Below are 72,089 nucleotides of genomic sequence, written 5' to 3'. Positions count from 1 at the left end.
ATAGTTTGAAATTGTTCAGCATTATATATTTGTCGATAGATTTATGCATATTAGAGAGCTAGAATGAAAGAAAGTATTAATAAATACCATACAAAATAGCTTTATAGAAGTAGTATGAAATAACTCTTATCAGCTGAACTTTTATAAATATCTCTTTCTACAGTTCCATAACTATAACTATACCTAGGCAAACATAGTTAAAGTAACACCACAATAACACCCTATATAAATAGAGTTCCCATTTCTTTCCGTTAAGAACTATAACTTATTAAAAACCGACTCCACAAATAAAACCCAATTAGCTTAAATAATCTTCTAAATAGACAAATAAATCTTACACTCGGCCAACTCTTTGGGAACGGTAGAAGTTTCGACTACCAGGAACTGTGTAGTACTGCAAATACTCCAGACTCAAATACTTCGTACTTCTAACTAACTAATCTAATGGGTTTTTTTTATTGTTTGCACAGTTTAGCAGCGTCAACTTGGCGGCTTTTCGAGTTAATGAGTTCACAACGGAGGCTAAATGCGAACGTGCCCCGGCTATGGCCCCAGCCCCCGCTCCATCCAATTCGGGGAACCCAGCACATTTGTGCACATATTTGCCTATTTAAAAGCGAGCAAAGCTTTATGAATTTTATCATTTTAAATGGAAATTCAAGTTGAGGTTGGCAAAACCAAAACCTTGAGAAATGTCTCAAAACTCAAAATTTTACCTGAGCGAAACAACAAACCACTTGAAGCTGTGCAAAGTTTGATATACATCTATTTATACATACATATATGCGTGCCTATCTATTTAAGTATACATTTGCCTAAACGGAGTAAGTATGCATATCTACATATATAGCTTTTTATATCAACATCATTTCAATTTCGCAAAAATACATTTTGGTCGATCTCTGAACTTTTCTTAGTTCAGCCTACTTTGGATTTGATTTGATTAAAAAGGTAATATAGCTCGGCACATAAATGGTTTCTGAATGTTTTATTCGAAAAATTCAAGATATATAAATATACATATAGTAGAATCTGTTAACGACTTTTTAACTCTATGTATAAATAATATTACTTTTTGCTACACTTATTAAATGTTATAGAAAAGTATTATTTAGGATATTAAATAACATATTTAGGACACTCCATAGTTGATTGTTGATTATAGTTGGTTTAAATACTGTTATTCTTTCTATTAGCTATCATAAATATGGTATATGAAAGTTTTCTTACAATCAAATTTTGTAGTATAGCGAAATACTTGAATTGATATATAAATACAGCAATTATTATTTTTATTGGGCTTTTATAAAATTTTTGTAGAGAAATTTGTTTACAGCAGAACTTTTAGGAAATTCGAACTTTTTCTTATTGAATACTACATTTTTACATTAGGCAAATAAAGTTAGAGTATAAAATGATTTATCAATTGAATTCCACTAGAAAGTGTTTAAAATGAACAAAATACATATACGAAATTATCTACATATGTATATGTATTTACATAAATAAAGTATTAATATCAAATAATGTTTTCGAGTACCTTAAAATCTTACAAATACTCAATTTCAGTTTGGAAAAACCACCTCAAGAGCAATTTGGCAACGCTGCATTGCGATTTTATGGCGAATTCTAAATTACAGCGAAATAATGGCGAAATTCGTTTGACTTAACGTTGCGAAGAACGTAAAAGTTTTTAGAGCAAAATGCAAACCTCGAATGTGGCCTAACTTGGTATACTCAAACACGAATACATACGTACATACATGCATATATACAAATGTTCATATGTATATAATAAGTATTTTCTCTAAATTGCTGCGAAAATTCTGCAAACTCATGGCATTTGAGACACGAAACAAAGAGATTTTCTACTTTGGACACGCCGCAACATTAAGTTTGAAGACTAAAAGCGAAGAAGTGGAGTGGAAGAGAGAGATGGAAAGAGGTGAATAGAGGTAGAGGACAGACGACGGACGACGGACGACGACTTTGAGAGGTCAAACACAAGATGAACAAATTGTTTCTACGCATTTTTGCGTGAAGTCAACAACAATAAATATAAAGCAACGGCAGACCAGAGCCGAGCAGAGCAAAAAAGAAGGCAGCGCTAATGCGAAGCGAGAACAATGGAAATGAAAATGCCAAAAAATAAAACGAAACTAAGCCAAACGCGCAAACTAAAAGCAAACTACTGGGCGAGCGAAAGAGCGAGGGAGCGAGAGAGCAAGTGAATGCACAAAAGTTTCTAAAGCGTAAATAAGTTTTTTTGTATACGGCTTTATTTTCATTGCATTGCGGAGCTTAAAGTCTAAAAAGTATCTTATCTCTGCTGGCGAGCGACGACGCAACGTCTCAAGAGAAACGACGCAAAAATCAACAACAACAGCAGCAGTAGCAGCAGAAGCAAGAACGTACACACACACACATATATGCAATCACATGCTCGCATGTATTTATTTTTAGCTGACGTTGAAATCGCCGCTGCTTTGCCGTCGCCGTCGCCGTCGTCTACAACTCACGACTGTTCGTTCGTCGCATCGCTGCGTCTTACGTTCGCCGTCGCCGTCGCGTTGCCGAAGCGTTAACTCGCTAACTAGACGCTCATATTCCAAGAGCAGTCGTGGCCGAGCGGTTAAGGCGTCTGACTAGAAATCAGATTCCCTCTGGGAGCGTAGGTTCGAATCCTACCGGCTGCGAGCGATAATTGATGAGCGCGAACTGTCAATTGTTTTTTTTTTAATATTTATTTTTTTCTTTTATGTGTAGACACACTTCATTTCGTTTTAAGTTTTTATTCTAGAAACAGAGCCCACCCACATTTGTGTCCGTCTGCAGTCCGTTTTCTACCTGTGGCCCGCCTGTGTCCAAATGGATGTGGTGGAATGAGTGAATGAATGAATGAATGGGCGAATGCTGTGTGCAGCAATGCGTTATCTGTTCTGCTTCTTCTTCTTGTTGTTGTTTGTTTGTTGTTGTTATTATTGGCTTTTGTCGGTTTGCGTGTTTTACCTGCGGGTCGCGGCAAACGGCTAAGGCGACGGCAATTTTTATGGCATTTTTTATCTCGAAACAGCAACAGCAAAAACAGCAGCGTTGCCACACTGTTTGCCTGGGCACAGCTTAATCTGGTCTGCTGTCGTCAACAGAGACGGCGCCGCCATTTTATGGTTAAGGTCGAACGTCAATGCGTCGGCTTTGAATTTTTGTTTTTTTGTATAGAACATTTTTACATGAAATTGTTAGCCGTAAAAGCTCTGCAGCTGCTTTGTGTGTGTTGTGTGTGTGTGGGAGTTGAAACGTGCCGATTGCCGCGTTTAATGCCCAGGGATATATAGACTAATAATTTGTGAGGGCAAAACGGGTGATCGGGTAACGGGTAACAGGTAATGGATACGGAAACGGATATGGCGCACATGGCTATGGATATTCAAAGCAAATTATGGCAATTGAAAGCGAAACAAGTCGAGTTTTTTTTACATCTATATATATACGTTTGCAGATATATATATATATATATATATATATATATATGCATACATATATATATTTCTACATGCATATATGTACTTTATTTTGGCAGACAAATTGCACAAACGTGTCGATTGGCATTCTAATATGTTGCAAGCAACATTAGCTTGCCACACACATAAGTGAAGCCATTTGGCTGAAATGTTTCGATTTTGCAGCTACAAATTTGAGCTAGAAAATGGCTAAATAAAATTGGTGAAAGGTAACCAAAGCATGCTAAATTGTGGACATTTCTTTATGCAAAGCTTTAAATATCTAATCAAAAAGTAGACTATATATAGTGTATATAGTAGATAAGATATTGTCAGTGGAAATGTTTGTTGCATTTTTCAATATACTAGGTATATTTAATTTTTTTTTTTTTTTTTTTTTATATTAGTAGGAAGCGCCAGAGCATCATTTTGCCCTATAATCTTCCTTGAAACAAAGGTATATTTAATATGGACAAAATTCTCTCTGCAAAATTCTTCTCCATGCATTCTATATGATCTCTACACTCTATATATTCCATATGAATAATATGTTCTGTAATTTCTGCGTATTTCATATATTCTGTAAGTTTCATATGGTTTATGTGCTCTCTATACTATCTACATTCCATATGTTCCATATGATCTAAGCACTCTGTATATTCGAAATGATTTTAGCAATCTCTATATCCCATATGTTCCATATGCTCTCGGCACTCTCAATATTCAATATGATCTTGGCACTCTTTATGTTCCATATGATTTCAGTACTCTCTACACCCCATATGTTCCATATCATTTTGGCACTCTCTATATTCCATATGTTCCATATGATCTCGGCGCTCTTTATTCTTTCTACATTCCAAATGAATCATATGGGCTATATGTTTCATATATTCCATATATGTTCCATTTGTTTCATATATTCTATACGTTTTAATCCCTATGTTATAAGCTATCACTCTATAAAAAATGTTTACATTACCCTATATCTTCAAGTGCATACATACATGCATAAAATTAATAACGATACTAAAATTAATTTCAAAAGACTTACCAACTTTTGCAGCATTTGCTCTATGTTCATTTATCTTCCAAAAATCCAACTGCAATCGAAGCGCATAATTCAGACCTGTAAGAATAATTTAAGTTATTAAATTAGTTTTAAGAAAAATGCATCAAATATAATATATATTACATATTTTAAATGCATAAATTTCATGCTAATACCTTAGATTCCTTAAAGCATACTTATGAGATATAAAGGAAAAATATACAGTTTGTTAAAATAAATCTTAATATATATAATAAATATAAGAAATTGATTTAAGTAAATAAGTAATCACATTTTTTATGATTTCAAAACTTGTCTTTATGGAAAATCATCATTTATAATATAAAATCAAATCATCATTTTTCATTCATTATCATTAATATATGATATATTCAACATTCTACGTTTTTATCTTGTTTTCATTTGTAAGTAAATTGTTTCGTTTGTTTCTAAACCTCTAAGAGTCGCAGAGCTTGCAAATCTTTAAACATATGCAAAACACATGCAAAGCTCCTCTAATCACAAGCTCTCATATCATTCCAAATGAACTACATATAGATATACATATATAGATAGGTATTCAGACATCTGGCTTAGCTGGTTCACTGCATACATTAACATTCAAAAAGGCAGCCCAAGTTGAGTTCCGATGTTAATCAGCTTCAATAAATTTGATATGAAATTTATTTTGTGTATTTTCTGTTTGTATTTTTTTTTTTTTTTTTTGCTACTCAAAGCTGTAAATTCTTCACTTTAAATGAATTTCAAGCATTTTATACTCTGGAATTGATTGGATGGAGGTGTAAGCTGGGTATATTGGTTTAATTGGGATGTCGTGTAAGAGAGAGTAGGCGTGGTTGCCTGAATAAAATGAAGATCCTGTGGGAGTTTAAGGTGAAAGAGAAGTCATGAGAAGAAAAGGGAAGGGAAGAGAGGGGAAGAGAGGAAAGAAAAGAGAAGCTATGTTTAGAAAAAAGGCAGAAAGTGAGAATGAATGAAAGAAAGGAAGTGAAGTAAAGTGAGAAGAAAACAGCAGAAACGAAATGGAAAGAAAAGAAGATTTTTACATATTCCCTTGTCTATAAATCTGTTTCTTGGTCTTCCAGTCCTTTAATGTGTCCGTCGGAAAGGGTATCTTCTAGTTGAGCATTACCAACTAGTGCTATCCGAGTTGGCTTTTATTTTCGACTACTAATTAAAAGACACTATAAAGCACTATAAATATATATACAAACATACCTACATATGTATATAAAAAGTCTTATATATATTTATCCATAACATACATCTGTGCATATTCATACAAACATACATACATATGTATATCTATTATAGCATTCACTTAGCACTGTTTCAAGTTCAAGTCTTGCCTCTTTAACATTCAATTTAACTTTATATGGCCTAGCCTATACATATATGTATATATATATATATAGATATTATATTACCTATACAAACATATATAGTATATATTTCTGGCTCTATCTATATTGAAGGTCCCCCCATTCGACTTGTTGTGCTGCATATCAATTGATTTAACGTGAATATATATTTGTGTATATACATACATACATACATACATACATACATACATACATACATACATACATACATATATACATATATGGATATAGTCTCTGGCTATGGCCAAATTGAATGCTTTTCCAGTTTCTATATTTGTCATAACTCATCAAACTTATGGTCAATAAAAAATATCTCAAAATGGCCGCAGCTGGTTTTTTTTTTACGTTTCTTTTTTGTCGCCGCCGTAAAAAAATATTGCGCATTTCTCGGATGCTCGCAGAGCCTTGTGGAAGTTGTTTCTGTGTTTCGAATTCCCCAAATGGAGTGCAATAAAAGCGAAACACTTTTTGAGGCTCGTTCGTGAAAGTCAAATGAGAGTATATTGGCTTTTTAATGAAATGTCTTGATGTTCGTCTGCCCATATACATATTTCTTATAGATAACATTAAATTTGACCGAAGATTTTAAATTTGTATTTTAGGTTTCACTTAAATGTGTTAAAAACCAAGGATTTCAGAGGCAGGAGGCAAAAGGGATAATTAACGGGAGATTTAAGGGAAAACCTAGTTCTTATGCAACATAATGTAGCTATCTCACTCCAGTCATTCAATTCCTTATATTTCTTCAGATTTCAGCAAGTGAGAAACATTTTGTAGACATTTTTATCTATATTCCTTATATCTATCTCCTTATATCAAAATATTCTGTGCATCATAATAAGTATTCCTTTCTGAACACTAAGTAAGACATAAACAATATCTGGAAACATGCTACCCAATCTATATATTCCTATCCAATCATCTCGCTTTGTCAGAAAGAGCAAAACTTACTCTCATATCATAAATCTCTGTCCTACATGACCGTCCATCTTTATTAATTCGTTTAACATCAATCTCAAAATACCTCACCTTTATTTCCTTCTGCATATCAGACAATTCTATTATAGATCTATTTCGCAACATGATTGTAATCAGCTCTAAGAGTTTTATATAACCCTTATGAATGTCATTTCGACTGACAACTGTTTACTTTTTGGACCCTTTTCGTTCGTTAGGCAACGCTAAAATATGCACCCCCAGTAAAACTCAATTATGAAATATTTTTCAGACATGCCGTAACGTATGTGTTTCCTTAACTCGAATGAAATATTATTAGAATTTTTAATGAGTTTTAGAAGAACTTGAAATTGTATAAAAAATAATAACATTTTTAAGGTTATAGCAGAAAATAGAGAGATCAGGGTTGATAAATGATGAGGTGAGCTGCATAGCATTTAAGATAAAGATCGAGGTAGAAGAACTTATATAAAAAACTATAAAATATGATTGTAAATAGAGCTCTATGAATTTAAGATTACGTCTAGTAAGAGTACTATAAAGAAACAATAATTTATTATTAGAGATATGTAGAGAGTAAAGATAGAATAGGGGTAGCTGGACTTGTAATGTCTAGAAGCAAGATAGCCTAATGAATTGTACTCTGCAGATCGAGAGAGAGAGCGAGATAGAGAGCGAGAGAGAGAGCGAGAGAGAGAGAGAAAGAGAGAGATACCTAATATGCTCCTAACCCAAGGTGAACTCAAGATCAAGAACTAGTAGTATATCCACAATATCAACTAAAAACTCTATTTTATTCTCGGAAAAGTCAATAGGTTCAACAACATTGCAACACTTGTGAGATGTCAATGGAAGCTAAGCATAAAACTCAATCAAAGTCCAATTCGATTAAGTCGGTTACATATATTGATATGGTATATACATATATAGTACAAAGGGAAGTATGACTCACATAATATGCGCTGGTTCATGCTTATATGACAGCCAACAACAAATGGCGTAATTGAATTTCCTGCTGTAGCTGTTGCTGATGCAAAATCGCTGCGATTGTAGCTGCAGCTGTTGATGTTGCTGTTGCTGTTGATGTTGATGCTGCTGTTGTTGTTGCTGTTGATGTTGCTGTTGTGAATGCCAATCAAATTGGTGCAGCGCGCGCCGCAGGGCGTCGACGGCGGCGTCCGTGTCGTCGGAGACAGCGACAGAGCCGTCAAATAGCTGTCAGGGACACAGAGCAAGGACTTTGCATACGTATGCGTGTGTCTGAGTATGTGTCTGTGTGTGGGTCTGACTGTTATGACGCCATTTTATAAATGCCAACACGAGTTGAACTTTAAAAAGTTATTGCCACTGCGACTGCTGCTGCGGCTGCTCAACTGGCTGGCAACATTTAAAAATTGTTAATTAAGATTTATTTAATCGAGTTGCCACCTAATTGCATTAACACTTAGCGTCCGCGCGCTGTTCATTTAAATTTATGAATTCGCCACTCAACGCAAAAGTTTCATTAAATGCCAAGCTCTCTGGGCACTAGACGAACGCAAGAAATGCAAGGAGAGAAACAAGAATTATATGAAATTTTACGAATATAATTAAAACGATTTTCCATGAAATTTAAAATGAATTTTTTGCTTGCGTACAAAGTTGGCAGTTCGCAGTTGGCAGCCGGCAGTGGGAGCGAGCGAGAGGGACGCCGAACGGACAGAATGGAGCGAAAAATGTGAAAATAAAGCAAAGTCCGCATCGTCCGTTGGACCCAGAGCGAACTTTAGCTACAAACACACACACACAAGTACATTATACATATATATATATGTAGATACATGTACAGACAAGTCCCTCAGTGCGACTCATCCCCGCTCGTAACCCAAACAACCAACGAACTGCACGCAAACAAGGCGAAAAAGCTAGAAAATTGCAAAGCACAAGCAGAGAGTGAGCGAGAGAGAGGAAGAGTGCGGCGAAGAGAGCAGTAGAGGCTAAGGCAGCGGCAAAGGCAGCAACGAAGGCAAGTGGGCAGAGAGAAGGCGCACTTTATTTTGGGGCCAAGGGAATGTGTAGTTGAAGAAGAAGCAGAAGTAGAAGCAGCAGCAGCAGCAACACAATAAGCAGTTGAAGACGAAGCCGAGAATAAGCAAAAAACTTTACAGCCTGCACTTGAGTGTGTGTGTGTGGGTATGTGCGTTGTGTTGAGTGAAGATTGCGAGCAGCTGAATAGCAGCAGCTGAGCAAGAAGAGAGAGGAGAGCGGGCGTGAACGAAAGGCTACAGGACTGAAACAGCAAGGGAATAGAGGAATAGAAAAAGCGAACTGAGCTAAGCAACTGCTTGATGAATGGAGCGAATGGCTGGGTAGCGGGAGGGTTTTGGCAGAGTGAGCAAATAAAAACAAGCGACGTCGCCGCCGCAGCCGACGACACATGACAAATGGCGCGCTAGTTGACGTCGGCAGCGGCACTGAAACTTTTGTAGTGGCAAAAAAAACTGTAAAATAAAATGTCTGCAGACAAGGGTGAACTGGGGATGTGTGTATGTATATGTGTATATGTGTGTATATATGTGTGTATGTGTGTGCTTGCAAAAAGCGAACCTTGAGCTGTGTGTAAAAAGTCAAAATAGAAATATATAAAATTTGTGCTCCATTTTTTGGGGGGCGCCGCGAAATTGCAATTTAAAATTGCTGTCAGGCAGTCAGTCATGAAATGAAATACGCCAGCCAAAAAGCCACATCCACAGCAGCAGCAGCAGCGGCAGCGGCAGCAATAAGAACGGTGAACTAAAAGCACGAGCAAATAGCAAATACAACAGCAAAAGTACATTCAATTTGTTCATACAAATTTATCGCTTGTCGAGGCAGAGGGCGCAAGCGAGAGCTAGAGCGAGAGCGCGAGCTACAGATGGAGCGAGCGTGTGTGGGAGAGGGAGAGCGAGAGTATGTGACGCGGGCAAATGCTGTGGAATTTTTGTACGAAAAACATGGATTTTTGTTGTTGTAAAGCAACAAAATGAATATTTTGTTGGATATTTTCGAAACTTGTTCCTGTTTCACACAATATGCGAACGCTCATAGTCCACACACATATTTATTATTGTTTATTTATGATGCCCTTGTCGACACTAAACAACAAGTTCAAACTTTTGGCTCTGGCTCCATTATACAGTTCACACTTACATGTGTATGTATGTAAGTGCCTGTTTATGTCCATAAATATGTACATAAATGTATACATATGTAGGTATATAATTTTTATACATATGTATGTAAGTATCATGCATTCACATATTTTCATATTAGTAAAATATGTTTCTGACATTTATTGACAAATACTTTTCTGCTATTCCTTCTCCACATTGTTTCCCAATTTGTAAAAGCTTTTATGGTATTTATGGAATCTATGGTACTTAAGAGTGTATAATTATACTATATAGAAATATGATATAGCAGCTTCATGTGCATATGTCTACCTATATATGTGCATAGATATGTTCATACATATGTCCATCATTCTATTAGTATTTTTGGTTCATAATAAGGAATGGATTTGATTAAAATTGGTCGGCATTTTGTGGTTCTAGAGCGCTTTAAAATAAAGTTGATATTATTAAAGCGAAAATAGAGCTTAGACTAAACTACTCTAGATACTAATCACAAAAATTAATCTATAATTTATCAATAAGCATAATAAATATTATATTCACATATTACATTCAATGTAATAGGTACTATATATCATTAAGAACTGTGTCAAGAACTTTTTATTGGCTAGAACCTTTCCAGATAGACTCAGAAAGAAAGAAAAGACTTCTTACTTTTAATGTATTCATTTATTTACTAGGTATTTCATATGTAAGCTCTCTATCCAATGGAGTCAAAATGTTTTTGAAATATCTGCACATAAGAAAATGTTACTAGAGTAGCTGTATGTCAAAGCAACATGTATGTATCTCAATTGTATCTGAAAAGTCCATAAAGAAGAATATGTCTGCAGGTGAAATATCTGCAATTGAGATAATATAACTTTTCATGTATATAAAATCCATCTGAAATGTATCCGAAAAGTCTTCCACATATATTTCAAATCCTGACTATGAAAATGTCTATAAAATAGAACAAAAATACATGCATCTTCATATCTAAGAACAGCTTTCTCAAATGTATCTGAAACTGCAGCACACTCTCAAAGATACATGTCATATAAAGCTATTCAGCGTTCCAATTTCAACACATATCTGTGTTAAATGTTTAATCTTAAAATTCTTTTATCAAATATTGTTAGAAACCGGAAATGTATGTGGAAAAATAACTGATTAAACTAAGTTGCAAAGAGTCATGAAGAGTATATATACTTTAAGTGTATGTTCATATAGAGCATAAATGATAGCGGATATTCCAATGATATTTACTGAGCGAAAAGAACTTATCACTAAGTGACTGTATCGAGAAAAGAAACCAATTTTATCTGGGTAAGTTCATAGGGCGGTTTCTTTTAAGTTGATAAGAATATTCTGACATAAACTAGCGATGAGTCAGTTATACAAAATGATATATAGTATTAATACAGATTATTATTCACATTCCTACAGAGATGCTGAAGAAGTCAACCTAAGTAAAGCTCGTTTTCAATACATTTACCCAAGTACTTAATAGATACATATTTTTAGATCTCTCTATTATGTCTAGACTCACATATCTTCATAATAATCTAATGTAGAAATATAATCGAATGATTAATTGTAATTTTATAAGCAATATGTAGAAAACTGCCGCTAATGTGGAGATTTTTAAATGCATTCCTGTATATCATCGCTGTAAATCGAATATGAAAGGGGTTTGTGTTCATATAGGGGTCAAAATTATTCATATCTAATATGTATGGCGGCACGTACAAGTTCCGCATTGAGATTGTGGCACAATTGAAAGCAATTCGGAATCAATTAGAAAAGAAATTTGAAGAACTCGAAGAATCGCTTTCAAGTAGCACCGACCACAAAGGGAAGCGAAGAAAACTAAGTTCCGAGTTTTGTTTTCTCACGCACAAAGCGCCGTTGCTGTTGCCGTCGCTGTCGCTGTCGACGTCGACCGCACTTCACAAATGAGTGCACATCATTTTGATGGGCTCCCCAGTGCCGCAATCTCTCACTCTCTCACCCCTCCTCTGCTCTACCACTACCACTACTGCGCCTTTAACTCGTTCGCCGCGCCGCAGTCAGAGTAATAAAAAAAAGAATTATTTCTGTGCATGTGTGTGTGTGTGTGTGTGTTTGTGTTGAAAATCAAAAACGAGGCGCAAACATAACAAGGCGAATGCCGGCACACAGACGCAACGGCAAAGTGCAACGAGAGAGACGGCGAAGTGCGGCGAGAGGAACGGCATTGCGGCGAGGCTATCATCTTCCATTCCAATGAAGCGAAATATTTCGAAAAACACGCCAATTGGTCATGTCTCGACCTCGGCGAGACTGCAGCAGCCTGTCTCTGCCTGTCTGTATGCGTGCGTGTGTGTGTGTGTGTGTGTGTTTTTGCTTGTGTTTTTGTGTGTGTGTGCACGCGCTTATTATTCGATTAACTCGAATGGCCCTGCAGCGGCAATATAACTTTTATTTGAGTTCCGCCTACAGTCTGCCAGCAAGCAAAAAAGCACAGTTCTAGCAAAACAGCGAACAGAGTGCAGAGCGAAGAGCGCATAAAACAGGTGCACACTCAAAGAGTTACTCTCACACACACACACACTCATATAGTCATAGAGCGTCACTCACTCTCATCAGCATCGGGTCGTTTGGTTCACACATCGCACAGCTGCAATAAATCTGTATCAGTGCAGGCATCTGCTAAGCTAACCTACCCGGCACACCTCACATCCTCACCCCTTCTCCTACTCCTCCTCCTCCTCCTCCTCCTCCACCTACTTTTCGTTCATTTCGACTGCGCCTGCCTTTGGCAAACGGCATCCAATGAAGCCGCAAAATTGTGGCTGGCTCCGAACGTTGTTCAAAATGGCAAATTGCCATGCGAACCAGCCAGAGAGCCGGGGGTGAGAGTGCCTGCAAAACAAAAGCAACAACAGCAGCAGCAACAACAACAACAACGAAATCGAATTCGCTTTGCGTGTTTTTCGCATATCGTGTATTGTTGTTGTTGTTGTTGTTGCTGCTGCGGGCGGCGAGGCGGGGGACGCACCTTGAACGCCCGCAACAGCAAAACGTGCCGAGGATTCGCTTGGTTAACGCTCATTTTGTTGTTTTCTTTTGTTCACTCACTCGCATGCTCGCTCGCTTGCACTCACACACACTTACACAAACACACACACACACACACACATAGAATGAGCCTGTGCTAGCGCCTTGCGCATCCCGTCTCTGTCTGTCGACTGACCTTTTCATTAGTTTTTAATCGCTGTTCGACATTCCCAAGCGAACAGCAACGGGTTCAAAGTTGAAGCGTGCAGCGGAACGTGATACGAAATGAACAACTGGAACTGGAGCTCAAGCTTCAACTGGAACTGGAACTGGTTGCAGCAAAAGTTGACTGGGTTCAGCCAGTTGCCCCATGTTTCGACTATCTTGCACCCAGATCTTTGGCTAAATACAAATTTCCTCAATTCCAGGGAAATCGCACAGCGAACTCAAATCCTAATGGAATTTTTGATAAGATTGTAGCAAGGCAAAGATTTTCCTTAGGTTGTTGGGCAGCTCATTGAACCGCTACATAGAGTGAATGCATTGTAAATTATAACTGATTTCTTGACATGTCGTAGACTTATATCTATAAGCATTGCTCTTGCTGAGCAGAAGTATTGGTAGTCAAAATTTTGAAAGGTCGTAAACCTATATTATCTATGTATAAGCATTGCTCTTGCTGAGCAGAAGTATTAGTAGTCAAAATATTGAAATCCAATACAAATTTTGGGTTCTGCTTAACCAAAGTTGGGAAACCTTCGCTTGATCCTTGAGTTGGAGCTAGTTTCCACATTATAAGATTCTAGATGGGCTAAAATTTTTATTATTTCAGCTCTACTTTATGCTTAAAACTTCTAAGCAAGAGACTATACAGAAGCTCTTCAGCTGAGCTTCTATATACAAATATATTATTCGTAATTCCTATAAAGAGAATACCTTAAGTTGACTATTTCTCATCTAAAATCTCTTTCCCTTTGACCAGTCTCTTCTTATTTCACCTCTAATCTTGTTATCGCTAATCTTCTTTTCACTGCTTTGAACTTCTCTTCTTTTCTTCTCTATGCATTTCTCTTAATCTTCTTTCTCATTTCTATCAGATCTGCTCTTCTCTCGTCTTCTTGATTCTTTCAATTAGCAAATCTTAATCTAAACTCTTCGTTTCTTATTTCATCAGCTCGTCTCTTATTTTCTCTCCTTATCGCTTCATTTCCCATCGGTTTAGTTCTTTTCACTTCTCAGCCTCTTTATTGTGACATTTCTTCTGTACCATGTTGTTCCGATATCCCTCGTATAATTCATTATATTTTCTTTTATCTCCCATCTATCGTCTCACATCCCAAGTATCTCATATTAATCTATTTCATGTCCCATTTTGCTAATCATTCATCTCTTATCTTGTTATCCAATATCTCTACTCAACACTTTATGCACTTTCCAGTGCTGCATAATTTGTTATTAACTCAAACTGAATAGTTTTCATTAAGTTAAGTCTCTAAGTATTGCCCACAAAGTTTTGTTCAAGCAGATAACTATGCCAATCACTGGAGAAGAAAAGTTTTGACACTGTCCGAGCTGTCGAGACAACTGCGAATAATCTGCTAAAACTGTAAAACAAGCAAAAGGCTTAAAAATTTTGCAAAATTACTTTAGCAAACAACTCGGCTAAGCTTTAAAATTGTTTTGTGTGGCATTTTATGTAGGGCACAAACAGAATTTGAACTGGTTAGAGCCTGGAAAGAGAATATGGGAGCAGAAAAGTTCAGACTACATAATTTAGATGAATTATATTTTTGGAATAAGTCAAGAATTTTCATCAGAGAAGCTGCACTTAGCGGTAGTGTCGAAGTACAGACGGTAAAAGGGATGAAGGGACTAAAACACCTCAGCCAAATCGACTGAGCCTAATCAAGGACAACCTTTGTCATTAATCAAAAGAAGATGGATGGGAATAGGCCACGCCTAGGCCTGTCTATTTTCATACGATTTTCCTTTCAGCTCAATTTTCTCAGTATAAAGAGCTCATATAGTGATATAGAACTTATGTATGATCTATACAGTATATGATTCGAGTATCTGAAGATTCACTTATAGTTACTATTTTTGACTGTAAGCAAGCCAAAGCACTATCAATATCAACTTTACAATCAATAGAACAAGTTAAAGAATCACAAATAATACCTTTTTTCACCTGCCATAAATTATAGCAAAAATCTACTACAGGAATATGCGTGATATAACTCTAACTGTAACTGCCCAACAAATGCAGCTTTAAATGCCAGACAGAAAACATCCATCAAATGGCATCAAAAAAAAGCTGATATATCTATTTGATTGATGCGATTTTAATAACAATTGCAATTAAACGAAGCTAAAAACAAAATCTACGTATATGTATGTATGTATACATACGTAAGTCAAATAGATTGCACAATTTAATGCAAATGCACTGAGTCAGAGAGAGAGGGATATAGATAGTGTCAGCGCGTGCTAAGCAATCGACACACACACATACACACATGCATGTGTATGCAATGAGCGTATAATATAGATAATAAATCATAACGGTTAAGTGTTTTCAATTACCCAATTTACCAATCGCAAATCGCAAAGCTGGGCACGTTCCAATGCCACCAACAACAACAACAGCATAGAAGACGACAACTACGCGAAACCGCTATTTATCAGCAGCAGCAATAGCAACAACAACAACAACAACAACAAAGCTGTCTGGCAGACGGGGGGTTACAGTTAACTGCAGGCGAACGAAGGCCGGATGAAGCGACGACTTTAGCAAAGCTCCGGCAAAAACAAAAAGCTGATAAGTTCGTTTTTCGCAACGGGCGAGCCAAACATTCCCCCCCACTCCATACAAAACTCTACAGCACTCAATTCTCTCTCTCTCTCTCTCCCTCTGTGCATGTGTGTGTGTGTGCAGTAAAGTGCGACATTTTGCTGCTGATTAGGTAGCGTTCGTTTTTAATAAAAGTACGACAAACAAATAAAATACAACAAGTAGCTGCACACACACACACACACACACACATGCACATAGGCACATCACAACGGCACCCACAGCAGCAAAGCTTCGGCCTCGGCCTCGCTCGTTCGTTCGCTCGCGCCTTCGTCCTCATCATCTTGCCCGTCCGTTCGCTTGTTCACTCGCCCACTCTCGCCGCGCTCTGCCCCGCCCGACTTTCGTCATTGCCTTGAAGGTTATGGCACGAGCTCGGGCACGTGCCAGTTGTTACGTATTTGCGGCTGTGGCTTTGGCATTATGCATGTGCCACTGTCTATTATTGTATGTGTATGTGTGTGTGTGTTTGTGTGTGTGTGACGACAACGACAACGACGACTTTGGTTTTAGCGTGCCGCCATATGTTTCCGGCAAGTGTCCTGGCCCACACTTCGCCAGTTCAGCGCCCTTCTACCTTCCCCCGTCGTCTACCCTTCTGCTTGAGCCATGAAAAGCGTTGAAATCTGCAATGCCAACAAGTAAAGCAGCGCGCCCAGGACTTTGCCTTGACACTGGCTGTGCAGTTTTCCTAGCGGGGGTTGGAATTTCAAATGAAAAACTGACAACGGGCCCACAGTCAGCTCGACCCGCGCTCAACCCGTAGTTCCCACTCCACACTCCACACTCCCCACTCACCGCCCACACTCTCCCACTCGCCTATCTCGCTCAATCGTTTGCCACAATGCCATTTGGTTATTCGCCCAAGAGATGCGCGCGTGACACGATTCGATATGCCACTGGTGTGAAAGTATTGAGTGAGAGGGAGTGGGAGATAGAGAGCAGCAAGAGAGTGGACACTTTGCTAATGAGCTCAAGCGTCGACCAGTTTAGCTTTGATTTTAAGCTCGCTGTTAGGTAAATCAATTGTGAAAATGTAAGAAATATGCAAAAATATATTAAAATTCTTTTGAAATATTTGGATACATAGATTTCATTAAACAGAGTGAGAGTAGAAAAATTAAGCTAAAATTTGAACTTCCATAAATAAGCAAATATCTTAAAAAAAAAAAGAGATTAAAAGATCTTTATAGATACTTATAGATAGTCTTGAATAAATTTCTTAAATTTAAAGCAAAAAAAAAAAAAATGTATACATACCTATAAATCATAATACATATCATACAACTAAATATTTAAACTATTTGAAGCAACAACCTGAAAGCAATTTGTATGCTGCCAAAGCTTATCACGCGCTCATCTCTAAAACGTCGACTAACTGTAACAGCAAATGTAGCTGTAACCCGATACTCTTATACGCATATATTGCAAAGGTATCTATATATATGTACGTGTGTATATATCTATATCTTCACAGCCGCATAAGCGACACCTTCTGTCGTCGCCTGTGTCTCCGGCTCTTGCTCCATTTCCGCCTCCTTCTCCCACTCCCACTTCCGTTGCACTGATTTATCAAGGCCCATAAAGAGTAAAGAAAACCGCATTTGTCTATTTGTGAGTGAATTTGTTTTTTTTATTATTATCATTATTAATATTCATTCAATTTATTTTGAAAATCAGCTAATTTATTTGTTTAACTTAAAATTTTGTGTGTGGATTACATTGTGTGTGAACTTGTCTAACAATAATATAATATCTGTATATAATATATATGCATCTAATATTCTATAATTTATGTTTTTTTATGTGCACACATTCAGATTTCTAAATATACTATAATAAATGTATATATGTATATATAATTGTATTATGTTTATTATAATTTGTTTTTCTTTTGTTTTCTCTTGTGTAAATTTAGTTAATTTTCAGCATGAAAGTTAAAACATTTCAGTGGAACAAACATTTATATAATTTAATATAATATAGCTTATAAATTATTTTTCTTTTTGCACGAAGTGAGTTTATTAAAAATTAAATAAATTAGCAATTCTTTCTTTGATTTCATTTTTTTTTATAGGAATTTTTACAATAATTTCGCTTAGTTGTCATGGCTATGCTGAAAGTTATCGATATCGAAAACATTTTGGGGAGGTTTTTTCTGCCTCTCAAAGGAGATTTTGAGGGTTTGTTTGACTTATGTAAATTTTCAACAAATTTGAACCAAAAAGGTGGTTGCAACATGTCGCGGGGGTTGTTGGGTTTTTCTACTTATTTGTAATATCTATAACTCGATAACGATAACGATTGCAGCGCTAGCCTGACTATTTATATATATTTATACAATTTGTTTTTAATTTATGTACATAGAAATAACAGATAAAAACCGAGAGCAAAACGTTGACGATAATTTATGTAGGATATAGGTTATAGACGCCAATATACGATATACGAAATACAATACACATACTAAAAGTAGCTAAATTATTGTTATATGCATTAAAGCTTTTGCGTTTATCGATAAATGTTTCTACTTAAGCGCTGTTAATCGATGTTTGATCAATGTGTACTACTGCACCTTTTCGATAAGTGTTTGTTTAGGCGCTGAAACATTGGTCGATTACTACTTGTGGTTAAGTGCTTGCAAATTTATCGATACATGTTTATAAATTGATCGGCTAGCGATTATTTCAGGTTAGCTTACAACTTAAAAGTACGTTATTAGACGCTTGAAATTTATCGATAACGATTATTTTAATCGCTTTATATATGTAACCATCGATAATTACTTGTTTAAGCTCTAGTCATGGATTCATAAGTTTACCTGTTCCATGCTTAAGTGTATTGTTTGCTAACATTTATCGATAAGCGGTTGCTAAAGCACTTCAACATTTATCGATAAGCACGTAAAACGACTTTTCGAGTCATTTGATTTTTATATATTTTTAGTTTATATTGTTTTTGTGTGTTTGTTTTGTTTTGTTTGTTTTTTGGTCGAAGCTTTAAAAATAAATGTTTTTGCTGTTCGATTTTCGGTTTTTGTTTCTGTTGTTTCTGTAGCTTCGATATTTAAATTTATGTACAAAGTTCGTGCAGCAATTAAACGTAACACTAAATACGATAAAGTATCTACACGTTATTTGAATACCTATATATATTTGGGTATATATATTTATATATATATATATTGGTATATTTTAGTTATATATATATATATGTATAGTTGTTGTATTTTCGTATCTTTATGCTTGACACGCTCAGCTCAGCAAAATCGTTAAAATTTTATCGCCTCAACGAACGTGCGTGGCTCTCTAACTGTATGTTGTCTCTCTGTCTATCTGTGTGTGTGTGTATGTATGTGGGTTGGCTACTGTTCACACACACCACCAAAAAAAAAAAAAAAAAAAAAAAAAAAGATCTAAAAGTCCAAAATGCGCCGCGGCCGTCAACAACCTGCTTCACACTTCGCCGCAGACACAAAAAAAAAAATAGATACAGAAAAAAAAAAACACTTCCGATTAAGTTCGCTTCACGTTTTCACAACAAATTTATATCAATAATTTATATGATTTCTAGATGTGCTGCGATTTTGATTCAAAGCCACAAAATATACGCCCTTCGCTTGTTCGCATTTTGATTTTCGTCTTTTATCAGCTGTAGTGTAATGATTCCGTTCATATGGTAGGCCAAATGGATACCCTATAGGCACATTGAAGTCTATTTAATGTATGTATGTTCGCTGTTTGGTCTATTGAAAAGGAAAATTGTCCTTCTCATCAGGCATTTCAATTGAAGCGATTTTTTTGTGGAATTCGTAGATTTGTGATAACTATATCTGTATCTGTATGGTTCCTTTTTCGTGTTTTATCTAGATAAACGAGTTGATCTGTTGCACATCTGTTTTTTAAGATAAGTTGTCAATTGAGTAAGGATTTACCCTAAGGAGTTTCCCTGAAGAACTAGAGCAACAACTCTCTACGTCTTACTCTAACAAGTGATCCTGACTCTAACGAGTATGTCTAACGAGTATCCCTAACGAGTTTCACTAGCGAGTGGGAATCGCTTCAAAATTAAGCATATTGTTACAGCGAGTGTGTCTTTGTTAGATAGATTAATCATGAATGAGGCGCTTGGTATTCGCTATACCCATTCGAATTCGCTTCAATTTTATGCTCATTTTAAGAGTTGTTTCTTAGCTCAAAAGCTCCAATTCGCTTCAGATCGAAGCACTCGCTATAACGTGGAATTCAAATTAAAGCTCAAGCTACGAGGTTTTTCGAATTCGCTTTAAAATAATCCAAATACAACAACATATTTGCTTTATATCTCAATCTATAACGAGTTGTTTGTAGATTAAACAAGCTTTGCTTAACTTTGTTTCTTCATTTAACCGCGAGTTACAAAACCCTAATTGATCCACTATTAAATTGATTATTTGTTGACGACGAGTAGATCCTAAGTTCTAAGAAGCACTTGTTAACGAGTTGCTAGTTAGCGCTTAACGGTAACTAAAAATGTCTTCAAAATGAAGCTATTTGTTAGGAATTTAGTCAATTTCCATTGTAAGCCTGCTCCTAGCTCTCTGCTCTTTTGATAATGAGTTGTGTGCACAATCAACGTGGTTGTTCTTAACTATAGTATTTGTTACTTTCCTCATCTATCTCTCTTTCTCTCTCTCCTTCTATAGCCAATATCAGCAATTTAAATTGAGTTGCTAATTCGTTTCTATATAGATTAAAGCAGTTGCCTATTGAGTGGGTTCCGAGTGCAGCGAGTTGTTTTCGCTATCTTTTAACACTTTGTATGTATATGTTGTTGTTGTTGTTGTTATGCTTTTGTCTTTCAGTTACTTTGTGAATAAATTTTATTCGTTCTCAACTTGTTTTTGTTTTCCTTCTTTAATTTAAAGATATCTAATCTAAAGCAACGAGTTGTTCCCGATTTAGTTTTTTTGCGAATTGTTTTTTGTTATTTAGGTTTTTCAGTCCAACGATTTCAATTGACATCGTAAGCGTATTCAATGTGGTCTGCGCGCGTTTCTTTTGCCGTTTCTGTTTCTGTTTCTGTGTGTGTTTTTCGCTGATATTTTATAATTAATTTTCGTTCGCATTTTTTGTGTTTTTTTTTTTTTTTTTGCTATGCCAAACAGCAACAGCAACAAAAGCAGCTCTCGCTGTGTTTTATTTATTTATATTTCGCATTTTTGTGTCAGCTTTTTTTGCTGCTGCTGCTGTTGCCGTTGTTGCTGTTGTTGTAGTTAGCAACAAATACGTTTTATATTTATATTTGCATATATATATATTTATAGTCATATATTTCCATTACGGTTATAATTTATTTCGACGCGTACTAATTCCAATCGCAAATATTTGCACAATTATTTGCATGTGTATGCGAACGCTCGGTGTCTGTGTGTCTGTATCTGTATCATCTGCATTTGTATCTGTGTGCGTGTGTGTGTATCTTGTATCTTATATCTTGTTATTTGGTATATATGATTATAGTTTTGTATTCATGTAAGGCTTACGCGCCGCTGCAGTCGCGTCTAGTCGAGTCACTTCAAGTTGCGGTCGCTCTTTGCGCTTCTCATTGTGCTAATTGCAGTGGCACGTCTTATTGTTGTTGTTGCGGTTGTTGTTGTTCCATCAATTTGCGTTCGAGTTCTGATTGCCTTGCAGACTCTCGAGTGGCGCCACCAAATACATTTGCGTGCCGCACATCCAAAGAAACGCTGCATTTCAAATTGTACAAGTACGAGAAGAATGTAAATTGTTATTCATGCTTGAAAATACCAACAAAATGATGTAATGTGCGAGGCAAGCAAGAGTGTACCAGTGTGTGTGTGAGTGAGAGAGTGAGCGAGTGAATCGATGTATGCTGGGCACTGCTGCTGTTCATTAAAAAGGCAAGCAAAAAGAATACAAATTTAGCACTGAAAGCAACTACAAATATAATGAGCTATTGTTGTTGTTGTTATTGTTGTTGTATGTGTGTGTGTGTGTGTATGATAACGGCATAAATAAAACCAGCATAAGAAATGAACGTATCGTTTCGCGAATTAACGAATGACCAACCAAAGCACCAAAGAGAGCGCAAGGGGCGAGCGGGAGACAAAGCTAGAGGTAGCCTAACATTGCTCGCCAAACGAAAAGAGTATGTGTGCGTGAGAGTGGGAGAGGGGCACAGGCAATGCACAGGCAGGAAGAGTGCGCTGTGCCAGGCAAAAGCGAGGGAGGGAGATAAAGCTAGCAATCAAGCTAGACTAGCAAAATGTTCACCCAAAAAAAGGCTGAGAGTGGGAGCGGGCCACAGGCAGGCAGGTAGAGAGCTCGAAGGCAGAGCAATTCTGAGGGTGGGATGAAAAGTTAGCTAGGCTGATGCACAATTTGAAGACGCTTTGCGTATTTATACAAGCAACGCTCGCTAATGAAAAGAGAGTAATTTGGTGAGTGTGAGAGTGGCACAGACAGGAAGAGCGTGCTGAGCAAGGCAAAGGGATGGGAGGGAGTCAAAGCTTGCTAGAGCGCTAGCAAATGCTCGCCAACAACAAAAGTGAGTGTGAGAGTGGCACAGGCAGGAAGCCAAAGGCGTGGGAGGAAGACAAAGCTAGCTGGAGCCTCAGTTAGTACTGAAGACGCACATTTTATAAGCAAACGCTTGCTAAAAGAAAGAGAGTGAGTGTGAGAGCGGGGTCAAGCAGGAAGAGCGTGTTAGTGAATGGTGGGGGAAGGGAGTCAGAGCTAGCTAGAGCTGAGTCTAACGTGAAAGACACACGTTGACGAGCATTGCCCGCTAAAAAAAAGAAAAAAATGTTTTTTGTGTATAATGACTACTTGAGAAAAACGAAAAACGAAAGAGGAAAGCAAAGGCACAAGCAGAAGCAAAACGAAAAGAAAGAAAAAACCGAGCAACAAAAACAAGCAGCAGAAAACGCGCAAACACGAAATGTAATTTGTATAATTTGAGTCTCTTCTGCTTATTTTTTTTTTATCTCTTTTTTTTTTTTGGGTTGAGTGTGGGAAACGCGCCAAAAAGAAAATACATATACATATAGAGAATACAAAGCAATGAGAAGTTAAGCAACAGCTAACAACAATAGAAAACTGAAGAGGGAAAAACAACAACTGGAGCCGAGCCATTAAAACTAAGTTATCTAAAAGGTATTTAAGCTAGGCTCAGGAATTATAAAGTCTTAAAATTGTGCCAAAGTGTATTTGATAATGTTTAATGTTAAAGCTGAAGATATGTACAAATTGTCTATCGGTTGTGCAAAAATCTATTTTAGATTGTCTAAGTCTACCTTATCTATAAATATATAATTTTAAGTATCTAGAAATCTGTCCGATATGAAATAATCTATGTTAGGATATATAAAAGTCCACCAAATCAGTGGAAGACTATAAACAAAAACAACCTCAATATTAAATTGAGAATAATAGAAAAATTCAGCTAAGATAGAGTTAGTGTAAGATTGGTATACATAGATATATAAATATTTTAAAGGTGAGCAGAGGCCAATATATAAAATCAGATAATATTTGTTATAAGTAAATCATTCTTACATATATACAATAAATAAAGTATAAAGCCTTATTCAAATGTAAAAATTGTATTACAGAAATGAATAAGTGCGCGAATATGCTATAGACAGACAAGTTTTTTCATGAGTAAAAATTGTAAATATTATATGGAATAGTTGACTCTATATAAGCAATATTCAAGTGAATAACAATGAGTATATCTGAGGTTTTATAGAATACACTGTGAACGTGTGATTCAAGTGTGCGATGAGGAAAATTACATATGTAAAATTACATATGAATCAGTAAATATATGTATCTATATGTATATGATTTACGTCTATATATGTAAATAAATACATATTGTGAATAATCAAATGTAAATATAAATTAATGCATATATGGTTATAAATGAATATATGACTAAGTGTGAGTATGTTTTATAAACAAATAAGAAACTAAATCTACATTTATTATACCTATGAATAGAAGTGAATATATGCTATATACATATGTATGTATATGGATGAATATAAGTAAAAATTATATACAAATAATATTGCAATCAGCAGATCTTTTCGCTCAGTCTTTTGTTGTGTGTGTGTGCGTGTGTGTGTGTGACTTTGACTGCTTGATATAGATATATATCATTTTGATGTTGCACTTACCTTGTGACTAAGCGGAACTTGCCACCGATGCCAAAGTGTCGGTGGCGGCGATTTGAACGGGCGGCTTTGACATTGACTCGTTGTCAGCAGCAGCGGCAGCGGCAGCAGCAGCAGCATTTGGCAGCGACAGCGCGGGTAGCGAAAGTGCGGGCAGACTCGACAACGTGGCAGCAGCAGCAGCAACAGTTGCTGCCGCTGCTGTTGTTGATGTCGTTGTTGTTGTAGAAATTGTGGATGTTGCTGCTGCTGTTGCTGTTGTTGTTGCTGCTGCTGTTGCTGGCGTCTTGACTTCCGTTTTGGCCACGCTGCTTGCGGCCTTTTCTGTTGCAGTTGCTGCTGCTGCACTGTTACTGCCGCTACCGCTGCTGCTGCTATTGTTGCTGCTGTTGGTGTTGCTGCTGCTGGTGTTGCTACCCAGTGGCGCCTCCTCGGCCATTGCGGCGGCTTTAGCCTCGGCACGTATGTTCAAATTGGCAGCAACTTGGTCAATTGTTGTTGCCTTCTTCAAAGCGCGCGGTGAGGTTGCCGCAGGAGCAGGCGTATTGCTGTTGCTGCTGCTGCTGCTGGGACTTAATAAAGTTGCTGCTGCTGACAATTTGATCGTCTCTTCGGCTTTAACAGTCAACGGCTTGGCCACGGCTACTGCTGTTGCAGTAGTAGCCGCAGCAGCAACTGTTGCTGTTGCCGTTGTAGTTGCCGTCGGCGTTGCCTGATTGCGAAAGGCCAACGCTGAAGGATTTGGTATGCTGCGCACTGATGCATTCTGCGGCCGAACCACCGCATTCTTTGGCTTATTCTCATAGATATTGCCGCACTTGATCGAGATTTTCTCACGCGCCGTCGCCGACTCGGAGAGCATATGCAGATTTTGTAGATCGTCGCCGGTGCCGCCAGCAGCAGCAGCAGCAGCAGCAGAAGCAGCAGCCGCAGCAGCTGCAGCCACAGCGGCAACAACGGCGGCGGCAGCATTGCTGTTGCTGCTATTGTTGTTGTTGCTGCTGTTGTTGTTGTTGTTGTTGCTGCTGTTGCTGTTGGCGGAAATGTTTTGTTTGATTTTGTTTAAGGCTGCCTCCAGACTGTTGCTGCTGCTGTTGTTGTTGCTGCTTAATGTTGTTGCTGTTGTGGGCGCCAACTTTGTTGTTGTTGCTGCTGCAGTTGTTTGTTTGCTGCTGCTGCTGCTGCTGTTGTTGTTGCTGCTGCGTCCTGCTGATAAATCAAGTATGTCAGCATCCTTGACTGTTGCTGCTGTTGCTACAGTTGCTGTCGTGCTGGCTGCAACTGTTGCCGTTGTTGTTGTTGTTGTTGCTGCTGCTGTCGGCGGCCGAAATTCACGCAAACTTGTTTTCGACTTGTCCAGCAGCGCCAAGCCATTGGCTTTGCTTTGACTGCTTGCTGCTGCTGCTGCTGCTGCTGCTGCGGCAACAGTTGCTGCCTTTTTGGCCGTTGCTGCTGCTGCTGCAGCATTTGATTTAGCTGCAAAGGCTGCGTGCGTCGTCGGATTGCGCAGATTGATCAAAGCAGGCGGCGATGTGCGATAAGCAACATTGTTGCTGTTGTTGTTGATGTTGTTGCTGCTGTTGCTGTTGTTCATGTTGCTGTTGTTGTTGCCCGCTCGCTGTGCGCTCAGCGTCACAGACAATGGCGGCGACTTGACCATGGCCGGCATGGTCAACGGCGGCGATGCCGCCGACTGTGCCGCATTTGTGGCACGCTTGGCGGGCTGCCGTGGCAAGCTGGCCGGCGGACCCATCAGCCGTGCACCAGCAACAGTTGCCGTTAGCCCCGGACTCGCACCCAGACGCACTATTTCCAGTCCGCTGTCCGCGGCATAGGCATAGCTCTGGACGTTGCGTGGCCGCGGCGTTATGGTCACACTGCGTCCGGTGGGGCACAGCTGCGGCATGAGCATGGGCGGCGCATAGACATTGTTCTTCAGCCTGGCAGCAACAGGGTTGAAGCAATGCAATTGTTGCTGTTGCTGCTGTTGCTGGTAGTCCAGGCGCGGCTGCTTGGCCAGCAATTGCTGCTGACTCTCGTCCAGCGACAAGGCGCGCTTCGGCTGCTTGTTGGCCGCGCTGGCAATGGAGCTGGGCGCCGCTGAGTGATAGCGTTGCATGTGCGGCGGCAATGCTTGCCGCAGCGGCGACTGCGGCACGAGAAAATGTGGCGCTTGCATGGCGCTCGGCTTACGATTGCTATTGTGATTGCTAGGCAGCGGCGGTTTGGCCAATTTGGTTGGCTTGCTGGCAGCAACTGTTGCTGGTGTAGCTGTTGCTGTTGGTGTTGCAGTTGCTGCACTAGTTGTTGCTGTTGCTGTTGCCGTTGCATTGAAGCCTTTGAATAGGCTGGGCGGCAGCGGCGGCGAGGCGGGCAACTTGAGCGCCGGCTCGGCAGCAACTGTTGCTGCCGCCGCACTGCAATTGTTGCTGGCTGTCATCAGGCTGTTGATGCTGCGCGATTCCTCGCCCAGCGTGCGATTCAGAGCATCTTCCTTAGTTGCTGTTGCTGCTGTTGCTACATTTGCTGCTGTTGCCGCCTTTGGTTGCTCCTCCAGCTGCAGCTGCTTGAGCGAGACCAGCTCGCCGCCAGCCAGAGAATGGGATCGCTTCAGATCCAATTTGTGCGCCTTGTGATTGTGTGTTGTTGTGATCTTCATCTTCATCTTGCCATCGGTCTGGGAGCTAATCATCGCATGCAGCTTCTTGCGTTTACCGTTCGCATCCTTTGGCTCCTTCGAGTGTTTCTTTTTGCGCTTGCGATGCGACGACGATGAGGAGGACGAGCAACTGTTGCTGATGGTTGCGCTGCCATTGGAGCCATTGGTGGAGCAGCTGCTCGACGACATGGGCGACGCATTCGGACTGTACTTGAGCGCCTCCTGCTGCACAGGCTCAATGGGCTTCAGGCCAATATTCTTCACATATGTCTCCAGATCCACTTGCTGTTGCACCGATGCCGCCGCCGCCGCCGCCGATGCACTCTCCAGCCGCGGCTCTGCCGACCGGGGCAGCGTTAGCTTTGTCGTCATGCTGTTCAGCTCGATTTTCAGTTTGAGCGGTTGCGAGGGCGGCGTCGATTTCTTATTCGCTGTCTTCAGCTCGAAGGCGCCTTCATCGCCGTAATTTGCTGTCGATTTGCTCAGCTGCGATTGAGGAATGCTGACAACAATATTGAGATTCGAGAGATTGTTGTTGCTACTGTTGTTGTTGTTGTTGTTGTTAGTCAGCTCTGGCTCTGGTTCTGGTTCGCTCTTGACATGCAGCAGCGGCGCAGCTGAGGAGGAGTTGGTGCTGTTGCTGTTGTTGTTGTTGTTGTTGACCACGCCATAGTCGCTGTAGCGCATATCATTGCTGCGCAAACTCTTAAAATTTGTTGGCGCTGCTGCCGCCTCCTCCAACTCGCGTTTGCCTCCTGCCGACTGACGCTTGGTCTTGGCTAGCTTTGTGCTGTTGTTGTTGTTATTGTTGCTGCTGCTGTTGTTGTTGTTGTTGGCTTTGCTGCGCGTCTTGCTTGTCGCATGCAACGGCAACTCATCGGCAAAGGTCACCGATTTGCTGGGCTTTGTTGTGGCTGCCACAGCGACATTCGATTCAATATCCCGTTTAACCTTTGACAAATTGCTCTCATCGTTTTTTGTTTCAATGCGCTCGTGCAGCAGAATTCTATAGCGAAACGCCATGGGCGCATGCTGTGTGATAATCAAGCGAAAAACCAAATAGAAAATGCAAAATGGAAATGAGGAAAATATTGAAGGATTTTGCTAAACGTCTATCAACAATCTAGTCGAAGCTATATAGGAATTGCCGCAAGCTAGTTTGAAAAATGCAAAAGATTGGAGTGTTTTCTATGTTTGCCACGCCCCCAGCGGGCGTGTATCATAATGCTTGACATTTCCAACTTGCAAATTTTTATAAAATATAATCATAGATACATCTTTACATATCTCTATCTATCTATCTATCTCTCTCTGTATATATCTATATATCATCTATCTATCCATCTATCTATATATTTATCTATCCTTCTATCTATCCATCTGTCTATCTATCTCTCTATCTATCTATCTATCTATCTCTCTATCTATCTATCTTTCTATCATCTATCTATGTATCAGTCTATCTATCTATTTACCTATTTATCTATCTCTTTGTCTATCTATCAATCTAATCTATATAGAAATCTGTATCTTTCTATCTCTTATCATTATTATCTTTCTATCTCTTATTTGAATCCAATTAATAGATTTCAACTTTTAATAAGCTTATCTAACCTGAACTATATTTTTTGTAGATCCAAGTACTTAAACATACGGCTGTTCTAGGAACAAGAGCTCAACATTTATATCGATAAATATATGTATAGCGGATCAATCTAGTTAACTTATTCCACTCTAAACCCGAATCTGTTTTTAAGTTCTGTTTTCTTAAGACAACCCATAATTTGTATACAAGAAAATTCCATTGCAAAAAGAGTGCACCAAGTCTCATGTAGGTAGCTACTCTTTAGGCTGAGTTCATATGGCTACGGCAGAGTTAATCAACTATATAATCGACCTTATGGTGGCTGCTCTACACCCTGAATCGGCATTATGGAATGGACGCTAAACTAGCGGCACAATTCGATTTGCCAGCGGCTAATTTTAAGTGCCAAATTCAGACAAAACAAATCAACCTTCTACTTATCCCCCCCTGCCCATTGCAGTCCATCCCAATCGAGCCCATGCCATACCATGCCATACCATACCATACCATACCATACCGTACCATCCCATCCTGTACCATCCCTTCCCTTCCCATCCCCTTCTCTTTCTAATCTCCCAAAAAGCAAAACAAAGTTTGAGAACTCACCCGCTGCCAGTGGTAACAATAGCCGACATCCATGAGCGTAAAGTTGAGCGGCAAAACCTCATCCTCATACGTGACCTCGACCTCGACGTGTTTATTCTCCGGATCGATGTCGTACTTGGAGCAGAGGAAACGCTGCAGATGCACAACCCTCAGATTGGCGGGGCACTGCAGATAGCAGATGGGCGGCTTTTCGGTTGAACCGCAATTTTTGAGTGTAGCCGGATGATATTCCAGCGATAGACTGTATATGGGAAGAGAGCGGAAAAGGAGAAAAACGTAGATAATTAAATGAGAGGGTCTTGGCATATTAGAGATTTACCAGGCAATATTACAAGCAACTTAAGCACTAAAAGGAAAATGTGTGAAAGAATGAAGAAATAGCAATGTGAAATGAAGAAAGAAACTTATCTAGTTGAGCTTTAAACATCGTTCTTTCTTATATATACATAAATTAGTTATGAATTTAAGGGAAAAACGAAGAAAGTCAAAGAAAACCTAAGAATACCCCATTTTTTCTCATTTCTCAGACTTCTTCTTGATCTCATATCATTCGTTTACTATTAACTTTAGATCATTTCTTTTATTTCTTGATAAGGAAATGGTTACTTTTGACTGTCAATAAAACTTAAGAGTTAACTGATATAAAGAATAATATAATTTTGTCAAGGAAAAAGTAAAAACAAAATTTGAAACATTAAATGAGCTTAGATATAACAAAGAAAACCTATTTTCTATTCAAGCAAGAAAAGTTGACATTGACATACCTAATAGGCTCTCCAGGCGAAAAGAACTCCTGTTGCTGTTCCCTGGACGACTTGTGCAGCAAATCCTCCTCGGCAGCCAGTTCCTGGTGCTGTTCCTTAAACTCAGCTAGACGTTCGCATTCGCGCTGATAGAGACCCGGCACCAGTTTATAAATCAGCGCACGCAAAGTGTCATCGGATCTGCAAGAGAACGAGGCGCGACAGTTGTTAAAGCCAAGATTGGGGAGTGAGGGGGATGGGGGAGAGTAGGAGAAGAGGTGTTGCAACACCTACCTGAGGTTATCCTCGCTGATATGTTTGCCCCCGCTCGACTTGCACTGTGGGCAGTAAACATCGCGCAGCAAATGCTTCAGAATGCAGCTGCGGCAATCTGCAGAGAATGACAATCAAAGTGGGTTGTACAGATAGTATATGGATATATATATAGAGATAGATATATGTATGTATATATTTATCTACAGCATAAGCATCTATATAGTTATATATTAAGCACTTTTGCTTCACTTACATGTATGATAGCAATTGTCCACTGTTGTTGGATCTATCATATAGCCTCGGCATATGTGACAGGTGAACTGTTCATTGAACTGGCTCAGCTGTCGTGCGGAACCAGTGCGTTCCGTAGATTGCAGTTTGTGTAACTGCGCTGGTTTTTCCATTTTCATTTGCATTTTTGTTGTGCGTGTGTGTATATGTAATGATAGCCTCTTTTGAATAGTTTAGAATGTTTTAGATGCTAACATGTCCTGTGAAGAAGAATAAGAAGAAGAGCAAGAAATTAGTTACAAATTACGCTGAAGCAAATATGTGTAAAAGAGACAAAAGCTAGAACTATATCTTAAATAAAGTTCGAGCGTTATTTTTAAGAGACTCTAGACATCTTAATGATCGATCAAGATAGCTATAAAGCTGGAAGGTCTTATGATAGAGAGCAGAGAGAAATATGACTTGGAAGCTTGGTTCTCAGAAACAATATAGTTGATATATAAATTATTTTTGGTGTTGAAATCTTGATAATAAATAGCCCAGTTAGGTCTTATAATATCTCAAGAAACCTTAGAAGCTTTATGTAGTTGCCAAGCAAGGCTTGCAATGTTTGGACAGCTCAATGATACCACAAGGTTTATACTGCTGTTAGGTCTGAATAATTATTTACAAAATAGAAGAGAAATACGCAGATTTTTCACTAGAGTTCGAACCTTTGACATCATATGCAATATTTAGACATATTAACGATGCTACAAGCTTTATAAGGCTGTTAGATCTGGGGGCAAGCAAACACCAAAGAGCAGCGCGACAAGATCAGACTGAAGCTTTGCCTTCACCAGAAGAAGCGCCACACAGACCAAAACAAAGGTAAAAACAAAACAACAACCAACTGTGAGAAACAACATAAAGCAAAAATCACAGCAACAACCATCATCAACACCCAGCGACATGAATGTGGTTGGGTCGCTCTAGGTCTCTCGACTCGACTCGTCTCGTTTGTCAAACAAAAGCCCAACACACACACACACATTTATATAAATATGTATCTAAAACTTTATATCTATGTAGCAATGTAGCAAAACTGCAACTGCAACTGTGGCTGCCACAAAAAGATCTGGCAACGTCAGACGCAGCACTTTCAACTAGTAAATCAGCCATCCATGAATCGGAACAATGCCAAAAAAGAAAAAAAACTACACACACACACACGCACACTTATGTATATAAAAAGAACAAAAAAAACTAACTCATATGCGGCGCACATTAAGGCAAAGGTGGGTGCAAAGGGGGGCTAAGGGGCGCTACTGGGCTTACAAGCGACGCCCTTTGTGCTGCACACAGAGGGCATCCGACACACAACCTTCCGCACACACACACACGCACATGCCCGCACACACACTCAGCGCACTCGACGATGTTTTGTACTTGAATCTAGTTTTAGGTTTTTCGCCTTCGTCTTCGTCGGCGACTTCGCTGCCTTCGCTGTTGAGTTCGCCCGACGTCTTCATCTTCGCCTTCGTCTGCGCCCGACGTCTTCGACTTCGTCTTTCGTTGTGCAAACGAATAAAGTACGAAAATTACGCTCTTGCTATGCCCTACACACACACACACACACACGCACACAGAGTCAGAGTTGATAATCATAATAATAATAATGACGATAATGATGATGATGATGATAATTACGATGTGGGCAGCGAGTTGGATCAGCAGGTTGGCTTGATTCAGAAGCACAGGCGAAGGCAGAGTCAGAAGCAAACGCAGAGGCAGCAGCAGAGGCAGCAGCAGAGACAGCGGCAGAGGCAGCGACATAGGCATAGAGCAAAGAGGAAGAATATGTATGCCACATCAAGTTGATGAGATTTGAATGGAACAACAAAAACAGCAGCAGCAGCAGCAAATGTCATGTTAATGTGTGGAAATACATTTATACATGCACACACATATACACACATGCACACTCATACCCATACATCTAATGTGCTGTTGTTAGAGCTTTTAGGAACTAGTCCTAATTGTTTTGTCTGCAATTAAGTTGCTTTCGGTGTCAAATTAGCATAGTTAAGAGGCTAAATCGGCTGATGTATGTATGTATGTATGAAATATAATATTACACATGGTCAAATATTATTCATAGCATAATTGTTGAAATATGTTTACAATGCAAGGCCTAAAAATCCATTTGAAAGTAGCAAACAATTTTATAAAATTTTAGTTAGTTATATTATTGTACTCTGGGCAATAGGAATTAGAAAACTACTAATGTTGGAGAGGTTAGAATATAATAAGCCTTAGATCTTTGCAGCATAGGCTCCAAATATCAAACTTATGTTACTAGATATAACGTATCGATCTCTCAATCTACCAAATATACACTTATTATATTCTTCTACTTTTCGAGTTAAATATATATACATATATCTTCTAACTTAGTATCTACTATAGAGTCAAAAGCGTCTACGATAATCATAGACATTTATAAATGAGTAGACTTTTCACACATTGATGTGTATGTATCAGTATCTCTAAACATAGATATCTATCTATACGTAGTTAGATATATATCCTTCCTTTTCATCTCTCAACTTTATTTATTCTGTCCTTCTACCTATATTACACGATTTGTACAGTACCTCTATCTAGCTATCTATATACATAACTGACCATTCAGCAAGCTATCTACCAATCTATGCAAACTCTTTATCCATCTTTTCTTTCAAATATTCTGTAGCCCCTACTTAAAGTATCTGTACTTGTACAAGTACTTGAAAAGAAACTCAAACAAGCGAATCTTTTAAATTTCATATTATATTCCCAAAATGTTATAAGCATATGGAGATCTATAAAGCTTCAAGTAGTAAACCATACGCCTCTTAGATTAGCTTTAATATAATACATGCTCAATTAAAATGATCGTTCATTAGCTTCAAAATATGTTGCTTATTCATATAGTTGATAATAATTATAATATAACTATGTATATTTAATCAGTATAGCTATTTTTTAGTCTTACTCATTTCAATATATCTTATCTTTATTAGTTTTTTAGCTCAAATATATAATTCCATTGCGCTAAACTCATATAGTATATTTCCTGAGAGAGTTTCAGTTCGCAATGGTCATACATAAAAAAGTTAGTTTTATATTAAAACCCAAGTCTTAAGCCAATCTAGGATTCGTCCAGCTGCTACCCAAGCAAAGGCTGTAAATCTAACTGTAGGGCAAATAAAAGTCGCCTTGGCCCGCAAATGCGCAGCCCACTTTTTTTCTGTCTCTCTTTTTCTCATTTTGTTTTTGCCCCGTTTGCCTTTGACATGTTTCTGCTTTTGTACGTCACACGCTCACGCGAAACTGGCACGAAAGCAGCTTGTAAAAGGCAAGACGAAATAGGCGGCAGCAATGACAACGGCAACAACAACAAGAGAGTGAAGCTGTGCTGCGATGCGATGCGATGCTAGCAAAAAAAAAAAACAAAATTAAAAAAAAAATAAACAACAAGCTAAACAAAAAGCGAACAAAAAGGAAGACAGCAAAAACAAAAGCGGGCAAACTAAGTCAAAGTGGGCACAAGGATAGAGTTAGCAACAGCCAAAAGGAGGGCTGAAAGAGGGGGACAAAGCGAAAGAGAGAGACAGCGGAAGCTGGACACAGTTTTATATAGAAAATGCAAACGTTGCTAAGGATAATGAGAAGGTGGACGCAAAGCAAACACTAGCAGAGCCATTCATCAACGCCCACGCCCAACCCACACACACCCACAAGCTCACTCACACTCACACACTCAAAGTGTTAGACTAAAGTGGCTCACAGTGCCGGTCTTAGTGGGTGGCTTATGGGTGGACAATTGACAACATTGATGACGTCTTCAATGCCGCTGACGTATTAGTTTACGAGCAAGGCTCATAACAATACACCAACACACACCCACTCACACACACACGCTGACAGTGACGAAATGGCCACAGCTTGCACAGACTTCGCCGCTTCGCTGTTATCGCTATCGAAACGAAACGAAGCGAAGCTATAATAACAACAACAGCCACAACAGCAGCAGCAACTGGCGCCGGCACGAGCGCACTTTACAACAACAGTTCACAGGGTGGTTGCTACACACACACTCACACTCACACACACACACGCATACACTCATGCACAGTTAGAGACACGACGCGCACGCAACAAGCTTTGCCGATGATGACGAGAGACGCGGCGACACAGCGTACAATTTGTATATGTGATCGAATGAAATTTACTTGCGTTATGCACGTGCGGTATTGTCCACAACAGCAGCCGCTGAGAATACAACTGAAAGCAATGCACGAAATTCAAATGCTATGTGCGAGCGCTGGCTACGTTTCGTTCGTACTCGCATTCGGTACTCGCCGCGCAATTGAGGCGAAACGAGCACACGAAGCAACGAAGACACCAATTTGTATCTATTCGCCGCGGCGAGAGAGCGGCAGCACCGACAGCAGCGACAGCCGCCCCTTGTGGGCTGTGGGGAGAGCGTAACAGCGGCACAATCAAATCCCAAAACAAAACTTTCTACAATTTGCGCGCGCGTATTTTCGCCTTCGCCGCAGTTTTAGTTTCGGTTTTTATTTCGAATTGGCAGCGGCAGCTACGGCGACGGCGACGGCGACGGCGACGACGAAAATTCCAATACGACAACAACACTCACACATACGCATATTCGTAAACACAAACGCAAACGCACTTGTCACGTGTACGTGTGTTTACAAAATTTTCACACACACACCAAAGCTGTGTATAGTAGTAGCACGAACATGAATTTACTTTTCGTTACATTTCGCCGCGCTCGCCGCGCAATCAAAAGCAAAGTGAAATTTTTCTTATTAGAAATGTACACACCGTAGTTTTTCCAAGCGTTTGCCAAACTACGTCGCAATTTGTTTACAATGTAGCAATGCGTTAATTCACGTATTTGGTTTACCGGCTTCACGAGTTGCACTGGGATGGAAATCAATTTTACTCATAAGCATATAAATCGATTCAAACCAAATGATGAACTCTTCTTCTTCTGCTTACTTTATAGCACTTGCCGACTCACACAAACAGCATGGGCGCTCTGTGTTTGTGTGCGCTTCTTTCACTTCAGCTGCTGCTACTCTTATCGATTTCTCATACACGTTTTTATTATCACGAACAGCGGTTGAGATTTAAAATGCTCTCTCTCTCTCCCTGTCTCTCACACTCGCACACTGAATCGCTCTTTCACTGTCTCTCTTGTGCGCTGACAGCGTTAAAAATTTACTTTACTCCGTCCGCAAAGTGCACGGCACGAAAACTGTTCAAAGACTGATTCTGATTAGACCTGCCAACGACTTCGGCACTGCGCTGTCTGCCATGCGTTCGTCGCGTCGGCGCATGAGAGCTCGTCGTGAGAGCGAGAGCTCGAGCGCAAGCGAGACAAAGAGACGCTCTGTTGCCGTTTCGCGCCATTGCTGTACCGCCCACCCTGCGGCTGTTGTGAGGCTTGATTGGCTGCCACTACGACGTTCGGCTGTTCGGCAACGGCACGAACGCTTCGTGTCGCGGCTCGTGTATGTTTTGTGTATGTTGCGACGCCTTTACCTTTTTGGGGTGGCTGTGCGTTGCGTACCTGCCTGTCTGTATGTGTGTGCGTGCGTGTGTGGGTGCCTTTTTTAATTGAATTCAACTGTCAAATGAGAGATTAACGCGTCTGCATTGACGCTAGCGTCGGCAGCGACGTCGCCGTCGTCGTCAATCGTGCCAGCTACGTATTGGCCTTGGCGTTTATAATTATCGTGAATTCGCCTCTGTCTCTGCCTCTGCCGCTGCCACCGTCGCTGCCTGAGCTTCGCTGTTGTTGTTGTTATGCTCCGTGCGTTGGGCATTTTGTATAAAATATGAATATGTGGGGCCATATGCAAAAGGTATCATTCTCTGCTTGCGTGTGTGTAAATGTATATGTGTTCGAGCGTGCGTGTGTGCATGTGTATCTTTGTATCTGCATCTCTGTGACAGACACCCACTTGACATATGAAGCCTACTTGATCTCGCTTTCCGTTTTGACAGCCGCCCAGAGGAAAAGCCATTGTGAATTTTATTGAATTTGAAAACGTTCAAATTTGCATTTCAAAGGGTTAAGGCAAGACGAAAAAAATAAAAAAAAACCAAACGTTGACAGCGACAAGTGGCAAATCGCATGTCCTTGAGCACATATTTCTCGCACGTCTTCGCGTTGATTTCAAGGCTCGCTACACATTGATATGCATGGCAGTGGCTGGATAAATCGTCCTCAGACATTCAGTTTGATAAATGATGCAGATAAGCGTTCACTTGCGACGCGACGGTGCTGCTTCTATCTGTGATGCTCGTACAATTGTACAATAAGTACAGTTTATCGTGCGACATGTGAGCCCTAAAGGGAGACTGACATTATCTAATTTAAATTTCTGGGACTTAAGTTAATTTTTTTATAGAAACTGTTTTAATGGTTAAAGAAACTTGATTTCTGCCATTATAGGAGTTGCGGGAAAAGTCAACAGTAATCATTGTACATTGTCAATGCAGTTATATATAAATTTTTAAAAATACATAATAGGTAAATTTGTGAAGGGATTTCTACTCAGTAACTTATCGCTACACCATTTGTAGGATCCCACAGTTTTTACTTTGATATATTCCTTTCATAGTATGTGCGGCGCTGTCTGTCCATGTATCACATTCACTATCTCTCTCTGTCTCTCTCTCTCTTTCTGGCTCTCCCTTTCTCTCTCTCTCTCTCTCTCTCTCTCTCTCTGTCTCTCTCCATGTGTATTATTCGATTCTTCTCTCGCTGTTGATCTCCCCCTCTCTCTCTCTCACGCTCTCTCACACTCACTTAATCTCGCTCTGTCTCTCGCTCCCTCTCCCTCTATCTCTCTCTGTCTCACACAGACAGTCTCACTCTCTCTTTCTCTCTCTCTCTCTCTTCCTGTCTCCTTCTATCTCCCTCCATGTCTCTCGCCTCTTTCGTACTTCCCTCTCTCGTTTGCCTGTGTTTATCTATCTTCTCTCACTCTAACTATGTGGCTTCTCTATCTTTTGCTCTATCATCCTATCGGATGATGAAAATATGGATTATTTTGCCCAATTATATATGCATATTTTCTTGATTCTACATTAAATTGCATTAACAATAACAGGAAAATGCTTACTATAGTATTCGAATGGAATGTTCTTCTCAAACAACGGAGTAGATCGTGAGTTACTTAACTATACACTAAATATCTATGCATATCTTATAGATGCTTATGATGCATCGCAACCAATCCCCGGCTAGTCCATAAATGACTTTCCACTAACTTCCCTTCTACGGTCAGTGGGTGTTTGTGGTTAGCTTAACGTGCACCTTGTTCCATTTCCGGTAGCACATAATTCATGGCATCTCCTTTGGAATGGAGTTAACCGAAAACCACTGCAAATGCAGCATGCTAAAGTAATTATAAGCGACCCGCTCCACTCGAGGTTCAAATGCCAACTGCAGCCATAGATACATATGTGAGTGTATGCAGTGTGTGTGTGTGTCCTTGCGACCCAACTGTAAATGAATCCTCCTGGCAAAACGAATATTTAATGTGCGTGCGTGTGTGTGTGGGTGTCTCTCTGCGTGTGCGTGTGGCAACCGCCTGTGGTTTTGTCTGTGCGGTTGCATATTACATTTCGAGAAGCTGCAGGATATTTGCAGAGCTCGGCAAACACTCTGCTGCAGATACTCCTGTTTGGGCGTAGATACATTTGGTAATCGTCGGACTTCCAAGTATATTCATTTCCATTTCATATTTGTTTGTGTTAATTCATTGCCATTTGTTTCTATAAGATATCAGATTTAAGTATGCATAACATAGATACATTTGAAATTGTTTATGGATTGAACAATTCTTCGGGTCAATTTCAATGGGAGTATATTAATCACTTTGTTGTTTCATATACATTTCATATAAATTGGAATAAATTGTTAAATAACTAACGATTATAGATCTAAATGACAAACGTATCTTAAACAGCCTTTCAAAATATTTCAGCTACTGTACAACGTTAGCGATACTTTTCATTGGTTATAGATACCTTTCAAATATTGTGTTCGGCTTTTTTCCCGAGCTTTTTGTATTCGTTATATACTTTTTATACTATTTAAACATAGACCCCAATTAAAAATACTTTTTATAGAATGTAAATACAATTTATATCATTTATGGCAAGTTCCGCCTGCCAAAGTACCAAAGCCAGCCGAGCAACCTATAATATAATATTATAATGCAATTTAGCATTTACTTAAGACTATGAAAATGATCGTATATACAAATAGTAAATAGATATTTCATATGACTATAAGATGATGTATCTATTTTACACACATTTATAGCTCAAAGTGTGTAGATATCCCTATTATCGCATTTAATAAATATACTTGATACAGTTATTTTACATAGACGGCTAATTGAGCCTATCGTGGCCAGGAATCTAGGAAGATTATATTCTGTGTTAATCAAGATCCCATTTATTCAAGTTCTTTTCATTACCTTGTAATCTATTTAGCAGTCCTACACATCTGTAGATATGTTTAATAGTATTTAGAAACGCCTCAAATATGGTTTAGCTATATAGATCGGGCAATACGATTCCATTTCGTTTCTCGCACTCAAATGAATAAGTGTCCTCTATATGATATATGCTATCTATGCTTTGATTGTATTCTATATCTTTCTTCATATATTTTAGAGCTCCATTTATAGCTAAGATTCTTAAACGCATATTTTTATTAGTTCAACTACGTTGCTGCTTCAGTGTGTTCCATTTCATTCAATTCCATTTCATATCAGCTTTACTGCCAACGTTTTTTTTTAGTTTTGCTTCAATTTCGGTTAATACGAATTTTAGTAAATAAATCAATTTTTTCTACTTGCTTGGATTTCCTCTGCCAAATTTCATTTCCATTCTGTTTCACTTTATTCTCTTTAATTTGATCCTCTATATATTTAATATTTTATTAATATATACTCTGTCTTTATCAATTTCTAAACCCATTTGTTTTATTTTCAAATGTAATCAAATGTTTAGCTTTGCTTCAAATGAATTTCATTGTTATACGTTTCGCTTCATTTCCCCTTATTTCTGTACTTCCAATGAAAGCTTCACTTCAATACCAACTCTCCTTTCCCTGATTCAATACCCACTCTCCTTTCCCTGATTCTTCTTCTTCTTCTTCAGCTGCCACAACAAACTGTTAAATATGAAATAAATTTTGACAGGTGCGCTCATTACAGCGCCTTTATGGCAATTAATGTCCCCACTCTCTCAATCTCAGACTCCCTTGCTCTCTCTCACACTCACTCTCTCTGTTTCTCCCGCTACTTTCGTTCACGCTCTTGCCACAATTAGGTGGAATGTACTTTCAAAGTGACATTTATCAAAAGGGCGCATAATTTATTAGGCACAAAGTACGCGCACACAAAACGACAAGGATAGACGCAACGAAAAGAACGAGACAGAGTGTGCACAGAAAAAAAAAACAAAGAAAAATGCAATAAAATGAAAAAATCCAACTGAAATGAGTAAAATTAAGGGTATAAACGAGCGAGTAAACAAGCAAGATTTGCGAGCTAGCGTAAAATCTGTGAAGTATCTTTTCATACAATATATTAACCCTCAAAAAACGCATGTGTATGCATGTGTGTGTGTGTGTGTGTGTGTGTATGTGTATAGTGGAATACGTAATGAGCACTTGCGGTACACGTAAACGTAAATGTCTAAAGCTGAATGCCAGCTACAATGCGAATACCAACAACTACAGCAGCAACAACAACAAGCATCAGCCGACGGCTGCTCGCTCACTCACCACTGCCAGCCACACACACACACACACTCACACACAGGCATACACATACCCACTAGCAAGTGCTACGCTTTCTTGCTGCTGCTATTGCTATTGCTTTTGACTCGTCGTTCATCGTTCCCATTTAATGTTGCGCACACACACACTTACATATATATAGAAACATACACACAGCCCAGTGTTAAATTTAGTCAGCACCCGGCTGCGCACATGTAAAGCTTGCTAGTAAATTTCCTAGTGGGCGCTCGCTAGCTCTCCGTACAAAATTTTGCTGCTGACGTTGACAGCGAACAAGCAGCAACAGCAGCAGCAAAGCAAGTTTCACGTTGTGCGCGCAAACATGGCGATGGCGTTGCCTTTGCTTTTGCTTTGCATTTGCTTTTGTGCTGCATTTATAGTGTGTCCGTGTGTGTATGTGTGCGTGTGTTTACTTTTAAATTGCAAACAGGCCGTTCGACTGCTGAGAGACGCGTCGTCCAGCCCCAGCAGCAGCGACAAGGCAATGCAGGCCGCCACCACCATTTGGCCGGCAGCGACGCTGACGCTGGCCGCGACTGCGGCATATTTACATTTTGATTGGGAAACTGTTTGGAGGCGCATTTTGATGCCGCATTCGTGGGTGTAGTTTATTGTTGCTGCTGTTACCGCTGCTCTGCTACTGCTGTTGGCTGTTGTTGTTGTCTTTGTTCTTGTTCTGCTGCTTGATTTGCCTTTTTCGTTTCATGTCGCTTGCTCACACGCACGCACGCACACCTATGCCCATATGTGTGTGTCTAGCTGTGGAGCTTTTTGTGTTGTTGTTGCTTTGGCGCTTTGTCCAATTATAATTTGTTTCGATTTATCACACAGCAACAACAACAACAACAACAGCAACAACAACAGCAACAACAATATATGATTAATTGTACAGACCTTCAGCTCTCACTCTAATCTCTTAACAATCGCTAGACTATTTGTCATCTAACGCTTAGATATCCGCCTGTCCAAGAATTTTGCTTATTTTTCGTGCATATTTTTCGCCAAATTGAAATACCTTAGCAAATTTTATTTGAAATTATTACGTAATTATTACGTAATGCCTGCCGCTGTGACCTATGGGATTTGTCACCGTCCCAAACTCAATCCCTGGCCTCTTCTCCGTTTACTTAGCTGCTTTTACTTGAAATTAGGCCCACTAATTAGCTTATAAATGTTGCGCTGCGTCGCAGTCGACGACAATGGCGAGGGTTGTGGTTGGAAAAATTTCGAAAATTGCCAAAAACTCTTAGATGGGTGGAAAATGGGCGACTCTTTAGCTGGCAGCAGGCATGACACGCCCCGCCACCCTGTGTACAATTTTTGCGCAATTTAAGAGATTAAATTGTTGCCACATTGTTGCTGGAGGATGCTGCCACATTGCCGGTGCTGCTGCCACATTGCCGTTGCTGCTGTCGCTTCATCTGTAACTTTTCAAATTCCACTTCCAATTAAAGTGAATATTTAAATTGCTTTGATTTGCGCAGAGGCAAGATTTTCAACACTTGCCACAGGAATTTGCATAATCGAATCAAGGAAGTCAAGAGTGAGCGATGGAGAAATAGAAGTGGAAAGGGGAGAGAGGGTGGAGTGGAGAGGAGAGACAGCATACTCTTATACATGTATCATATACCACATAATCTGTTTGACTTTGACTAGATATGAAAATGGGTGTGGCTATATAGATTATATTATATTTTCTGTTTGATATTGCTGTTGAGAAGAGCTCACCCGATAAGTGCTTATTTTTATAAAAAAAAAAAAAAGAAGCCAAAAGTCATATGTGGGTAACTACAATGTGTATATACAAAATGAAATGCTGAGCTTTAATAAAACGCTGAACTTTAATGTTTTTATGTACAGTAGTGAAATCTCTAAAGAGCGTTTATCGACGATGCAATTGAAATCTCTGGCGGAGAAACGAAAACGGCCGATTGATGGAACTGTTCATTAACAGACATCATATATTCATACATGTATACATCCATAAAAACATACACTAATACAAGTAACAGAAGTTCCAATTAATAAACAGTTGCTTGCATACATATCATTTCAAACTTCATTCCTAAGATTTTTGGTCTTCATAAACTAAAAACTATCCATAATAATGAAAAAACAACACATTTTCAAAAGAACTAACTCCCTTCACTGTCTGTAGTGCATATTAGTCTATCTTAATTTGAGATGTTAATCAATGAGAACTTTTCCTGTGTTCAATTGTCTATCAATCCAAAATAAGCCTTTATATTCGCTATATTCGATATTTTAAACAACCAAAAACCAATATGTACATGTAAGATGTAACATTTTAAGAAGATTGGATAACATATATCCAATCTTAGGATTTTAAGTTGGCAGCTGGACATTAGATTGAGCAAAGGTTCTTCTTCCAATAGCAAGAATTTACTTCAATAGACTCAAGATGAGTACTAGTAGAACGATAGATTACTCTAATAAAACGATAAAATGTTTTAATACATTTTCCACTTTATTGATTTTAAAATTCATTCATTCGTTTAATTTTGATCTGCAATGCTACATATACATATATAGCATGTTACATATATAGAAGACTAATCATAACTTTAAGAAATTCTTATACAAATTTTAAGTCTATATCAAAACTCAATCAAAATGCCATTCGAGAGTTATTCCCAAAATTTCCATTGTAAATCTTATCAAGACTGAATTACACTCAAAATAAGTATGACAGATACGTTTTTATTCGACTCTAAGAGTCTAAGCTCACACACTCCATGACAACTTTTTCATTTCAGACATCCGCAATCTTCATCTAATTGGATGCCTATCGATCACGCCTACATGAGATCATTCCAAAAACCAAAACCAAAACAAAAATGCGCACACCTTCATAAAGTGGTTTGACGGGAAATTTTTAGCAAAGAAGCGATATACATATAGATATAGATATATATGTATGTATATAGGTATACAATATGTAAATATATATAGGATGATATATGAAGGTATGCTCTTTGCGTAAATACCCAAGATGTCAATTTCAATTTGACGATTCAGAGATAAAATTCGAAGTTAAGTATTTAATAAACTTAGGCTGATGTCAGAGTGCCCGTGATAAGCGGTATATAATATCAACTAGTATAGGAATACTAGGAATAAGAATATGAATAGTAAACAGTATATTTTACATAGTTTCTTTGCTATTGTAGATTTCAGTATTGTTTATAGGGTACAACTGTTGAGTAAAAGGCTTGTTCTATAACAATTTATTCAACAATGAATACTTAAATTCCACATTGGTTTCTTATAGCTCAGACATGCATTACCCTGGTATTTGAACTCTCTAGAATATACATTATTTCAGCTTCCCTCAAGTTTTGTCTTAGTTCTTTCCTTTAGAGTAGATTCAATATACTTATCTAATATACTGACTATATCTTCGAAATTAACTCTAATATTCATTTAATGACTATGAGTGTGTAAGAGACACAGATACCTTGACGTCGCATCTAAGAGGCTTATCCCAATTAAGTTGTATTCCGAAGGATGCCAACGGCAATGCTGCGTCATGGCGGAAACCCCTTTTCAAAGGCACCACAAAAAAAATGGAGTCAAAAGAAAAACCAACTTTCCTTGATGTCTTTATAGCTACAGCTCTTTAAGTGCTTTAAAAAGCAATATATTAGATATCTACGGATATGAAGCTAACGAAAACTTGTATGTATTTAATAAGAGGTTGGGTAGAGTCATGGAAAAACGGATTCTCAGAGAAATGGAATATGGATAATGATTGCTTGTGCATATCTAATAGTAGAGGAAGTAATAAGGGAATGAAATATGAGGAGTGCATTCTTTCCAATTGAGAATTTTAGGAATCAGCAAAAGAAGTAACTTGAAGGATTACATATTGAAAATCAGTTGGAATCATTCATTGAACTTTTTCTAACTAAATCAAAACCTCTAGAAGCTGTAGGAGTTTTTCATTCATAAACATACCAAAATCATAAAAATATTTTAGGAATACATCGAAAAGAAACTGATATATTAGTAGTTTTAAAATATTCTATAATGTATTTTCATTCCACTACACAAATAATCAAAATACTCAAATATGATCTCTAAATCTCTAAATTCTTGCCTTCCATGCTTAATTTAACTTAGTTTAAATCATTTATATTCGTCATTTCATATAACAAACGACATCCCATATCAAGCAATGCAAGTTAAGTGATAAAATTTCCATTGGAATTGAACTTTGAGCTGACCTTTTGCGGGCTTTAGTTCGAGTTTACGCATACTTTTTGCATTGACTGTCGAGAGTTTTGTCCGCAGTTGGATTTCCTTTCACATCTACTTTAGTTGTTCTCCATCTCCTGCACCTTCTCCTTCTCCATCTACTCCTCTTTTGGCGTGCTAAGCATCAAATTGGCGTGAACATAAAAAAAGTTGTACGCGACTTAGGCGAACTTTTGCACAAGTTCTCTCCCGCTCACACTGTCTGTCCTTTGCCATCTGTCTCTGCCTCTCCATCTCCATCCCTCTCTTACTCAATCTGTCTATCTCTCTTGAAGTAAAGCTTAAGTTTTTGGGTAACTTTTGCCGTTATTTCGCTGAAACTTCTGTCGTGTCGTGCTGCCCCCTCACACTGCCCTTAACCCATATCAACTTTTCGCATATTTTTTTGAGTGCTGGCGTCTCTGTATGTGTATGTTGTGTGTGCATTGGTATCTTACTACTACCGTCTATAGGTAACTTTAATGAAATAATTTATTATCGGCTACGCCGCATACGTTTAATTGAAACTAAAATATTTTTGATTAATTATAAGGCAACAACAGCAGCAGCAGCAGCGGCAGTGGCAGCAGCAGCAGAAACCTTTTGTTTTCATACGAAACTGAGCCAAAGCCAGAGGCGTCGGCAGCAGCACACGAGCTCCGCTCGGCCCGCACTATATTCTCGCTCTCTCTATCGCTCTCTCAAGGCTGTGGGTATTCGGTATCATGCTGAGCGCTGCTAGCGTCGCTGCCAGCGCTGTTGTCGTTGTCTTCATTGCCCAACCTTTCAGCCCCTCTTGCTGTTTGTAACGTACAGCTAACATTTGTCACAACACACACACACACTCAGCCACATACACCGATAGGTACATGCTCGCATATGCATTGAGTTCGACTATGTATTGGAGTCTCTGTTTTGTGCCGCTCATTCGCCGCTCACACACAGTTTCGTCAATTCGCCTTTCGCTTCTCTATCTGCCTGCTGCTCTCAGCGACCCTCACGTACATAAACACACACACACACACACGCGCATACACTCGTATATTCATTTTTCGTTTGCTTTTTGCCTCTTGCTTTTGTTGTTATTTTCGCTTCGCTTCGCTTAATGCTTTTTGGTTTTTCGGTTCGGTTTGGCTTGGTTTGGCTTTGCCCGCTGCATATGGCTTCGCCGCTGGCAGCGCTGCTTTAGTTGTCAGTTTCGCTATACCTACTCCATTCCACGCATCTTCGCCGCAGCTACTGCTGCTGACGCTTGCGACTTCGACTGCGGCTAAGTCTGAGGCTGTCACTGGCAACCAGTTTGCTGCTGCTCTGACTGTGGCTGCTGCTGCTGTGGCTTTGCCTTGTCGCCCATTCGCATTGCTCGTTTCGTGGCGCGTATTTTGTATCTGGGCATTCAGCAGCCCCCGTTGCCTAACTTGTGAAGCCAGCATATTATTTTTATCTTCTTCTTTTTACTATTTTTGCCTACCCCCGATGAAGACGACGACGACGACGACGACCAGTGTCACTTTGTCTGTTTGTTTCTATATTTGGGTGTATGTGTATGTGTGTGTGTGTGTGCGCTATATGGAAAATGAGGACGAAGCGCATAGTGAGAAAACTCATTATTATGCTCTGAGCGGCAGTGAGCGCTTGAGCTCTGCTGCTGCGCTGCCTCTGCCTCTGCCGCTGTCTCTCTGGCACTGTGCACGCGTAGATAATAAAGCAACACACGCTAAACAGGGCTGTCGAGTGATTTTACTTTGCTTTCAATATTTGTGTGTATTTAGATATGGAGATTATAAACAAAATGAAAGGAATGTAATATTTGTAGGGCAGGGTATTTTATAGTAAAGAATTTCGAATACTTTTCTGCATAATTAAATTTATTTTATATTATATAAAATATTATAGATATTATTTTGCTATATGTTTATAACATATTTATTTAAAATTCTTGTCATTTTACTTATTTGTTTTTATTTAGTCAGACATTATTATTATTCGTTTCTTGAAAAAAATAAATATTTTTATATTTTATATATTTTATTTTTAATAAATGCAGATTTTAAAAATATTTTCTATGTATTTATTTATTTGTCTATTTTTTTTTTTTTTTTTTTTTTTAAATATATAAATGTTTTATACATAAGCTAAATTTTTGTTGTATAAAATTTTTCTATTATTTTTTTTAAATCATATTTTAGTTTGCTGACAACCCTAGCGCGCCTGTGGCTGCATGCCACGACCGCCAGCAACAGCTTAGGCAAGCGCACATACACACATACACTTACAAAGGCGCCTTTTCACACACACACACACACACACACACACACATACACACACACACGCGTAGAGTGCACATAAACATCTGCTGCTGCTGCCGCTGCCTCTGTGGCTGCTGCTGCTGCTGTTGACGTCGCTGGTAATTGGGAATGGTTGGTTATATGAGGCATGCGGCAAGGCTGCAAGGCGGCAAAGACGGCATGGGGCAGGCTGCCATAAGCATGATTATGATGATGCTGAATGATGTGGCTGCTGCCGGCCGCATGTGTGACGTCACACACATCAGCATATATTGGGAAAATCTACTGGCAGATACAAATGCGTATCTAAATGAATGTAGATATGTATATAGGAGTCTATGAATGCGTGTGTCTGTGTGTGTGTGGCTTCGGCATGCGCCCTGAATACAATGTTCGTAGCTGGAAGCAGAGTTTGAGCTCGCACAGCTCACAGCTCGCTGTTCGCTGCCTCTGCTCTCAGCCTCTCTGCCTCGGCCTCTGCCTCTCGGTCATTGCTTGCGGGATTTGTCGAGCCGTCACAGCAGCAGCGAATGAGAAAGAGAAGACAGAAAAAATAAGAAAAAATAACAACAACAGTCGAACACAAATTAAACTTAAATGCCCCCCATTCAGTTGGAGGCTGCTACCGGAGTTGCTGTCGCTAGAGCTCTGTTGCCTCCTTGTTGTTGTTGTTGCTGTTTTTGTTGTTGCAACTGCTTGGGCATCGTCGTGCCACTGGCCACGACTTTCAGCTGTGTGGCAGCGTATAGAGGCTGCATCGTCATCCATCTGGGTACATTATTAGTTTCTTTTCTTCGGCTTTTGCTTCTTCTTTTGTTGCATTTGTTGTTGCTGCTGTTGCTGTTGTGGCGCTTTATCGCATTTATTGCTGCACGGCGTCTCAATTAAGCTGTTAAGAGCAGTTGAGGCCAATCTATCGACGGAATTAAAGCCAATCAATAATTTACGACAGAGCCTGGCCAAGCGGAGCCGAGCCGAGCCAAGCCAAGCCAAGCATCGAGGACAGGATGAGCTCAATCAACGTGCATTTGATATGGAGACCAGGAGGCATGCCACAAGCGGCCGCATGCCCAGCTGTCACACACAGACACATAAGCAGCGTTGCCATATCACTTAAAATGGCGTTTCGGTTAACCCAGGCGAAAGTCTACCAAATTGAGGGTCTCATATAATGAAACACCATTTAAGTGCAATTCCTCTGATTAAGCACTGACTATAGAGGAAAGAGAGTAGCACTTAATCCGCTTAACTAGTATATACTAACTATGTTTAACTGTTCATTACGAATTAGTATATCATTAGTATTTAATTATACGAATCTTTAACTTTAATAACTATAGTTATCTATAGACGACATCTAGGCAAACGGAGTCTAAATCAATCGATCCACCTCTCAATTTATTTATTTTATTTATTATTTATCTTTTATCTATTTATAATAGATCGACCAGTAAGATTTTTCATTACAATCTATATATTTCATTCTATATTTGTAGTACATACATCAAAAGTCAATGCAACCAGCAGAAACTTTAACTAGATTGATCTACATTGATCCATCCACCTCTTTTAGGTAAAATAATAGATAATATAGAAATTGGTAAACAACAGAAGAAATAGAAGAAAATATGTTTTTAGTTCATATAATTCCAACTATGTACATATATGTCTATCCACTTATTCATGGGGAATATCATCTCTATATAAATATCTATCTATATTCACTTTAATTTTCAATCGAGCGAGGCCTCTATCTATATATACATACATGTATCTACTCGAAGTCGAACGTTTTTCCATTTATCTATCTTGTTTATACATATATCTCTTACAGCTCTCTATCTCATTTCAATCTCTTTTAATGAACTTTTCATAGCTGAACAAATCATTAAAATTATTATAAGAGTTTCCATTCAACCGAGAAACTTTCATTTATTAATTAGAAATATGAATTAACTAATGATAATGACTAATGACAAATGAATTATTCATTGCATTGGACAAAGAATGAGGTAACCCAGTTTTGTGACCAATAATAAATTATAGATAGTACATGAATTCTAAAATAGGAGTAATGTATTTTAGCTTTGATAACTAATGCTTGACATTATATTATTTTGGCTTAAACTACCACAACTAACATCTTTTGATAAATTGTTTAGACATTCAGGCAAAAAATATGACATAAAGTAACAGATCAATTCATAAAACAGGAAGAACGATATATGTATATGTTTAATCTTAAGTGGAGTCTGTTATCCCTTATTTCGTTCTCTTAGTCATAATAGACTCGTAAATTTCAGCGAATATAAAAGCTAGAGCTCATTTATATATATACGTACATACATATATACATATGTACATTCATATATAAACGTACCTAATAAGTAGTAAAAGTTTATCTACGTTCATTTACAATATTTCATCCGATAAGGAATCGCTAATCACATTTGGTTTTTAGTAAAAAGTTCAGGTATCTTAAAAGCAAAAGTTATCAAATTTGATGTATAGATTGACGACAATCCGAAATCAGTAATTCACATACATAAATGTGGGGTACTTAAAATAGTAAGTCCATAAAGCGGTTCGGGTATTCCCTTGTAGGTCACTACCAACTTTAGAGCTCTTTGTTGTGTGGTTTAACTAAAATATGTATTTTGCTTTTTCCCAGATTCTTTAGAAGCCCAAGCCTTATAATATTGATGGAGTGGATGTTCTTATTCATCATATACAGATACGTATACGTATACATATATGATTTCTTCCAATTATCGCACTCCCTTTTTTATCTGTTTGCAAAGCTTATGATTTTATCATGGGTTCGGCATTCGAAATGAGTCAAATGTAGGTTCAGAAAGCGTAAGACTTAATTTTATTTACGGAGATTCATCAAGAACTGTTTGTTTCACTAAATGGAAATGTGAATGGAATGGCAATATGTATTTTGATATTATACGAGTAGATAGCAACAAAAAACTATAGCTAAATGGGCAGAGTCTAAAAAATCGGAAATTAGTATTCAAGACACACTTGATAAGCACTTTGACATCGACTTCAACAAGAACCAGGGCAGTTTTTGTCTAGAATTAAGGAAACACTAACTTAAATTGGACGAAAATATCTTTAACAAACACTTTAATCTAAAGCCTTACGATAAGTCTAACAGCAAAATGAGCTCGACTAAAACCTGATAAGGACAAGAAGAGATACAGATTTCGATATTGAAACATTATTCGGAGATAACTAAATATTAACACCAAATCTTAGTAAAAGAATTTTAGAATTTTCTTAACAAACAATAACAAGAAATCTATGCAGTTATAGATAAATATTACTCACACAATTATTATTATTCTTCTTCATTATTTAACACTCATATTATCTTCGAATCAACGTAATCAAACTGTAAAACTAAAACTTCAACTCGAGCCGATGAAAAACAACTTGAATCAATGAATAATTGCATCAACAAGAACTTTGACAAGAAGTTTAACAGCAACATCGGCGTCTTCATTAGCAAATCTCTTGCACCTGGTTGCATAATCAACGATTGCCATTAGACCAGCGACAGAGAACGGTAAAAATGCAAAGGCAAAAAAGAACCAAGAAGCAAAAACTACAAATAAGAAAAAAATAACACTCGATGAATGAATGTGCAAAGTGCAGACGTCGACTGATTGGAGAGCTTTTTCTCTTGCGCTCTCTCTCCCTCTCTACATCGCTCTCTTGCTTTATTTTTATTTTGCCAGTATTTTAGAGAAGGGAAAAATAAACACAAGTGTTGATTGCTGATTCACATATGTGTGTGTGTGAGTGTGTGTGAGTGTGTGTGTGTGTGTGTGTGTGAGTGAGCCTACGTGCAAATATGCAACTTCTGTATACGGAATTAACGAATATTGTCGAGTGGGCAGATTTCAGTGAAATAAACTAGACTTGAGCTATGAAACCAAAAGAATAATGAGAAACATTTGTAGATACATGAAATATTCTATATATGGCGAAACAGACGTAAGAATCAAATACAGATATACATATATATGTATGTATATATCTATATACTCATATGCTCATACAAATCAGAGCTTCGTATAGAAGAGGAGTAAGGAAAAAATGATAAGAAGGAATCTAGAATATAGATTTATGCATATAATATATCATTTATTATTGTTATAATTTATAATTTTATGTTCGCTTTAAGCTATCCAGTTGGTAGGAAGCTAATGCGGATTACAACATAAAAGACACATGGGTCCTTTTATGGCCCAGCTAGAAGTTACATTAAAGCAACGATAAAAATGTTCAATTTCCATGAAATCCATAAAAATCAATAATCCAACGTGAGTTACGCAAGAATATATGGAATATTTAAGGAGATGGAGTCATCAAATTTGATATGTTCATTCCAGTAAACTCTACCTGTCAGTTTCATCTCATTTGTTGAGCATGGAAGACCACAGCTTCAGTTCAAGCCTATATTAGAGAAGGAAAATTTCATTAGTTGTATGTATATTTTGCCGTTAACTTAAAAGTTAAGTTAAAAGAAGCGCACTTCTTTTCTATTCAGCTGAAAGTCTATCTATCAATGTCTCAGTTCTAGTCTCTGTATCTGTTTACTTCCTGGAACACCATCTGCCAAATGCTTAAGGAATATATGTATGGTTTCTACTGAAGCTAAGTTGCAGTTCATTAAAGTACGTTTCACGAAACTAAACTCAATTAGAACATAAAGAAGAGTTCTGTACTCGACAGGACTGTATTATCATATATTATTATTCATTACAAAAATTTCTACTTTTATCTACCAAGCTTTTGTTAAGAAGCTGCCAAATATTTATATTTATTTTATATTTACATCCATAGAAAATAATAGATACTAAATGTTTATAAAATTGGAATATTGAGATAACTCAGGTCCTCAGTATAGAGTAGCATATGCTTCCCTTTGGAGTACATCTTTACAAATCTAAATAAGTCAGGAAAATATAAAAAAAATTTAAACATTTTTAATGATATGAATGTGTAATAAGATATATGGCTCTGTGGTCATAATATTTGCTATAAGAATTGATTCCTTCATTTTAGTTTTCTGTGCTCCAAGAATATAATATAATTTCACAATTTTCATAAAGTATACATAGTACTACTATGCATATATCACATTTTCTATTGAAATTATTATGTAGTTAAGTATTTTTATATATCCATTTTATATCTTTCTCGCTCTAATATAGATATCATTTTACACAGATGTTTTTCAGCCAGTAAATGGAGCTAGTAACAGCTTTATAAAACCTTCGATTCCACGTTACCCAAATATAAATTCAGAAATTTGTATATTTATTGAAAGTAAGTGTAGTATTACGTATATTGTATATACAAAAGTTGACTAATTGGTTGTTTGCTTGTCACCTGAGCCTTGAAATCTCAATGTGAGATTGTGCGGCAACACTGGCGAGGCAGAAACAAGACTTGAGGCCAATGGTTGCTGCTGGAAACACCTGGGATTAATGGATATACATAAAATGAATTACATATGAGATGCAACTACCCTTATGTATATTCGAATAAGATATGCATACATACAAATCTTTTTATATAAATACGCCTGTAAATAGATACATATTTATGTATGTACACACTTTTTCTTCAGTTGTTTCAATCTTCAATCGTATTTATATAACCACATACGCACACATACATATCCGATTGCATATCTTACATTCCTCTTTATACACACACGTACATGGTATATACTTCCACACATCCGTGCTCTGAGCAGAGATCAAAGCAAAAATGCGTATTATATACTTCACACATTCATATATTTATACGCACTCAAACTGAAGGGTAACCCACGCCACATACCATATACACACACTCACTCACGCACACGCCGCTTAAACAACATGAACATAAAGTATTTAATATATAAGCCTTATATACGGTTCGACGGCGTCGACTAAGAGACAGCCAACAGCCCTTTCCTTTCACACAAATGTCGGTATGTATGTGTATGTATATGGGCAGCGGCGACAGCGTGAGTCGAAGAAACAAAGAAAAAGCAGGCACAGCAGAAGAGCCAAAAGGCAACAGCAAAGCAACTGCAAACAACGACAACGACCAGACGTCGCCAACTCAGTGTAAAGCCAACTTCGAACGAGAACGGTTCGTTTCGCGGTCGCCAGCAACGAATGAGATATAAAAGCCGTCGCCGTTTTCGTTTGCCGTATGAGAGCAGCAAAAGAGACCAACGCAACAAAAATCAACGAGTGTAAGCGAGAGCGAGTGCGCAGCAGTTGCACGCCCAGTGAGAGTTAGTGTGCGAGCGAGATAGTATTGTGGCAGCCACTGAGCGCGCAGTAGAGAAAAAGGAAAACGTAAAAAACGGCAGCAGAGGGCAGGCAGTTGGCCGCCGTCAATGTAAATAGGCGTTGCGTATGTGTATGAGTGCGGCGACTGCGCAAGTAAATAAAGACAGCGTTGGCAGCGTGTCAGCGTCGCAGCCGTCGTGTCGTTTCGTCAGTTGAACATGGAACGTTGAGCTGAATGGACGTACGCGCATTTTTCATCGCCAAATTATTGAATTGCTTCAACTGCCAAGCGTATTACATACCTTTTAGTGTAATATACAACAATAAATAAATAAATAAATAATTTTTAAAATTTATATAATTTTTAAATAATACATAGTGAAAGTAACTAAAGTATTAAAACGCATTGCTTGTACAAAAGCTAGAAATTTCCTTTGTGTCTCGTGTGACAAACGCCGCAGCAACAACAACACGACGACGATATCAGAAGGCAGCAAACAGCCTGCGCTTATATACACGACAACGTCTATGTAAACGTCGCAGTCGCAGTTCGCGTCAGCAGCGGCGTTCGTGAATGTGTGCGTGTGCAGAAAACATAAGGCAAAGCATAATACACAATAAAGGTGCACACGAAAGCAAATAACCTAAAGTGACAGCCGCAGCAGAGCTCGAGTTTCTATGCTGTGTGCGATGGTGTGTGTGTGTGAGTGTTTTGTGTTGAGAAATATCAAAAGCAACGAAGCAGAGGAGTAAAGTGTAAAGGAAGCAATAAAACGTAGCAACGCAAACAGCTGAAGCTGAAGCCGAAGCTGAAGAAAGAAAGGCACAAGATAAATTGTTGAAAATCTAATTAAAACGAAACGGCGAAGAGTATTTATATGTATATGTATTTGTGTGTATATATTTGTGAAAGTGTGCGTGAGCAAATATGCCAATAACTGCACTTTGGATTATTACAACAACAACAGCAACAACATTATTAACGGCTGCATCGCGTTTTGGATTACGTTTACTTCTTGCAGCAATTGGATAAAAACAACAACACAAAAATGCCGCGCACTCAACTGGATTAGCCGTCAAATTTGTACTCAGGTAAAAATAACAACACACAAGCAGGCCAAAGCAAGATGTGCAATTGCAAATTATATGCTCTTTTTTTTTTCTCTCTGCTCCACTAACATTTTACAGTACTGCTGCCGTCTGCCTGTCGGCACACAGCTGTTGCGCTGCTAACGCTCCCTACCTCTCTCTCTCTCACTCGCTGTCTTTACCCAAATTAAGAAAAAAAAAATCACTCACACTCGCTCGCAACTCTCACTCCAGCATGTGCTCGGTTGCTAGCAGAGGGAAGTAAGTGAAGTAGCAGCGGAAAGTAGCTGCAAACCAAAACAGTAGCGGCGACAGCAACAGCTTTTTGTGCCCCCTCTTTACACACAGACACATACATTCACAGAAAGTGTAAATTTGCGATTGGCAAGTGAGCTTACACATATATATATATCTGTGTGTGCGCGCTTTACATGCTGTTATTACTATTTTACATAAATATGCTCTGCGTACACATACATATTAACAAATACAGTAAAATTGCACATTTTTAACTGCTTTACTTTATTTCGTCGCTGAATGGAAAGCAGTGCGTGTGAATGTGTGCGTCTCTGTGTGTGGGAAAGGAGATAAAGTCTTGGTCGCTATCGCATTCACCCTACCCTTTGCATTTCTCAAACACTGCCCTTTGCGTAGCGCATTGCTGCAGTCGCGCAGGCCGCGCTTTTGTTCTCGAACGTTAACTCACGTGAAATTCCGCTGCTTGCTTTTATTTTACTTTTTTTTTTTTATCCTTTTCATTTTTCGTACTCTTATTTTTTTTTTGCGCGCGCTCTGCCACTGTCTGAGCTGTAGTTGTTGTTGTTGCTGCTGCTGTTAGGAAGGGTTAAACATGGGTACGCTATGTGCGTGTATGGGTGAATGTGTGTCCGTGTGTGTATGTGTGTGTGCACACTTAAATTTTATGTAAAAAGGATTTTAAAGCCAGCTCCGTTCGTGCTTGTGCTTGTGCGCGTCCCTGAATACATTTCATATTCATTCATATTTACATTTTGTGAGTGAGTGAGCAAGAGCAAGAGAGGGAGAGGCAGAGTTTGGCTCTTACTGTGAAAAGTTTTGAGTAAAACTTTTTACTGGCGCGCGTTGATGCAAAAACAACTTGAAATTATAAAGTTTTTTTTTTTCCAAAACATTTCGCACTCGTATTTGTGCTTTTGGGAAGTTCAATTTCAGGCCATTTTCATTTCACCAAATACAAAAAAAAAGCCGTACATAACCCAACTTATCTGACTGTTAACTCTACCTCTCTCGCGCTCTATCCCTTTTTATCTGGGCTCCCCTTTGAGTGCCAATGCAATTTGCAGTAGTATGCGTGTATATACACATACGTATGTGTGTGTGTGTGTAGAGGGTCGCTCGGCAGTCGTTAACATTCCCTTGGCAACTGGTGAAGGGAGGGAAACAGAGTGAGCGATAGAGTGTCAGACGGGGCAAGGGGAAGCCAGTGTGGAGCAAGCATCCATTATCCATCAACTGATTGCACATAAAAATATATGTATATTTATATACATACATATATCATGAAACACAGCCTCTTCTTTTGGCCAGTGATTTAACAGTTTTGACTTTCAATTACGTATATGGCAAATGGGGGGCGTGGCAGCTCCAAATATGCGAAATTGATGAATTTAACATGAGATTTTCTGTTTAACATTGAGTTTATTTTTTTTCGATTTTTTTTTTTTTTTTTCAATTTTTTTCTTCTTTTTATGGTCCACAACTCGTGTTAAGTTTATATGGCTGAGACTGCTTATTTTTCACTATTTTCTTATCATTATGCATTTATATACAGATGGATTGACAGTGAAATGAAAAAGAAGAAGAAAAAACAGCTGTTGCTGCTGCTGCTGCTTGCTGAGTTTTATCTTTTATTTTATTTAACATTTTCACAATCAGCACAAAATGCACGAGGCCAACGACTTTATGGAGTGTGAGAGGAAGAGAAAAAAAAACAAACATTTCTTTATGTTTTTCCATTGAAAATGCTACGAGTGGAAATTTAAGATTTCTCTGAGCATGTGTGTGTGCGTGTGTGTGTGAGCTTGTGTCTGTGCCTGTGTTTGGCAACTTGAAACGTATTTTTATTGTGTTTACATATTGTATTTAAGGATTATTTGAAGCTGTTGCAGGGAGTGGAGTGCACAGTAAGAGCTCGCTAAGTGGAAAGCTAACAATTTCAAAGCATAGTTGTGCAGGTCTAAAGCGAAGAGGGAAAGCGAATTTAGTATTCTCATATATTTTAAACAGCTTTTAAAATTCATACATTCATACATTTATATAATTTTTTTGGATTCAGAAGCTTTAAAACTTTAATAAAAGCGTAAAATTTAATTTCTACAGGTTGTATTTACTTTAAAAATTAAATTTAATTTAAAATTAACTAAATAATAATTATAAAAATAATTTAAAAATTTTAATTAGAAATACATTTAATTAAATAATAAAAGCAAACATTAATTTAAAGCATAATATTTTTTTTTATTCAGACAATAATATTGTAAATCATATAAAATCATTTGTTATTATTAAAATATATTAAAATTATTTTCTAGTTATACTACTACATTTTTGATTTATTGTAAGCTCCACTTATCGAGTGCCAAGTGTATCAATTTATAGTGTTGTACCTCTTATGGTATATGTATGTATGTGTGTGTGCATAGCACTCTATAAGCATTATTGCTCTTATTTTTTATGCTCACAGCATGAATACCCCTACTCTGCTGCCGCTGTTCTCTTTTTGCCATTCATGCATATGCATATGTGTGCATTAGTATATGTTCATGTGTGTGTCTATTAGCGTATGAGTGTGTGTGTGTGTATGTTGATATTTGCATTTGTTATTTGTCGTTTGGCTGCATATTAAATTTCCACGTTTTTTTCTCTTTCCTTGCAGAAAACAAAAGCGAATTTTAGCGCAACTTCTATTATTATTATTATTATGATGACGCCGGAGTCGAAGGCAACAGCAACAGCAACGGCAACGGCAACAACAACACCAACAATGGCGCATACACAAAAGCCAGCTGCTGCGTCGGCGTCGCAGTCGCAGCATTTATCAACACTGGCAATGGCGACTAAAGCAACAAAAGCGGGCAAAAGCTTTGCCAGCAATGCAAATAGCAACAACAACAATAACAATAATAACAGCAACAACAACCATAACAACAATAACAGCAAAAAGCTTGCAATAAATATAACGGCGACAAATGTTGATAAAATGCAAATGCAGAAGCAACAACTACAACAACAACAACAGCAGCAACAACAACAGCAGCAGCAGCAACAACAACAGCAGCAGCAAAAACAGCAACAACAACAACAGCAGCAGAAACAGCAACAACAGCAGCAGCAGCAGCAACAACAACAGCAACAGCAAAAAAGCGCAGCAAACAGCATTAAAGTAAAAAGTGAAAACGCAACAACAGCAACAACAACAACAGCAGCAGCAACTGTAACTAATGCATTCACAACAACAACAGCAGCAGCAAAGGCTTTGCAGGCTTGCAACAACAACAACAACAACAGCATTAAGAAAGAAGCAACACCTCCAGCAACAACTGCGGCGGCTGAGGGCTCCACCACCATCACCAACAACAATAACAACAACAACAACAACAACAACAACAACAGTTCAGCATTTGCCTCGTCATGCTCATCATTCTCCTCCTCATCATCCTCGTCGTCTTCATCCTCCTCCGCCTGGTCGAACATTGAGGATGCGAACAGCAACGGTGGCGCCTCCGCCGACGAAGAGCATTGCGCCAACGAAGAGGCGCCACAAGCTGCTGCTGCTGATGCTGCCGCTGCGGCTGCTGCTGCTGCTGCTGCAACGACATCATTGATGATGACGACAACGCCACGCCCCGTACTTCTAACGGCCGTCAATGCCCACATCATCTGCCACTTGTGCCAAGGCTATCTGATCAATGCGACGACCATCGTGGAATGTTTGCACTCGTGTAAGTACCAAAAGACCAAGATAGAGATAGAGACGAGAAAAAACAAAAAAAAATCGAACCCCCCCATCTAAGACACCCTTAGATACCGCGAATCCTTGGCACTTGGCGGCTAGGCGCAAAAGCTAATTAGAAGTAGTTAGCCAAGCGAATAGGAAACGGCTCTCGACTCTCCCAAATACCCTGTGAGAAAATTAACATCCGTTGCAATCTGTGTTTGAAAGGAAGCCCATCAAATTAATTTATCAGGGCTTAAAAAGAAAACTGATATAAATAGTAAAGTATGTTGGTCATAAATCGATATTTATCGATTGTGGTTGAGGCAGATACATCTTAAATATATTTAATGATTATGCAAATGAAAAATGTCAGGAGATTATCATTATTCAGTTTCTTACAGATAGGCTGATTCAAATGAATTTCTGTTATAATAGAAAATCGATTTTATATGGAAAATCTGCATTATTCATCAAGGAAATCGATTTGTACTGATTGTAGGTCATTGACAGAAATAAAATAGTATATAGAAAGAGACTATATAGAAAACGTATAGACATATAGCATTTTAATGCAGCATTTAGCTCTAGTAATGGTTATTCTAAGCAAATAATCGATAGTTATCGATTGTGTTTTACAACAAATTTCTTAAAAATGAGGCTATCATCTACAAATGTCGATAAGGAGCGGTATTCATCGATTGAGTTTCAGTAGTAAAATCGAACTATATTCAAGTTTGATATATATATTATTTAAAAATTAATTGAGTATATTGAAGAGCGGAATAGATATTTATATTATTTATCGATTAAAAGATAATAAAACAGAATATTTATTGGATCTTAGGAAGATATTTAACAAACATTATGGATGCAATATAGGCCATTACATGGTCACATTCCCAAGCAACATATTACAATCTCCTCTTATCTATTTTCCAATTATTACAGGGTATACTAGCTGGCAAAAGTTCAGCCTACCCCCCCGTGCCTACCCTGTCTGTGCTCTGCCATAGACGCCAAGCCAGATGCTGCCTTGACGATAAGTTAATGGGCAACATTAATGAGCCTGCTGATGCCGATGCTGCTGCTGCTGCTGCTGCTGTTGCAGCTTCCTCATCTGCAGACTCCGGCTCTGGCTCACTCTGTTTAGCATAGGTCGAAAAACACAGGCTCGCTATATAGCCGCAAGTATGCTTGTGTCTAGAGAGCCGGAATGGAGTTAGATGTATGGCACATATGTCTGACTAAATAATTACAAATGGTTCTGCGAGGATGCTCAAGCTTAATAACTGCTGAGCCATAAATCAGACAACTTTCAAGTGGAAAACTGAGACACCCTGACTCTACCCATTCTGCCCGCTCTCCCTCTCTACTTCCCTCTCGCTCTCTTGCTCGATTAGACCCAGACGGGTTTAAAGAAAAAGCAACGTTTTAGTTGTCTTTTGAACGATTTTTATGTTACTTCAATTTCCGGTTCGAGTTCAAGCTACAGTTTTTCAGTTTTTTGGATTTTCTTTTAGTGGCCGCACGCTTTTCACGCTTTTCCACGGCGACATTTTTCGCTCTTTTGTTGACGTTCAATTTGGCGCACAGCAAATGCAATTTGGTTTTATTGAACGAAATTTTTATGCTAGCGCAGCCAACTTAACAAGTTCGAAAATTAAAGCAGCCAACTTAACTTGCTCGGTATGTGCTTTATGTTTTGGCAAGATGCCCACAAGTTGTAGGTCGTCATTTAAATAGTTAAAGGGATAGTTAAAGTGAGCTATTAAACATTTGGAGTACTTTTACAGCGTTGCCAGATAGTTCAGAAATAAGAAGTTAAACTCAAGCTTGAGAAAAATGCAATCCAATCATTAGAGCAAGTTCTTTGAATGCAAGAAATGGTTAAAAATCTAGCTTTTGCTCAACCAACTCAATGAACACGTCATTCAGCGTTGCCAGCTGCCTGAGAAATAAGAAATAGGCTTAAGTATAATCGAAATATGATCCAACAGTTAGTCAAATTCCATACAACATTACAACAAATGCATCCAAGTCTGGCTTATACACTAACTAATTGAATGCATGTCATTCAGTGTTGCCATATGACACAAAAATGAGAAATTCGCCTAGTTATGCAAAATTGTATCCAATAATTGGACAAAGTTCTTTCAATAATGCAACAAATGCTAAATAGTTTACCCATAACTCATTTCCAGCGCTGCCAACTTAATTATCCACATGTCATTCAGTGTTGCCAGATCAGTGGCATTTATCTTTGCATTTGCTTGTCATATTCTTCTTCGTTCTATGCACAAATTAGAGACATCAACTAGCAGACAAATTATGGCATTCGATTAACTGCGCATCCGACGCAAAATGCAGTTAGCCTTCATTCAATCTGTCAATCAGTTGGCCAGCCAGTCAGTCAGTCAGTAAATCTGTCTAACCACATGTGCCGATTGGCATTTCATGTTGCTCCCGAGGCACATTTAAATCTGTTGCACTCACAGCTCCACAGTGCCACATGTTGTTGACTGGTGCGCGCTGCTGCTGCTGCTGCTGATAGTTCTACTCCTGGCAGCGTTGCCACCCCGTTCCATTGGCCATTCGCAGCGCAATGCCGAATGGCTGCCAGCAGCAGCTGTTGCTCTGCTTTTATTTTATTTGTCCTGCTATTTTTGTTAACTGTGTTGCACTCGCCTCTGACTCGAGGCCATTTTCGTCTCACACCAGCCTCGAACCACCCAACTGACAACAGGCTGAAGCCTCTGAAGAGCAAGCTCCGTAGTAATGTCATTTTTTTTACCATCCATGTCTTTTGGACTGACAGACAAGCGTAACAGGCGCTGCGAATGTGTTGCCCAGCCCAGCCCAGACCAGGCCAGGCCAGCCCCGTCTACCTATTGCTCCATATTTGCCCCTTCTCTCATTTTACCCCTCTTCACTGTTGCTGCTGCTGCTGCTGCTGCTGTATCCTGTCTGGGTCCAGTCTCCAGCCTCTGTCTCACTTTGCTGCATGTTGCTGTCGCTTGGGTGACAGTTGTACCGAACGGACGGACGGACAGACGGGCGGGGACGCACAGCATCAGACAGACAAACAGACGGACTGCCATTGACGTTAAAGTCAAAACAAACTTTTTTCTTTCGTTTCATACCACGCTGCGAGTGAAGGGAAATGGGGTATGCACGTACTCTGTGCGTGTGTGTGTGTGTGGGCGTTATGCAGTTGAAAATGACGTGTATAATCGCATTAAAAAAAGGAGTTTTATATTAATGCTATAGTAGATTGAAGGAGGTAGAAAGAGAGCAGAAAGAATTAATTAAAAAAGAAAGAGGCAAAAATAATAATAAAATTAATATAAATTTTGATTTCAATCTGAATTTTTATAATGTAATTCCAAACTATTTTCCATTTTCATTTAAAGTTTTTTATATATGAGAAAATCTATCATGAAATTTAGGATGATCGTATTTAAGTAAACTTAGTGAGCATTACCCGACCATATTTGAGTTATACATACGGATTCTAAGAGATCCCTTGTTCCATTTAAGATACTTAAATTTACTTCATACTTCCTCTCAATATTTTATCATCCTAGGCCAAGTGCCTCCAGTAACTCAAATACAGAGTATCTCATAGTCGAGCTTTAAGCTTTAAAAAAGTTTTATACGATTTTTTTGCACAATTTTTTGTTTGTAGCTTTTTCTCGTGTGGCACGTTCGAATTGAATAGCTGGATTGCGTTGCTTTTGCATTTCCTATTTATTCTCTTCTTTTTTTGGTACATCGTATATCCATTTTGGGTAGCTGTTGTGTGTGTGTGTGTGTGGGCGTGGCATAAGCCTTGGCAAGCTGCGTGCGTAACGAACACTAGGGGAATTATTTTTGCCAAGGTTTTACATAAATTTGTATAATTTCTAGGCGACCCAACGCAACACAGCGCACAATTTGTAACTGTTTTATTCGCAGCTCTTCATCACTGTCTCGCCCAGTATCTAACTCACTCTCTCTCTCTCTCTCTCTTTCTTTTTCTTGTCTATTTTGATTGCAGTCTGCCACAGTTGCCTCATCAATCACCTGCGCAAGGAGCGCTATTGTCCTCGCTGCGAGATGGTCATCAACAATGCCAAGCCCAACATCAAGTAAGTAAAAGACGCAATTCACAAAGATATAAAGATAGATATCTCTCTCTATATGTATATTCTCCTATATATATTTGTATCTGTTGCTGACAACTGCAATTAGATAATATAAGAGCACAGCGGCAGCCTCCATTTGTCTGCGCAGGGCAAGAGTTTAATGCAGTTGAATAGCTCGTTGTGCGAAATAAGCTCTTGATATAGATTAGATTTTGACTTTAATAGAGCCCCTGACTGAAAATAACTCCATGTTATTTATGGCCTCAAATTATGTACAGAATTTTAAGTAAAATTTATGAATTTTTGTCGGCAATAAAAACAGTTTGAATCGTTTGTTAAGTAATTCATATTCATTCCTGTCTAGTTTCTAGAAATTCCTTTCCTGCTTAGTAATTTTTTTCATATTTTTATTTAATTTGAATTCCATTTAAATATACGAAATATTTTCTTCTTGTAATTTATATTCCGTATTCAAATACTATAAATATATAACACTCTATTTTTTTGTCTATTTCAATATTTCTCTTTTAAATCAATTTTATTTCATTCCATTTTAATGTTGAAAATATTAATAGAAATATATAAAAGTTAAAATTTAATAGAAATATTCTCAATCAGCTGTTTTTTTTTTTTTTTGCTTTGTCGTCGAATAATTTATTTATTTGTGTTTTTTGTTTTTATTTAACTGTTGTATTATTTTGCAGTATATTTATTCAATTTAAAAAAATAATATTTTGTTATGTATTTTTGTTTCATTCCATAATATAAGAATAACTTTCAAATATAACAAAAAATTGCATTTATTTCCGTAATGCAGAAAACCTAATTATTATATACGTAGTATTATTTGTATTATTTATAGTAGTAGTATTATTTGTATTATTTATAGTAGTAGTATTATTTGTATTATTTATATACCTAGTATTTTAGCAGTATTATTTTATATTAAATGTATATTAATTAATGTAAAGTCAAAGTCGTCTTGACTTTATTGAAATCTTCTGCATCGTCCGCTCTGAAACTCTAAAATCCGAAATAAATTTGCTGCTGATCTCTTTTGCCCCCCGGTCGCCCCCTGCCCCATTCGTTTTGGTGGTCTTCAATTTCGGAGTCCAATAACAAAACTCGTTGTTTCGTTTGGCCGGGTTAAGAGGAAGCAGGAACTCGGCTTGGCACTGTTTCGTGTTTCGTGTCTCGTCTGTGCCTTTTGGCTTTTGTGGACTGTTTCCAGCTGCTTTTGTTGTTGTAGTTGTTGTTGCTGCTTCCTTTTCTCAGTGTTTATCGTTGCCTCTGGCGGTCGGCACAAGACCCGCCCGTTAATTATCTCTGTCTTCTGTTGTTCTTGTTGTTGTCGCTCGTTTTTTTTTCTTTTTTCTTTTTCGATTTACTTCTTGGAAATGCGTTTGGCAAAATGTTGCCACGTTTTGTGGCCTGCAGTTTATCAGTTGGGCAGCACTTTTTTTTGTTGCTGCTTACTGCTGCTTTTTTTTCTTTCTTATTTAGTCTTTTGGGGCGTGGGCGCCACACATCATACAATACAATAAAAAAATATATATATATATAAAAAATACAAAAAAAACATGGCGGTCCACAGTTTGTAGTTGTTATTTCTTCGTCGTTTTGGCTTTGTTTACCTTTTGGTCGGCACAAGGAAAATACGTAATAAAAACAAAATAAATAGACTCGGCTTTTGTTTTGTTTTCTCTTTGATTTCCTTGCTTTTTTGTTGGGTTAAACAATAAAGTTTTGCAATAAATTTAATTGGAGACTCGAGACCACGTACAAAAACCACTTGTCTGCTGTTTTATAGGGTCGGTATGTATATATATATATCTAGCTGTTCTATATAGTTAGTTCTGCTGACTTCACACCATTTGGCAGCAGCAGCAGCAGCAGCCGCCTCAGCAGAGCTCGAGCTTCATTCATTCAGCTTCAGCTTCATCTCTTGCTGTGGAGGGTGAGCAGTTGCCTTCCGACTATCTTTTCAGTTTTGTATTCATTATCTCGCTGACTAGATTTCAACCTGACTTCCAATTTGTATATAGCGTTTGTGTGTCTGTGTGTGTGTGCGTGTGCATGTGCGCTGTGGGGTAACTCTGGCCTGGCAGCGGGTGGTTCAGGTTCAGGCCTTGGTCTGGTTTGTCTCTTATTAAAGCTGTGAGCTTAAATTGATTCGCACGTCACGAACGCGGCTTCTCTTTCATTAGAAACGTGCGTAGCCAACTAGAGTCTCAGCGTGAGTGGGAGTGAGCTGGCAACAGTTGAAGTTAGACAGCGACAGCAAGTGCAAATATTTGGCAGGCTTCACATAAAAAGTTAAGCAAACGCCCAAGTTTTGTCGACAGCAGCCCGAAAATTCAATTCAATTCAAGGTATCTTTTGGCATTTCCCCTTAAAGATTGACCCACAGCTTTTGGCCGGCTGTTGGCCAAGTTTGCAGGACTGTCGAAACCACAGTAACCACAGCGAAAGTTTTGTGGTGCTGCGATACCCAAGGAATCCTTCACACACAAACACACAGAGAGAGTGGGAGCAAAAACTTTACAGTTGAGTTAAGCGGGCGACTTTAGCTAAACTAGAATTTACCCACACCTTGCGTACTTTCCGTCCAATATGTCGCGCATGTGACATTTATGTGGCTAACCTGAAAAACCTTTAGCCACATTCACTGATGCGACGCGTCATTCAATCAGTGGAATGTCAGCTTTAACCTCACTTATTGCGATTAACCTTACGATAAGGAGATGTATTGTAGAAGATGCGGTGATGTAGAGATATGGAGATGTGTAGACATATAGACATGTATGGAAGCTTCTGAGATACAATACGAACTTGTTTCTAACTGTTAACTTGCAGAATTTAAGAATGTTCAAGAATACTCCTTAGCTATATTAGACAGTACTCTTTCATTTTTTTTTTCTTAAATATTACTTATTTACTGAACACTACTAATGAGCTCTACTATTTGCATGAATAATACTATTTCTATGATTACTAATATTATTATTATGAACAGAATTTGATATATTATATAAAATATCTTAGCCAAAATGTTTTATAATATCCTTAACCTCAACACAATTATTGAGTATACAATGCTATTGCTATTATGCTTAATTATTTGTTGGGATTATTATTTATTGAGACCTATAAACTATTAACTTCAATATTTTCTATAATCTGCACAAATATTGAGCAAATGTTAAACAAGGTTAAGAAATCCTCTTAACTCACAATTGAGTAAACCTTTTATATTATTTTTATTCATTGAAAATATCTGTTCACAGTTTCATATAATCTACCTAAAAAAGTATTTCTTCCTCTTTCATTCCATAACCATATTATATTGAATTTACGCAATATTTTTATAATAATAATCTTTAGTTATAATTTTGTATATATTAATCTAAGCATATTCCTAGAATATTCGTGCACATATTATAGATTATCTCTCTTCTTTTCTGTCTCTTTATATATTCATCCTCACTTCATAGTCTATCTACATCCTAATTCACATCTTCATTTTTATAGTCTATCTGCATATCTATACATCTATAAAATTAGGTTACCAAAGCCCGCTGGCATGTAAATGATCTTACCCTGGTCGTGATTTTTTTCCCTCCATTCTTTTTTTTTGGCTCATGGCAAGGATCCTAAGTCTGCGACCCCTCGTGCTCGCCCCGTCCCTCATCTGCTTATGTTCCCATATTCAACTCGAAATTCCTTTCGCTTATTCTTTTGGGCTATACAATTGTTCAATTCCTTTCACAAAATCATTTTGATTGAAGGCGAGCGACGTTTTTTTTTTTTTTTCCTTCATTCTTTCTAGTTTTCCTTTCCTATGAAATGCGACTTAATGCGAGTTCCTGTGCGCCACCACCACCACCATCACCACCAGCAGCAGCAACCACTCTGTGTGGCGGCAATACAGCGCATGCCACACGGTTGCCTCTGTCCCTGCTTCTGCCACAGAACTCGGCATTTGTTGCGTGCCATAAAAGCAATTGCATCTGCCGTCTAATTTGTACTTTTTCTCTCTCTCCCGCTCTCTCTCACTCTCTCTCTCTATATATATTAATATATCCTTATATATATCTATTCATCTGTGTGTGTGTGTGCGTTGTCTTCCTTCCTTTTGCACCAAGGAAGTCGCTAGCTGCTCTACGCGCGACTGACTTCTTATTTTCGACTCATTTTCCCGCTTTTCATCATATGAGAATTGCAGCCGGTCTTGTCGCTGTCTCTCCCTCGCACTCTGCTGTACTCTTTGTATCTGTCTCTCCCTTTCACTCAGTCTCTTGTCTTTTCCATTTGAGTGCACACACATGTGTGTCGCCTCTGTCCTCTGGGCATTATGCAACACCTCGTTTCTAACCACGCGCTCTTCCTCTTTTTCTGCTTCCTTTTACAGATCTGATACCACACTGCAGGCGATTGTCTATAAGCTCGTGCCCGGCCTCTATGAACGGGAACTCATGCGTAAGCGCGCCTTCTACAAGGATCGTCCTGAGGAGGCGGCACTGGCCACGCCCGAACAGCGAGGCGATGATACGGAGCATTTGATATTCAGTCCATCCGATGATATGTCGCTGTCGTTGGAGTACGCGGAACTTGGGTAAGTTTCTGTGCTAAACGAACGAATGTTATCTATCGATAATTTTATTTTTATATATATGTATATATGATGAAGTGTAGTGTAGAGATAGAGTTATCGATTATAATCGATAGGTTTATTTACTGGTGTTTAATGGGGGTTGATATTTACTTTTTGGATATATTTTACATTTGATATAAACTAATGCAGATTGCCAGGGACTTAAGTTTTATAAAGTTATCGTTTATATTTGATCAATTCGAATAATTTAAATTGGATTTATTTCGTATTTATTAAAGGAAGCTATGAATATGAATATATAGAATATAATTTATATTTTCCATTCAAATTCCATGTATAATAATGAAGAACTAAGTCAGATTAGATCTAGTTCTACCAAATCTTTTCTTTTCTCGTTTGTTCATCCCATTTTTAATAACTCTAATAAACTTTAGCTCTACCTTTGACACTCTCTAACTGACTGTTTCTTTCACTCCATCTTTCACCCCTTGCAGTGAATTGAATACCGATTCGGAGCTGGAATTCGGTGATACATTGCGTCCACGTTATCTGCAATGTCCGGCCATGTGCCGTGTTAGCCATTTGAAGAAGTTCGTCTACGACAAGTACGAGATTGATGCCAACAACTTTAGCATCGACATCATGTACAAGGTGAAGACAATTGCGCTGCAGGATTATTATACGCTCATGGATATAGCGTATATATACACGTGGAAGCGGGATGCGCCGATGCGTTTCTTTTTCCGTGTCTACGAATCGCCAAAGAAGCCACTGATCAAGCCTGTTCCAGCGGTGGTCAAGCCACAGATACTGCCTTTGAAGCAGGAGCGTGTGTCTCCTGCAGCCACGCCCCCTCCGGCTCCTTTGGCCATCAAAGTGCCCACACTGTCACCGCCAGCGCTTCTAGCAGCAGCTCCAGCCAACACTCCGTCTCCTGCTCAATCGCCGCGCATCAAAGTGGAGCAGCCCCAAGACGAATTTCGCATTGCGCCCAAATTGCATTCGCCCACTGAGCAGTCGCTCAAGATGGTCATCAATCGCAATGTGGTGGAGAAGCCCGAGAAGCACTCGCATCAACATCAGCATCATCATCATCATCATTCGCCAAAATCGAGCTCCAAGAGTCCGACCACCAAGTGCCCGCCTCAGTCGCCTGGCGGCTACAACAAGGAGGAGCCCAACATTAAGCTAAAGATTGATCTGTCCAAGCACAATAGCGTCACCATCATCAACATGTCCGATCCGGATCGCAAGGAGATCGTCAAGCCGCTTAAGCCGGAGAAGGAATCACGCTCCAAGAGCAAAAAAGACAAGGATGGCAGTCCGAAGTCATCCTCCAACAGCAGCAGTCCCTCGTCCTCATCCAGCGATCGTAAGCGCAAGAGCCCCTCCCCATTGACCGTGCCGCCCCTGACCATTCGCACGGAACGCATCCTGAGTCCCAATGGAGTTAGCACCGTGCTCAGCCCTCGCGTCACCAGCGGCGCCTGCCTGGAGGATCCCAAGTCCGAGTTCCTCAAGTCGTTTGCTCTGACGCCCATCAAGGTGAAAGTCGAGTCGCCGGAAAAGCAATCGCAGTCAAAGATTAACGTATCTTCCGCTGCTGCTGCTGCTCCAGTACCGAACAACAAATCCAAGTCCCACCTGGACGATAGCCTGCTGATGAAGCCGCCCAGCGCCATGCCGCCCAAGTCGATAGCCTCCTCCAAGCGCAAGAGCAAGGAGCCCGTCAAGGCACTCTCCAAGAAGCCCAAGCTGTCCCCTCCACTGCCCCGTGAGGACTTCAAAATACGCCTGCCCACGCCCATTGTCAACACCAACAACGGGCTGGCCGCTGACAAACCGCTAATGCCCCCGCCTCCTGCCAAGCCTCCACTATCACGCAACAGCAACAGCAGCAGCAACAGCAAGCTGACAAATGGACCACAGACACCACAGCTGCCCATCTACGCGCCTCAGCATCACGCACATCCACTGCAGCAGCCACAGCAGCAGCAACAACAACAGCAGCAACAGCAGCAACCGCATTTCGCACAACCGCAAGGACATCATGCAGGACTACAAATGTCAGCACCGGGCAATCGCACGCCCATCGCCAAGCGCTATCAGCCCATTTTGCCAAAAGCAGCGCGTCCGAATCCTTTCGCCAATATACCCAGCGATGTGAACCGTTTGCTCAAGGATGCGGGCACCGAGATCAAGACAATTGGTGGTCAGAACAAGTCGCATGTCTATGGGCCGAAGCAAACCGAGCACAAAATGGGCCCACCGCCAGTACCCAAGACCAACAACAACAGCATCAGCAACAACAACAACAGCAGCAACTCTGGCAACAACAACAACAACAATAACAAGTCGAGCAACTACCTAAACCTGGCCTTGTACAACTTCAGCAAATCGAAGGGCAAAGAGGCGCCGCCCGGCTGCCGCACGCCCATGTACACGCCCAATTCGCCCATCTATTCGCCCAGTTCGCCGCAATATGTGCCCAACTATAATATACCGACCATGCCCACCTACAAGTACACGCCCAAGCCGACAAACACGGCGGCTTCGTCAGCAGCAGCAGCAACCACAACAACAACAACATCGGCAGCTGCCACAAGCACAGCAACAACAAATGCCAGCGCCTATTTGCAGAGCATGCTGAATGGAGCTGCGGGCGGTGGCCTGGGCGGCTGTGGTCTCTTCCCCAGTCCACCCATCAAAGCGGACCAGAACACCAATCCCGCCGCCGAGGATGCGCCCGAGAAGCAGCAGGTGAAGGTGAAATCGCTGCTCAACTCGTGCAACATCAATATACCCTCATCGCTGTCGATAACCATATCGCGTGACAACGGTGACGCCTCCTCGCCCAGCAATGGGGCGCATGCCAAGCACAAGAGTCCCGTTAATAATTACATTGAGATTGTCAAGCTGCCCGATCAGCCCGCCGTGGACAAGGACAAAGAGAAGGAGAAGGAGAAGGAGCGCGAAAAGGCAACATCCATGGCGCCGGTGAAACTTCCCGCTCCGCCAAGCAAGACAATACCCTCGCCGCAGCATCTGCTGGCGCGGCTCACGCCGCCCTCAGCTGTGACCACTGTGCCGCCCAAGACGTCGCCCAAGGGCACGCCCACGCCCACGCTGAAGCCGCTGCAGCAGCCAGCGCAAATGGAGGGCAAGAAGACGCCCAGCCCCGAGAAGCGCCAGCACTCGCCCAATGCAGGCGAGAATAAGTCACCAAAGGCGGGACAGACGGGAGCTGGTGGAGCAGGTGCTGCCTCTACGGCCTGCGGCGAGACGGCGGCCAAAAAGTTTCGACCCATTTTGCCGCGTCAGAATTCTGCTGCAGCTAGCTGCAACACAGCCGAGTTGCCTGCCGCAAAGCTGCAACAGTTGCCGGCTCCTGCTAATGCTGCCGCTGCCGCTGCTGCCTACAACTTTGCAAACAACCACAACAACAACAACAAAGTCAACAAGGTGCCCGTCAGCAAAAAGTCGCCCAACAATGCCCATGCCACTGCCAATGGCATTGCCAGCCAGGCCCTGATCAAGGCCAACGCGGCCAATGCAGCCAAGCGCAACAGCAGCGGCAACAACAAACATCACTCCGGCGGCCCCAACAACTCGAATCTGAAGCTCATGGCGCCGCCGCCCCATCCGCATCCGCACATGAATGCGCCGCTGAGCATCGCCTCGAGCGCCAATCAGCTGGACTTGAACTTCTTCAAGGAGAATCTGATGCGCGCCCAGGCGGCGCAGGTGGCGGCGGCAGCAACGAATCCCTCGAATCTGCTGTTCAACTTTGCGCCCGCCGTCTATCAGCAGGCCTGCCTCATGGAGCAGCTGTCGCGCATGCAGCGCGCCGGCCACGAGGTGTTCAACGATTACCTGCAGAAGGTGAGGAATGCAGCGGGCGGTGCCAATGAGGGTGATCAGAGGCAGCAGCAGGTGATGCCCATGCTGCCCAATGTGACGCTGCCAACGCCGCCGTCCACGCATCAGCCCTTGGCATCGGCGGCCAGTCCCAAAAGCTCGCCGCATGCAACGACCAAATTGACGCCAGCAGCGACGCCGAAAGCCAACGTCAACAGCAGCGGCAGCGGCAGCAACACCGGCAGCAAGTCAGCAGCAGCCAGCAACAACAACAATAACAACAACAATTCGCTTCCTCTAACCAAAAGCAAGTGAAGCAGGCGGAAAAACCCACCCAGCCAAGCACCCACCTAGCAGGAGGAAAATCAACCCCCAGCAGCGCCAGCAACGCTACGTTCGACCCTCGTTTTCGTGGGCGAAAGCTGTGCACTAATTAATATTTAAAGAGGTCTTTCCTTTTATTTTGTTTTTAGTTTTATAAGCACATATACCGTTACGTTGTATATATACATAAAAATAAGTCGGATATAAGCTGTAAATAAATATGATACGATTTACATAACTAGATATATAGATATATACATATATAGATATATAGCTATATAGCTATACGTTTATACGACAGCAAGAGACAGCGATTCAGAATCAATAAAATCTAAGTTTTTGTATACATACGAGATTTGTTCGTATTTTATTTATGTAAGGCCTAGCTTTAAGTGTAAGCTTTTAGCTGTTTGAATGTGTAAAGCTCTTTTAAAGCTGCTAACGGCCGAACGGCTGGACAGTAAAAACTTATGCAAGAATTTGCAGATTAATAAATTAAATAATATCTAAAACAACTCAAAAAGATTTTAACTGTATTGATTATCAGAGAAACAAAGCATTTAAAGCTGAGAGAAGAACTTTTAAAACTGTTTTTAGGGCATACGTTTAAAGTTGCTAGAAAACGAAAATGGATTTAAAGCTGCTTCAACTGCTGCTTAAACAACCGACTAGAGCTTTTATATAAAATGAATTGTTTTTAAAGCTCCTGAAAAGTTTGAGCTCTATGAGTAGCAGCATTATACCTTTGACAAATATCAAATCGTAACGTCAATCACACACAAAGCTCATGAAAAGCTTTAAGCTTTAGAAACAACGGCCTGCTAATATTTAAGCAAAGCGCGGAAGCACATTGAAAGCTCGCGATTTCTGTTTTTAACGGGGCCATGTCTAGTTGTAAGTGCCAAGAGACCAAGCGTTGGAGTTGAATGAATGAAAGTTAAATGTAAATTTAGTGTACAATATTTGATAAAGAACCAGCGAATAATCGATAAGAATAAAGCAAATCTATTTATACGAGTATCCAAATACAAACACACAAAAGCCGTATATTTTTACTTTAATGGTCAAATGGAGAGTTGATGCTAATCAACTCGGGTCACAAGGTCAATGCAATGCGTGAAGGCCGTCGTCTCGCAGCGACGCGTCG

General features: G+C 39.3%; 2 protein-coding genes and 1 non-coding gene across 3 annotated transcripts; 2 read left to right on the top strand and 1 right to left on the bottom strand.

The window, feature by feature from the left end:
* Positions 1–2,614: 2,614 nt before the first annotated feature.
* Trnas-aga lies at positions 2,615–2,696 on the top strand. The gene has a single exon. It is a non-coding gene; the product is annotated as a tRNA-Ser (tRNA).
* Positions 2,697–21,367: 18,671 nt separating this feature from the next.
* LOC6578613 (protein suppressor 2 of zeste) lies at positions 21,368–35,538 on the bottom strand. Its single transcript, XM_032730195.2, is given in 10 exon segments — positions 21,368–21,663; positions 24,121–25,004; positions 25,095–25,228; positions 25,230–25,282; positions 25,285–27,808; positions 28,968–29,208; positions 29,732–29,911; positions 30,005–30,101; positions 30,240–30,477; positions 35,270–35,538. Coding segments are annotated over 9 exon segments (4,362 nt in total). The 5' UTR covers positions 30,403–30,477; positions 35,270–35,538; the 3' UTR covers positions 21,368–21,577.
* Positions 35,539–57,421: 21,883 nt separating this feature from the next.
* Positions 57,422–70,947, top strand: LOC6578612 (polycomb group protein Psc; the record flags this gene model as incomplete). The annotated part of the gene is made up of 4 exons (XM_002004485.4): positions 57,422–58,025; positions 62,058–62,148; positions 66,557–66,760; positions 67,255–70,947. Coding segments are annotated over 4 exons (4,578 nt in total), but the record flags the coding sequence as incomplete, so codon positions are not given.
* Positions 70,948–72,089: the final 1,142 nt, after the last annotated feature.

The sequence above is a fragment of the Drosophila mojavensis genome, unplaced genomic scaffold, assembly GCF_018153725.1.
Source record: "Drosophila mojavensis isolate 15081-1352.22 unplaced genomic scaffold, ASM1815372v1 contig_80, whole genome shotgun sequence".
In the NCBI taxonomy this organism is placed as follows: Eukaryota; Metazoa; Arthropoda; class Insecta; order Diptera; family Drosophilidae; genus Drosophila; species Drosophila mojavensis.
The sequence above is the reverse complement of the archived record's forward strand: the minus strand, read 5'-3'. Positions and strand labels throughout refer to the sequence as shown.